The 70,058-nt window shown below is 34.8% G+C and overlaps 7 protein-coding genes and 1 pseudogene across 9 annotated transcripts; 5 read left to right on the top strand and 3 right to left on the bottom strand.

The window, feature by feature from the left end:
- Window positions 1-17,710: 17,710 nt before the first annotated feature.
- Window positions 17,711-20,778, top strand: LOC145585567 (peptidyl-prolyl cis-trans isomerase FKBP20-2, chloroplastic-like). The gene is made up of 7 exons (XM_081642269.1): window positions 17,711-17,864; window positions 18,571-18,676; window positions 18,862-19,076; window positions 19,166-19,275; window positions 19,602-19,710; window positions 19,781-19,857; window positions 20,211-20,778. The coding sequence occupies exons 1-7, from the start codon at window positions 17,813-17,815 to the stop codon at window positions 20,328-20,330; spliced, it is 789 nt and encodes a 262-aa protein (XP_081498395.1). The 5' UTR covers window positions 17,711-17,812; the 3' UTR covers window positions 20,331-20,778.
- Window positions 20,779-20,915: 137 nt separating this feature from the next.
- On the bottom strand, window positions 20,916-25,925 carry LOC145585566 (cationic amino acid transporter 9, chloroplastic-like). Its single transcript, XM_081642268.1, has 8 exons — window positions 25,321-25,925; window positions 23,165-23,574; window positions 22,860-23,036; window positions 22,545-22,769; window positions 22,141-22,317; window positions 21,811-22,047; window positions 21,521-21,610; window positions 20,916-21,405 (listed from the first exon to the last, which is right to left on the bottom strand). The coding sequence occupies exons 1-8, from the start codon at window positions 25,577-25,579 to the stop codon at window positions 21,256-21,258; spliced, it is 1,725 nt and encodes a 574-aa protein (XP_081498394.1). The 5' UTR covers window positions 25,580-25,925; the 3' UTR covers window positions 20,916-21,255.
- Window positions 25,926-27,709: 1,784 nt separating this feature from the next.
- Window positions 27,710-38,748, top strand: LOC145586685 (protein ARABIDILLO 1-like). The gene is made up of 12 exons (XM_081643578.1): window positions 27,710-29,338; window positions 29,582-29,740; window positions 29,831-29,911; window positions 30,044-30,175; window positions 30,501-30,628; window positions 30,870-30,957; window positions 31,286-31,380; window positions 32,822-32,885; window positions 34,649-34,824; window positions 36,143-36,364; window positions 37,170-37,254; window positions 38,085-38,748. The coding sequence occupies exons 1-12, from the start codon at window positions 27,923-27,925 to the stop codon at window positions 38,259-38,261; spliced, it is 2,823 nt and encodes a 940-aa protein (XP_081499704.1). The 5' UTR covers window positions 27,710-27,922; the 3' UTR covers window positions 38,262-38,748.
- Window positions 38,749-41,339: 2,591 nt separating this feature from the next.
- On the top strand, window positions 41,340-47,254 carry LOC145585564 (S-adenosyl-L-methionine-dependent tRNA 4-demethylwyosine synthase-like). Its single transcript, XM_081642267.1, has 9 exons — window positions 41,340-41,475; window positions 41,804-42,783; window positions 43,544-43,659; window positions 44,208-44,383; window positions 44,866-45,056; window positions 45,178-45,264; window positions 45,741-45,898; window positions 45,985-46,195; window positions 46,535-47,254. Exons 2-9 carry the CDS (start codon window positions 41,944-41,946, stop codon window positions 46,682-46,684), a joined length of 1,929 nt encoding a protein of 642 aa, XP_081498393.1. The 5' UTR covers window positions 41,340-41,475; window positions 41,804-41,943; the 3' UTR covers window positions 46,685-47,254.
- A 2,638-nt stretch (window positions 47,255-49,892) lies between these two features.
- On the top strand, window positions 49,893-50,756 carry LOC145584411 (uncharacterized). Its single transcript, XM_081641256.1, has one exon. The coding sequence runs from the start codon at window positions 49,893-49,895 to the stop codon at window positions 50,754-50,756; it is 864 nt and encodes a 287-aa protein (XP_081497382.1).
- A 2,010-nt stretch (window positions 50,757-52,766) lies between these two features.
- Window positions 52,767-59,287, top strand: LOC145586684 (uncharacterized). 2 transcript variants are annotated; one of them, XM_081643576.1, is made up of 6 exons: window positions 52,767-52,947; window positions 53,239-53,989; window positions 55,600-55,910; window positions 56,075-56,131; window positions 56,789-57,189; window positions 58,787-59,287. In XM_081643576.1, the coding sequence occupies exons 2-6, from the start codon at window positions 53,487-53,489 to the stop codon at window positions 59,066-59,068; spliced, it is 1,554 nt and encodes a 517-aa protein (XP_081499702.1). In that variant the 5' UTR covers window positions 52,767-52,947; window positions 53,239-53,486; the 3' UTR covers window positions 59,069-59,287. The 2 variants fall into 2 exon arrangements, with proteins under 2 accessions (XP_081499702.1, XP_081499703.1); XM_081643577.1 differs by having other exon boundaries at window positions 52,768-52,947; window positions 58,820-59,287.
- A 502-nt stretch (window positions 59,288-59,789) lies between these two features.
- Window positions 59,790-60,992, bottom strand: LOC145585563 (uncharacterized). Of its 2 annotated transcripts, none has more exons than XM_081642265.1 (4): window positions 60,843-60,992; window positions 60,578-60,692; window positions 60,387-60,447; window positions 59,790-60,290 (listed from the first exon to the last, which is right to left on the bottom strand). In XM_081642265.1, the coding sequence occupies exons 1-4, from the start codon at window positions 60,874-60,876 to the stop codon at window positions 59,964-59,966; spliced, it is 537 nt and encodes a 178-aa protein (XP_081498391.1). In that variant the 5' UTR covers window positions 60,877-60,992; the 3' UTR covers window positions 59,790-59,963. The 2 variants fall into 2 exon arrangements, with proteins under 2 accessions (XP_081498391.1, XP_081498392.1); XM_081642266.1 differs by having other exon boundaries at window positions 59,798-60,287.
- A 729-nt stretch (window positions 60,993-61,721) lies between these two features.
- On the bottom strand, window positions 61,722-63,521 carry LOC145584410 (pentatricopeptide repeat-containing protein At2g44880 pseudogene; annotated as a pseudogene).
- Between the last annotated feature and the right edge of the window lie 6,537 nt (window positions 63,522-70,058).

Raw genomic sequence — 70,058 nt, 5'->3', positions numbered from 1 at the left:
TTTGCCGAGCTTATAACTTTCTCATATTAGTTTCGGGTTTCATGTGTGGCTTACCTTTCATATTCTAGGAGTCAAGTATTTTGTATTGGTTGGATTCTTGGGCGAGCGTGTGAAATATAGCTTTGCATACAGTTGTGTAGGCTTCAAGTGTGAAGCTGAGAGTGTAGTACTTAGAGAGTATGAGTGAATCTAACCGTGGGACTTAGATTGGGTAGGATAGGGTCCTACTGTGTAGCAAGTTCAGTCTGGAACTTGTGAGTAAAGGTCTGAGTATAATAGGTTGTAACTTGTATGTTTGCCCTATTATAGTAAAGTGATTTGGTTTTGGAAATCCCTTAGAAGGGTCGAGGTTTTACTTCCAGTTGGGCCCTGGAAGGTTTCCTCGTAAAAATCCGTGTATATTGCAAGTTCTTTTATATTCTGTTTTATTCTGCAAAAGTAGTCACTAGGAACTCACATACAATTCACCCCCCTCTTGTAGTGTTCGTCTCAACTAACAATTGGTATCAGAGCACGGTTCTCACGTGCAAGCAGATAACTTTGCTGAGTAAGTTCCTGAGGAGAGATGAATTACAAGGAGAAACTTGAAGAAGGGTACTCTACCCAACGTCCACCTATGTATAATGGTAAGTTTTACACCTACTGGAAAAATAGGATGGAAATCTTCATCAAGGCTGAAAATTACCAAGTATGGCGTGTAATTGAATCTGATGATTTTGAGGTAAATTCAACCAATGAGAAAAACAAGGTAGTTCCTAAACTTATTTCTGATTATGAGAAGGATGACTATTAGAAACTTGATTAAATGCTCTAGCTATTAAATATTTGCATTGTGGACTTGGACCCCATGAGCACAATCGTATCATGGGATACAAGTCTGCTAAACTAATTTGGGATCTACTAGAGGTAACTTATGAAAGTACAAATGAGGTAAAACGTTCTAAAATAGATTTATTGATGTCTAGATATGAGAGGTTTGAAATGTTGTCTAAGGAAACCATAGAAAAAATGTTTACTAGGTTTAATGATATAATTAATGAATTGAGTTCCCTTGGCAGGCACATTCCTATAGATGAACATGCTAGAAAGATCTTGAGGAGTCTACCACAAGATGAACGATGGAGATCCAAGGTCACTGCTATGCAGGAAGCTAAGGACTTCACAAAGTTCAACATGGAACAACTGGCAGGATCATTGATGACTCATGAACTTCACCTGAGTTCCAATGTAGAAAGTTCCAAGAACAAGAGTCTTGCGCTTAAAGCTCAAGATTCAGAAGAATGTGAAGTTGATGAGGAAGAGATGGCGATGCTGGTAAGAAAGTTCAAGAGGATGATGAACAACAGGAAGTTCGATAGGAACAAGAAGGTTACAGGTTCCAAAGACACTACCTGTTTTAAGTGTGGCTCAAAAGATCATTTTATAAAAGATTGTCCACTCAAGGAAGGTGACAAAGGAAAGGTTAGAGGAAAGGATCAATCCAAAGATTCCACAGTCTACAAGCCATATTTCTCTAAAGAGAATGTTAAGAAGGTTATGATGGCTGCCTGGGGAGACACTGATTCAAATGAAGAAGAAGACCAACCTTCAGAAGAAACTGCACATCTATGTCTAATGGCCAAAACTGATGAAAAGGCCAAACTGAAAGAACTAGAGGTTGAGGTATGATTTTCTCAAAATGAATTAAGACATTTTTCTAAAGAGAAACTAATATGTGATGTTATGGAAGTTCAAGAGGACTTAAAAGAATTGTATATAGCCAAACAGCAAAGTGACAAGACTTTATTAACTTACAAAGAACACAGTGAATGGCTAGATAATATGAAGTTTGATATTCAAAGCAGATTCTTTAGTCTCTTTGATGATAATGTTATTCTAAAAGAACTATTGAGAAACCGAAACAAGATAACATACTGTTGAATGTGGAACTGTCTTTGTTAAAACTTAGTGTAGATACTCCTAACTTTGAAGTTCCTCAACTTGTCCAATGTCCAAATTTTGAAAAACTGAAATCTGATTTGGTGGAATTAAAAACGGACAAAGCAAGACTTGAGGGGGAATTTGAGAGGACTAGGAAAGGCAAGCAACCTATAGAATATAAAGTTCCAGATTGGATTGCTAATGCTCAGACTAAAAGAACAAAAGGTTTAGGTTTTAAGAAGAAGTTCCAAAAGGAGAAGAAGTATGTTGATCTGCCTAGTAGTATTGTTTGCTATTTCTGTATTAAGATAGGACATAAGCAGGTTAAGTGTCCTAAGAAAGGAAAAAGCACTCAGAAGAATGAAAAACATGTTAAACAGATATGGGTTAAGAAAGATGATCCTACATTTGTTACACAGGAACCCAAGTGTAGACACCCAAATGTGTCTCCCCAAAAACCAAACCCAGTGATGATTACCTTTCACGTCACTTGATTATCGAACGAAGTGAAAGTGTGAAAAGTCTTGTGATGCTGTTATTTTTAATAAAAATCTTTCTTTCTGTTTTCAAAAATCTTCTCTATTTATGAAAATAGCTAGTCTAATTTAGCTTGGTCCATGACAGGGGTCCAATAATAGTGTAGTTGGGTCAAGTTTGCGAAGAGCTTTCCAATGATATATTATAAGCCCAATTCCGATGAATAATGAGGAAGTAATGGCCAAAGTACTAAATTGGGTCTGAAATGGTTTTATGGTCCAATGATCTAGTGGAGGACCCATTAATTAATATTCCTAAAATTATTATGATTGATTCTAATTTTCTAGAGTAGTCTAGAAGGTTATTCTTGAGTTCTAATGGCATTAGGATTAATAATTATCTTTTGAAAAATAATGAATTTGATTAGAAATAAAACAAGTGTTTTATTATGATAAAATCTGATTTAAAATTGATAAACACGGAGTTTAATTGCTTAATTATATTAAGAAGAGAATTCCGTACAAAAGCGCGTTTTATCTTTTAACTAGCTTCAAACGACAAGTCTGTCGCCAAACGACAGAGCCTGTTGCCATGCGTGATGCTTGTCGCTTCGCGCTGGGCTCTGTCGCTGGCAACATGGGTTAGTTATATTCCGATTCAAATTCTGGCTCTTTTCTATCGTTTCCGGACTATTTTCTTTATAAATAGGGTCGTATTTCCCCGTTTTTTATTCATTCACAATCATCATCAATCATCCTTAATTCTCTCAAGCAATAGCTTATTCTTCTCCTTCTTTCTAAACCTTCCCTTTTACAAAATTCCGCATTCACGAGTTCTAGACACACCTAGCCAAGTTCGAAGTTGCCTTCACCCTAGACGTGAAAGGTTGATAATTTCTGAGGGTTTGATCCCAAATCTCTATTTCAATTATTTGATTTGATATTTTCCTTGAAATTACTAACGTGTGTATTTTGTTATTAGAAAGAGATACGAGGCATCAAAGTAAGTAATTTAATTACTTGATTATTCTTTGATATAAAAATCATGCTTAGATTATATTAATTCCTAGTATCATGTTAGAATGTTTTTTATTGCTTTCTAGTATCATGCTTAGGTTGCTTCCTATTCTTTCTTCTATCATGTTAGGGATAAAACTTTGATCTTTATTGTTTAGTGACATGCTAGGATTTGTTATTAATCTTGTTAGTATCATGCCTAGGATCTTGCTAATATTATTATGCTTTATTGAGATTATTATCATGATGATTGTTATTCAATATATTGCTTGATATTATGTATTATTGTTATTGCTTGATCACGCCCTCTCTTGCAGGTTTAAAGGGAATTTTTACTTGTAATCACGCTTAATAAGATAATTAATTATCTTGTTTAGGCTAATATGATTATAATTCAAGTGATCTCCAATAACAGATTTGTTTGTGCATTAATATTCAACCAACATAGATTAAACAGGTTTAGGGATAACCTAATGATTGTATGTTAGTCAGAAAGCGCACATGAATATGAGAAGAATAAAGTAGAGGCCTATTTTTAGGGCAGGTTCAATCTCTTTTAGGTTGGATTTGTACCTTCATCCCCGAATGTCCAGTCATGGTTCCAGACCACTATGGAGTTAGCGATCTCATGGATCGTGAACGGGTGTAACCTTCACCCTGTGAACGGTTTACAAGTTCCTAAAACTTGTTGGCGACTCTTTTGCTCTAGCTTCCTTCCCTTTGGATGCCACCATGCTTAAGTGTGTGATCACAGTGGGGCTCAAGTGTGGGATGCTTGAAATATTCCCTACACCAATAAAACCTGGGTTCCTGAGACTAACGTTTGATTCTTCATGCAGGTTCCAGTGAGGGGGAACAACACTTGGTACCTCGACAGTGGTTGTTCTAAGCACATGATTGGAGATAAAACTAGATTTCTCTCACTGGATGCCTACTATGATGGGACTGTGACCTTTGGTGATAATATGAAAGGTGACATTGTTGTTATTGGTAAAGTAGGAAGGTCAAGTTCCCATGCTATTGATAATGTGTTTTTGGTCGAGGGTCTCAAACACAACTTGTTAAGTATTTCACAATTTTGTGACAAAGGTAACTTTGTTAGCTTTACTTCTAATAAGTGTAAAATCAGCCACAATGACACTGGAAACATAATTCTAGAAGGAACTCGTAAAAGGAACACATATATTGTGGATCTCAACGAGGTTCCTAAAAGCACTTTAACATGTCTTAGTGTTATTGAGGATGATCCTCTATTATGGCATAAGAGATTTGGTCATGTAAGTTTTACTTTGCTTGATAAGCTTAGATCCAAGGAATTAGTGGAAGGACTTCCTTGCATTAAGTTCCTATATGATAAAGTTTGTGATGCTTGTGTTAGAGGAAAAAAGACTCGAATTTCCTTTAAGTTTAAAAAGATGGTAAGCACCAAAAGACCTTTGGAACTTATTCATATGGATCTCTGTGGTCCAATGAGAATCCAAAGCAGAAGTGGTAAGAGATATGTAATGGTTATTGTTGATGATTATTCAAGATATACTTGGGTATTCTTTCTTGTGAGTAAAGATGAAACTTTTGATGAGTTTGTTGCTTTTGTGAAGAAAGAACAGAGAATAACATGTAATCAATTAATACATCTCATATCAGATCATGGAACAAAATTTGAAAACTCCAAGTTTGATGAATTCTGCACTGAACATGGAATGGATCACAACTTCTCTGCCCCAAGAACTCCACAACAAAATGGTGTGGTGGAACGCAAGAATAGAAGCCTTGAAGACATGGCTAAAACTATGCCGATTTCAAGTGGATTTCCTAGGAACTTCTGGGCAGAAGCAGTGAACACAGCATGCTACACTCTTAGCAGAGTATCTGTTAGAGCCATCACCAACAAAACTCCCTATGAACTCATTAAAGGAAGAAAGCCTAATGTTTCTTACTTTAGATCTTTTGGTTGTAAATGCTTTGTTCATAACAATGGTAAAAGGAATTTGGGAAAATTTGATGAACGTAGTGATGAGACAGTATTCTTAGGATATGCCCCAAACAGTAAAGCCTATAGAGTTTATAATAAAAGAATAATGTGTGTTGAGGAATCTGTACATATTATATTTGATGAAACTGAACAATTGATTGATGTACAAGATTGTGATGATGATTTTGAAATTAGACTTGTACGCAAAGATGATCCAGATGAGGAATCAACATCATTGCAGAAGCAGCAGGTTGTAAATGAAGGAGAAGCTAATCATGAAGCAAATGAAGAACCTACAATGGAAAATGCACCGGGAACTCCACCTCAAGAACAGAATAAAGGAAATGAGGAAGTTCTTGAAGAAGCATCAACTGAGAATCAAGACAGAGTTCATACAGAAGTACCAGTCAATAATAATCAAGAAAGATTGTATCCTATCAAGGAATTTAAGCCAAAGTCTTGGAAGCATCAAAGTTCACATCTAGTAGATGCAATCATGAGCGATATCACTAAAGGAACTCAGACCAGATCTCAGCTTAGAAACTTTTGTGCATTCTATGCATTCCTCTCCACAATGGAACCTAAAAACTATGTTGAAGCTTTAACTGAAGCTGACTGGATTAATGCTATGCAAGCTGAACTAAATGAGTTTGAAAGAAATGAAGTTTGGCATCTGGAACCTAGACCTGAGAAGAAGAAGACTATTAGGTTAAAATGGGTGTTCAGGAACAAACTAGATGAGCATGGTATTATTGTCAGGAACAAGGCAAGACTTGTTGTAAAAGGTTTCAATCAACAGGAAGGGATTGATTATGAAGAAACATTTGCTCTAGTAGTCAGGTTAGAGGCTATTCGCTTACTAATTGTTTTTGCTACTTATATGGGATTCAGGTTGTTCCAGATGGATATTAAATGTGCTTTCCTAAACGGATTTCTTGAAGAGGAAGTCTATGTGGAACAACCTCCTGGATTTGAAAATCCAGAGCTCCCAAACCATGTATATAAGATTGACAAAGCTCTTTATGGGTTGAAGCAAGCTCCTAGAGCATGGTATGAAAGATTATCAAAGTTCCTTTTGAAAAATGAATTTGAACGTGGTAAAATTGATAAGACTTTGTTTTTGAATCAAATAGAACTGATATCTTAGTGTAGGGAATTATAGACACCCGAATGTGTCTCCTCAAAACCAAACCCAGTGATGAATACCTTTTGCGTCGAATGATTATAGAATGAGGTGAAAATGTGAAAGGTCAAGTGTTGCGGTTGGTTTTTATTAAAATTCTTTCTTTCTGTTTTTGAAAACAACTCTATTTTATGAAAACAGCCAATCCAGTTTAGTTTGGTCCACAACAAGGGTCCAATAATAGTGTAGTTGGATGTGGCTTGCAAAAAGCTTTCCAACGATATATTATAAGCCCAATTCCGATGAATAATGAGGAAGTTATGGCCAAAATACTAAATTGGGCCCGGTTTGATCTTTACATGCGGCCCAATGATCTAGGGGAGGGCCCAATGTTAATTCCTAAATTTATTATAATTGATTATAGTCTTCTAGAATTCTCTAGAAGGTTCTCTTTAATCCTAATAAGATTAGAATTAATAATTATATTTTGATAAAGTTTTATTTGGAATAAAATATTATTTTATGAAAGATCCGATTTCAGTTTTCATACGGACTTTACAAATCAATTTTTATTCATATGTGGACTCCGTGTTGAAAGCGCGTAGAAGTACAGGTTGTCGCCAGACGACAGGCCTGTCGTCACGCGACAGACCCTGTCGCCAAGCGACAAGGTCGGTTTGCAGCGACAGCGTGGAGTTTTATTCCTTATCAAATTCTACCTATTTCCGGACTGTTTTTTTATAAATAGGGTCCTGAACCTCCGTTTTCAATCATCAACAATCTACAATCAACAATCATCCCTCTTATAAAATTCCGCATTCACGAGATCTAGACACACCTAGCCAAGTTCGAAGTTGCCTTCGCCCTAGACGTGAAAGGTTATAATTTCTGAGGGTTTGGTCCCAAATCTCTATTTTAATTATTTAATTTAATTGTTTTATTTTATATTTTCCTTGAAGTTATTAACGCGTGTATTTTGTTATTAGAAAGAGATACGAGGCATCAAAGTATGTAATCTTATTGCTATATTCTTGTAGAAAGCATGTTTAAATTTGTTTGATTCCTAGTATCATTTATGATGTCTTTATTGCTTTCTAGTATCATGTTTAGGGAAAAGGTTATAATATCAAATATGCTTATTATGATTCCTGCGATGCTTCCTATGCTTTCTAATATCATATCAATATCTTGTTAGTATCATGCCTAGGATCTTGCTATTATATTTAAGCTTTATTATTAACATGATTATAATTGTTATGATTATTGTGATTATTATGTTGCTTGATATATATTATTATTGTTATTGCTTGATCATGCCTTTTATGCATGTTTAAAGGGAATTTGTACTTGTAATCACGCTTAATTTTTTTCTTTCTCTTTTTCCCCCTTCCCCTTTTCGGCTTCCCCCTCACCGCCAGCCACCACCACCATCGGTGGGCCGCCGACGCCAGCCACCAGCAGCACCAGCCGGCAGTGGTGGCCGGCCAGCCACTCTTTTCAAACAAAAAAAAAAAAAAAAAAAAAAAAAAAAAAAAAAACTAGTTTAATCCTAGATCTAATTATTAATTATGAGTTTTGTGATTTGATTTTGATGTTTGATTATGAGTATTATGTAAATTAATTTTCAGATTTTATTTTTAATTGAAAGCCTTAATTTTTGAAACCCTAGGTTCTTAAATTATGAATTATTGAAGAATTATGATATATAATGGTTTAAACCTTTGATTAAAGTGTTTTATGGCTAAATTACAGCAAGTTTTCATTAAAATATAATGCTGGAATTTTGGTAGTGCATTAAAAATCAAGTTTCTTTAAGGAATTTCAATTACCCATTAATTGGGATTAAAGTATGATGTTTTAAATATAATTTCAGCTTATTTTAATTAAATTATGAGGGGTTATATAATAGTATATATTGCTGGAAATTTGTGTAGAGAGGATTTTAATACTCTTCTATGATTTTAAATTGTAGGAGACTTTAAAGTGAGTGATTTCTATTAGTTGTGGCGCTATTAAGATCGTATACAAGGTACGTTCGCGTACTTAGCATAATTTTATTGATGTAGTAGCATGCTAAATATGTTTAATTGATTACAAGTAGTATCATGCTAGATTTGGAAAGGAAATTATGAATTGGTTGTTATTAGTGATTGAATATTGAAGCGTGAATTATTTGTGATGAATTAATGGTTGGAAAATTATAGTTTGGAATATTGTTTATGAACCACACTTTTATTTATGGCATGATAGAGAGCATGTTTAATTAAACTAAATGTTTAATTTGGTTTGGAATATCAAAAGAGAATTTTATTATGGTTCATATAATTTTTATTGATGCTTTAAGCATGGGAAAGGAGCTATATAAGTGTCTATGTACACGAGGAATAAATTATATGTTGGTGCCTTAGTGCACTTAAGGTATTTTTAACACCGAGGGATAGGATTTGTAGCGCTTTATGCGTTTAAGGTGTCATTGGCACCGAGGTAGAATTAAAAAGGGTTTAACATTAAATATTATGTGGTCACTAATTATTCAAGAATTAAATCGGTATGTTTGATTGTTGAAATAATTACTGTTGATTGAATGATTATGGTTTGAGAGTCATCACCAAGTTTAATAATCTGTAAATAACGTAAAGTGAAAGAGATTACGCACCAAAACTCTTGGAACGTATATACCTTGAGGTCGAACATATGGGGGGAGTTATGTGACTTTATATTTGATCATAACTTATATTGGAGTACAGGACGCTGTACATTCCTTTTATTATTATTATTATGCGCTGGAATTCCGCCACTTACGAGTGGTTATTGATGCTGGCACGGTTAGCTCCCGTGTCAGTAACCTCAATTTATTGGGGGAGGCTAGTGGGGAAACTCGTTCGATGCGTAATCATGCTAAATAAATTATGTAGTTGTTTAGTGAGAAGTTTTGTTGAATGTTGTATGCTTGAAAAACAGGTGCAACAAGGTAAGTTGTGTGTTGATAGGTAATTGCATGTTAGTGTGTTAATTACGCTTATGTACTCAGCCTTGTTGATTGTGTGTTTTGTGTGTTTGTTGGCCTTGTCTTTATCATGGCCCTATGATGACCCATTTTTAATGGAGAGTAGTGGAAACAAGTAGAGAGAAGCTTTTCAGGTGATGAAGCATATTCATGAATGGGCATGAGTGAAGAGCGAATCTTGCTAGTTTCTATAAGTATATGATGTGTTTAATGCTTTAATTATTTATGATATTACTGTTATTCATGAGACTAACACAAAAGTTTTGAAGTTGGTTTGGTTTTAATAAGGGCCTATAATGGTTCCAAGTTGTAGGTTGATTTTATTTTACTTCGTTTGACTTTGGTTTGACTTGACTTTCGTTGATTGACTTTTCAAGTTGACTTGTTTTGAATGGTTTTGAAATTAGTCTTCCCCTGTGTGTCTTTGATAGTTGCCTTACCCGTTTTCACGGTGGCGGTAATGTCTTAGATATTCCTATTTAAAGTTTTAAACAGGGCAAAACAGGTATTTTAAAAGGGAGGAATTTATAGGGTGTTACACTTCAGTTTCCCACACTCGATGAATTGCTTGTGGGGCTGTGGCTAGATGCTTAATAACTTGAAAACACATGACTTTTTGATAATGCCAAAAGGGGGAAAAGAAGAAGCAAACTTGGAGACTAAAGTTGTTCTGGGTTCCAGTTGAGAAAGTATCAAAAATTTCTCTGATATTGATGCCAGTAGCTTAGTTTAGTTCTAGTTTACTTTATGTTCTGTTTTTATTGTTTTGGTATGCTTTTCTTATTTCTGTTTTGTTATTAGTTGTGTGTGTTTATTTTCTGTCAATAATTTTAAAAATGCAAAAATACGTCCTTCTATTTGATTTAACTTTTCTTAGAAGTTTGCTTAAGTTTGTCATCATCAAAAAGGGGGAAATGGTTGAAGCTTAAAAGGGTTTTGATGATGATGAACTTAAACTCAAGCAAACTTTGACTAAAAATGGTTTTTCTAAGTGTGTGACTAAATCAGGTGAAGTAGACTTTGGAAGTGGAAGAGTAGCCTAATCTAAGAAGACATGAAGAGATTCCAAATAAAGGTTAAAACAAGATAGAAGAAGAGTTCCCTAACAGGAACTTAGTTCTCTAACAAGAACTATCTAAGTTCCCTAACAGGAATGTTCCCTTATAGGAACTTGAAGACAACAAGTTGAGGTGTTGACTTGGTCTGCGTTGAAGACAGCAAGTTCTGGAAGAACTTGGCTTGCGAAGTTCCAGTTTAGAATTGGAATGCAAGTGACAGCAGGAACTTGGTCTTGGACTGCGTGAAGCCCAAGTATCCTAAGTATACAGAATATTGACAAAGCAATTTAGTTAAGATTTTATCTTTTAGATTTGCTGTAAATATGTTAAGTAGGTTTACGCGTGAGATCTATTAGAAATGTGGCAAAGAGGCTTGGCAAGCTCCTTAAAATAGGAAAGTTTAAAAAGATAGGTTTTTAAGAAAAGATTTTCTAAAACGATTTGTTTCTTAAAAACTAATTGTCAAAAAATATGATTCGTTTGATAATTTATCTTTAAAGGTTTTTTAAAAAGAGTTTCCTTAAAAAGGATTTACTTAAAACCGTGTTTTTGAGATTTTGTTAATTTAACATAATTATCTTTTGAAAACCCTACTTTCTATACAAGCTAGCCTTGTATAAATAGTAGCAATCTCATTTCATTGTTTTCTGTGAGTCTATGCGTGAAGAAACGAATTGTGCTTAATTGTGTAAGTTTGCCGAACTTATAACTTTGTCATATTAGTTTCGGATTTCATGTGTGGCTTACCTTTCATATTCTAGGAGTCAAGTATTTTGTATTGGTTGGATTCTTGGGTGAGCGTGTGAAATATAGCTTTGCATACAGTTGTGTAGGCTTCAAGTGTGAAGCTGAGAATGTAGTACTTAGAGAGTATGAGTGAATCTAAGCGTGGGACTTAGCTTAGATTGGGTAGGATAGGGTCCTACTGTGTAGCAAGTTCAGTTTGGAACTTATGAGTAAAGGTCTAAGTATAATAGATTGTAACTTGTGTATTTGACCTATTATAGTGAAGTGATTTGGTTTTGGAAATCCCTTAGAAAGGTCGAGGTTTTACTTCCAGTTGGGCCCTGGAAGGTTTCCTCGTAAAAATCTGTGTGTATTGCAAGTTCCTTTATATTCTGTTTTATTCCGCAAAAGTAGTCACTAGGAACTCACATACAATTCACCCCCCCTCTTGTAGTGTTCGTCTCAACTAACAAACACTGATATAAAAAGCTTTGCAAAGAAATAATTGCCTCAATTCAAACTCAACTAGCAAATAAACAAGCAAAAAACCAATAAGTTAATGTCAAACCTAAAGCAATATTCAGAAAATTAAATTTATTTGAAACTCATCTCCACGGAATAAAAACTCCCATTTCATATTTATTTCCACAACAAAAAATGGAGAGGTTGTTATATGCACCCGAGTGTACGTTACACATACTACACCCAAAGATATTTGTTTGCTCATTTGATGATAAAATGAGTCATAATCATCGAAATGAGCAAATAATACCCTTGGGTGCACCGTACACTCGGGTGTATGTCACAATTTCTACCAAAAATGAAGATGAAAATTCTATCAAACTTGAGAAGTCGTGGTCTTCCTTTTGTTCTCATTCATGTTTGATGCATCAGCAACATCCCGACTCACTTTAATGCTTAATCAAAAAAGGTAAAAACAAAACAAACAAACAAAAATGTCAGTTGAGAAACAAAAATTTATTGGACTAAATTATTCCTCTATCACAACCAAAAATACAATATATTTGATTAGAAATAGAGGGAAAAAAGGAATAAAAGATTTTGAATTTAAAAAGAAAAGTTCATATTTAAAAAAATCAAAAAGTAAAAATAACAAATCATAAAACAATTTTATATATAGCTCTAAGGATTACAAATAAGCATTAAATATACACTTGAAAATCGTATAAAGTTAATAAATCATAATAATATAAACACTAATTATACTGATTTACGCGTGTTTTTGTCATGAATTCCTAATTTTATACAATTTTCAAGAGTGTATTTAATGCTAGCCTTTAGGGCTACATATAACATTACCCTTTTGAAAAAAAGTTAATACTTTAAGATAAAAAAAATAAAATTAAAAAAAAAAATTGAGGAAAAAAAAAGTTAGAATTTTTAAATTAAATCCAAAAAAAAAAAAAAAAAAACATATAGGAAACAAATTTGTTTTTGCTAGGCTATTCAATAAAAAAGAGTTGTTTTATTGGCCATGAGTTTGTTAAGATGATTACGTAGTCAACTTTCCATACCCATATCCCCTATATATAAAGTGAAAGGGAGTTTTGGGTGATAAATTTCACTTTTTCAAAATATCCCTTTTAGTTTTTTCATTTTTTAGAAAAAAATAAAAATGAACCACCATCCTTAAAAAAAATAAATAAACTATCATCTTGATAAAAATAAATAAATAAATAAATAACTGCCATCTTTTCTTTTTAAATTTTTTTTTTTAGGAAAGTCATATTTTATATTTAGCCTACATACATCATCATATATTTTTAATAACATATTTTTTTTACTATATTTTATCAACAATATTTAAACCTATTGATAATATTGTGGGAAAAAAAATAGAGCTTGATAGATTTCTTATAATGCACACGCACGCATTGTGTGCGTCTCTTAGCTTGTATATATAATGTCAAAGTCTTTCTTTTTCTTTAAACTAGGTAAGATCCCATGCACGGTAATATTAATATCCATTATTAAATATCATTATAATTAGTTTATTATAGACAAAAAAAATAATCTAAAAACATTGTTGACAAATTTGATCAAAATAAAGGATTTTGAAAGATTTGTTAGATATAAAATGATGTATATAATGATCAATGTGTTATAAAAATATAAAATTTTTGAAATAATATTTAAATATTGAAATGCATGATAAGCAAATTTTATTGGTTTGTGTAGGACAAATATGTATTATTAGTCAATAGGAAGATTTGTAAAATAAATTATTTTGGAGATTTTTTTTTTTTTTTTTTTTTTTTTTCTTCTATAAGAAGCATTGGAAGAAAGGAAAAGATTGAAAATGAGGAAGAAAATATTAATAATAACAATTTACTGTAGTTAAATTTTTAAAAATAGTGTTTGTTATTTTAATAGCTTTGTATATGTTTAATTTGGAGCTATTTTCATATTAACATATTACTACAAGTAATATTTTAGTATTTTAATAGATTTGAATATAATAATTTAAATGTAGCAGAAGTATTATGGTGTCTAATCAATGACTATATAGACAAATATTTTTAGGTTAAAAGAAAAAAATGAATATTTTCTTTTTTTTAGAATGTATTGCAAAGTATGTTAAGAATATTTTTTTTATAGTAATAAATATTTGTCCTAAGGATATGTCAATTTTTTTATTTTAAGTAATTATATTATATAAGATAAGGGAATTATTTTTGTATAAAATATTGTTTCTTTAATAGAATTTTATTAAGCCAAAAAAAAAAAAAAAAAAAAAAAAAAAAAAAAAAAAAACACGCACACACACACTAAGGACACACTAGGAGACTAATAAAGAAAGAAATTAATTGTAGAGTTAGACCAAAATTCAATGGCAGTAGAAAAAATTCTGATAAAGAGGGACAGAGTTGTCACTCAAAGTTCTTATCTGGTTATCTTACTCCTAAAACTGATCTTTCTGGCAGTTGACAAGAAATTGTCTAGATACAACACTAACTGCAGAAGCCTTCCAAGCAGCATCAGTGAAAAAGCTCTATGATGTTCGTCAAGGCTGCAAACTTTACTGGCTTCATATTGATATACAGAGTATCTATTAGATGATATTCAGTATTGTGAACTATACTATGACTTCAAGTGTCTTGTAGCTGGAGCGACCAAATCTTTTGCTAACCTGCATTCTGCTCGTCTGCATGATACGATGCAGTTCAAAGAGATTCCACAAATTATGCATAGTCAACATGAGAAAGCATAACAAACACATGCATCAACATACTCAATCACAGATTCACAGTAGAATATAGAAGAAATTTGGTATTAGAAAGATACTTAGTAAAATACCACATACATACGCATCAAATAACCCACCATAACCCTTCCTCTCTTGACAAACATACATGACAATAACACCACTCTTGCAAGTCGCAACAAAACTTATAACAAGTCACCCATAATAGTGCTATCCCCAATTTAAAGAACATGCTCGAGTCATAACAGCTAATTTGCTAACTAGCTGACACTGAAGATCAAGCACCGAGAGTTTTTATTATTGACAACTGCCAAAAGGCTTCAGCTTTGATTGAAATTAAGTTATATGTACTCGTAATAGGCCTTAGATTCGATTGAAATAAATTACTTATAGGCTTAGATTATCCACACATGCTACACATACCAAGAGATTTACCTTTCTTCTCTGATACTTTGGGGGCAATGGAACAAGTAGAAAACTCTACAGCTCTTGGTTGCACAGATGCTCAACTGCAAGAGAATACACTAACACATTCCTTATACTTCGTATTAGACTGAAACTCCCTCAAATTATTTGGCTGAGGCGTAGTAAAACCTAGATACATGGGGCCTAGTAAGGTAGTGAGATCGTAAGAACTTTCTGCAACTCTTGGTAGCTGAGGAAAACTTCAATAAAAGCTGAGAGGAGGTAAGATTATCAATATAACTACAGCTAGCCACCTTCATGCTATAACCTCCCAGACCATGACATGACATAGTATCAATTTGGCACTTAATTTTCCATCAATTAATGAATAATGATACTGATTTCAGAATTCAGACCCTAGGCAAGCATATTAATTGGAGACTAGATGAGCATCACTTTTTGGAGGTTCTTCACTTCTTGCTAAGATGAACCTCGTTTTCTAAGATGTTAACTTATTCATGCATTTCTGATTTGAGATTCCACACTTTCATGATGAAAAGAAGAAAAATAACCTCACAGTATTTCCCCTTTAAAGAGCTTTAGGGACGCAAAAAAAGGGGACCATAAGGTGAGGCTCCTCTCTCTTGAATCAAAGACCTAACCAGAGCTTGTCTTGACAATTAATGAACATAAAATTCTCCATGAAAGTTGTAACTGAACTACCCACATCGCCCTCATCCATGATGTCCTTAATCTCTTTCTTCGCAGTAGCATAGCAGGAGGAGCCTTCAAAACATATTGGTCTCATTACCTTATAGTAATTCTCCAGCTTGCAACACTCCTCTATGCTTCTTTTTTCCAATTAAATTATATATAATTCAATGTTTCAAACAGCTTACAACACTCTCCATCTCCTTAAGATATCGGTATCTCTAAGATCAATATCAAAGCATCAGCCAAATCTCTACGACTTAACAAGCACTGATAACACGGTCCATCTTAGACAGAACCTATCTACTCTATGACCCTTCCGGCTTCCAAAAGAAAAGTTGTAGATTTATTCACGAAAATGCTCCAATGAGAAACAAATTTCGTTATGAGAAACAGGGAATTTCCCGGATACAATCCTAAATCTTTCTCTAATTACACCCACCAAAAGTCAATTGCACAAGAAGCTGAGATTGTATTCAATCAGACAGCAAAAATCATAAATAAGACAATCACATCAACTCATCAAATCAACAAACCCCAGAAATTCAATAATTTTCATCAAATGGGTATTAACAAAATCATCAAAGAAACTCAACCAAACCCACAAAATCAACCATAACCCTCATATAATTCAACAAAATAAACACTTTAATAGATCAAAATCAGCAAGAAAATTATAAGGACATACCCTTTAATTAGAGGGCTTAGCAATGTTAGCATGTTGCTTGAGAAGACCAGAGAGAGAAGCACAATGGGTAGAATCATAATTGCAATTTTCACAGCATCTCTGAAGCTTTAGAATGACATCAATACAATTTTTAGGATTGAAATTGTTCTTCGATAAACATGATTGAATGTCACAGGCTTGTTTCTTGCATGGCTCTTTGCTTGGCTGGCCCATCTTTTCTCTCGCTCTCAAATTTTGATCCAATTTCCAATTACCGAATTTCTTCTTTCTTGCCCTAAACTATAAGTAAAATTTTTAATTTTTTTTTTTTCCTAGGAAAAAACTAGAATTAGTTAGTAAAATGTTCTTATTTACAAAGCATTTGTTTTTTATTTTGTATTGATGTCATGCAAAAAACTAGTTTTTGACTCCAGCTAAACTTGTAATCCATTGTTTATTGGATTTGTGTCTCTAAATTTAATAATTTTCATATTTTGATTAGTTTTTATTACTCTATAATTTTAGAGAACCAATTGAGGCAACTCATGTTATGGCATACCACAACACAATCGTTTATTCTATTAGAGTTTGGATTGGAAAGATGTTATATGGCGAACTATTATTTATCGTGAAAGCATGTACTACGAAAAGAAAATTTAGACTTTTGTCAAGTATACTTTGATTGTTAATTGGTAATAGACTATATAATTTGATTGTTAATTGGTAATAGGCTATATAGAATTTGTCATGTATACTTTGATTGTTAATTGGTAATAGGCTATATAGATAGATGCTAATTACATCATGTTCGAGGTTGCCTAATTTACAAGGAGTACGATTGCAAGAATGATACGATAATGACAGAGATTAGGGAGTCTTTGTAGGGAGGAAAATCAAGGAATTAAAGAGGCCAAACATGTGCTTCATACATGTGCATGATCTACCAAGGTTTACTTAAAATAATATGAGAATTGACACAACTTGACATGCTCTACCCGACTATTCGAGACAATAAAGCTAAGAGGCTACAACTAACATAACAAAATGCCTCTATAAATCTAGAATACTTATAAATTTAGAATAGTACAGGGCGTTTTAATACGTTCTTTTGAGGTGACTTAAACTGGATACTCCCTCGGTCTACTAATATAAGTTTTGTTTACCTTTTGTTTTAGTAGTGAAATGAAAAAAGTAAGATAGTGGAGTTTGGTTGATTAAAAGTGAATATAATAAACAGAGAAGGAGATTTGGATGATTTATTGTGAACAATAACTCACATTTTATCAAGTATATGAAGTAAGATAGAGGTTAAATGGGAATTTTTTTTTTTGGAAGAAATGCTGAAAGATGTAATTAAAATAAATGGAGGGTGCGGAGCGTAAATACACAATAGCTGGAGGGCTTACCTGAGAAAAAATGATCTGAATGAAGATAACAAGGAAAAGCAAACTGCTGTCAGCAGATTTTCCCCAGAATATTAACAGAAATTCTTGTTATTAAAGACATGATTATTTTCTCATCACCTTCTTCCCTTCAATCCAAACCATTGTTCTCTTGTAAGTCTCTCTCTCTCTTTCCCTGTTTCTGTTCAATTTCTGATTTTTTTTTTGGTATGCAATTTCAATGAGTTATCAGTTATATTATCAAGTGAAGCACAAATTTCCCATTTGATAGTATAAATTTGTTTGTGCATTTCATAGCTTTCTGCTACGGTTTACCTATTTATAGAATGCATCATTCTTTGGTAACTTTATGTTGGAATATAATGTTTAATTTTGTAATCCAATAGTTACAAATTGATTAATTTTTAATTTAATTCTGTAGTATGAATTTGCTTCAATTTGCAATACCCATTATCCAGTTTCCTTTGTTTTCTTAATTGGAAATTTTGAAGAGGCCAAACAGGAGAAGATCAACTTGGTTTGGGGGGGAGGGGGGTTGGGGGGGATTGGAAAATAGTTGATTTATTGTAACTTCCTCGGCCCCGGAATTGATTATTGTCACGTTGATAGTGTAATTTGACGAGTAGTGACTACTAAATTAAGACAGAGGTAATATATATTACATGGACTTTGATGCAAGTGCAAAAGCTTGTCACCTGTCACCATTCTTGGAAAATGCAGTTGGGGTGACAGAATGAAGTGTTAGTTGTTTTAGAGAATGTAGAGGGTGTAAAGAATTGGTGATTAGTGTATCTGAGTATCTCAATTATTTGAGGGGCACACATTGAGTTTCTCATCACTTTGCGAATTCAAATTGCAGATAATGTGGCATCATATTGCCCTACACTCAAGGACTCCTTTTTCTCGAGAAAGAAAATATCTTGCTGCCATTCAAGCAGACCAAGCTGTAGTTTAGAACAAAATAGGTAAGAGGTAAATCGAATGTTTCGATTACATATGTTCCTGTGCTGGTGCTCTTGTCGAAATCCTGCTCATGTTATTGCTGGTGCCCTTGCTAGTTAAGTCCAGCTATTAGTCTAAAAGAAAGAAAATATGTTGAAAGTATGAAACACTATTCCACTTCTTCATTGGTTGCTAAATGGTTTTGCAGTGAACAGAATGACAGTAAAGTGCTGTCAGAAGAGAAAACGCTGAGAAGGATGATGCTCGTCATGTTTGTGACGTCTAGTTCTTTTCCAACTTTATATTCTTATGGGAAAACAAAGACTAAGAATCCATATGATGAAAGGCGCTTGCTAGAGCAGAACAAGCGGATACAAAGAGAAAACAACGCTCCTGATGACTTTCCAAGTTTTATCAGAGAAGGTTTGCTTTGCACCAACATTCTTGGAACATATATATGATTCAGTTGCAGCCATGTCTTGTTTCAATATTGTCTATTGTTATTTGTTCAGGTTTTGATGTTAAGGTGGTGGCATCTGACAATTATATAAAGCGTGATTCTGGACTCATATACCGAGATTTTGAAGTCGGTCAAGGCGATTGCCCGAAAGATGGCCAGCAGGTTTTTGTTTCTTGTGTCCTGAGGGTTAAATTGTTCCTTACACCCTTGTGTCCTTGATTTGTGCATATGCAGAACGTTGGCAATTATAACTATACTAGAACAGTCACCTTGACACTAAATTAGAATAGTCAAAGTAATTATAAGGTACTTCAAATTACATGGATACTAATTGAAGTTCCCCTAGAATCAAATTCTTGGTGGAAGATGTACACAAAAAGTTACTTGACTTCTGGTTTCCTCTGCTGTATCTGTTAGAGTTGAGAGAAAACTATGTCTCTTGGTGGATTAAGCCTGGTCTTTGAATACCTCATATTAAAATTATGCAGGTCATTTTCCAATACATTGGCTATAATGAGTCAGGTCGCCGTATTGACAGCACATACATACAGGGGGCTCCTGCCAAAATTAGGATGGGCACTAAGGCACTGGTGCCAGGTGAGAAATTTGAAAATGTTGGATGTAATGAGATCCTGAAATCTATTCTAATAGAGTGATTTTGAGACAGGATTCGAGGAAGGTATACGTGACATGAAACCTGGGGGTAAAAGAAGAATAATCATTCCTCCAGAACTTGGACCACCGGTCAGTTCATTAAAACTGAAGTTGCTCTCTTGCACTTATATTGATATTTTGTGGGTGTAAAACTTGCCATATGAGCTATACAATTCACATCTTTTGTCCTATGTTTGAGACATGAAAAGAGGTGCTGTTTGAGTAAAACTTACACGTAGATGGAAGTGTCAAAATAGTCTTTCGTGTAACAAGACTATTACTTAATATGAGGAAGACAAAATGCGTTAGTGCCTTAGTGATGATGTAGAACTTTAATATATAGGACTATGGACAATTCTTGAGTTAGGTCAATTCATATACCTGTTAAGGGGCCTTATATATCCTTCTTAACCTTAGATCATGATATCATATACAATTTGCAGGTTGGACCATCAACTTTCTTCAGTGCCAAACAGTTTGAGGTTTTTGACGTGGAGTTGCTAAACATCAAAGATTGTCAGAGGAGAACCATAGGATTCTATTCCGATGTAGTCTGTGATTAAGTAGGGAGGTAAATCCAAGATGAAGTGGCAAGTTGACATGGATACAATTTGTGTTTCAATCAGTCCTTGGGTTCAAAAGTACACTTTCCGTTTTGACATTTCTCAGTTTGCTCCAGGTTCTCTGGGGGTAACTAGAAGATTGTCGAGTTCAAGAAATTCGAAGGAATTAGGATTAAATTGTGTGAGATAGTGATGCTACTGATGTATTAACCTCTCTGTGGAGTATAAATGTTGAGCATTTTTAGTTATTGTTTCCTGCGTCAAAAAAAGTTAATGTTTCTGATGAGCCGCACAAGCCATTTTTGGCATAAATTTTGTACTGGTGCAAAAAATCGACATCACCATTCAACAACAATGTAGAGTAACTCATTTGATATGCTTTTGTTTTTGACATGGAATTGCTGAATGTTAAAAAGAATGCAAGTCAAAGGAGAAGCATTGGATTTCACTCGGGTGTTGTCTGCAATTTTTTTGGAAGGTCACTGTAGGTTTAAATTAAAAATTGGATACAAGTTCGAAGTTCTGCATTCCAAGCCACATAAATGATTATTAATGCGCAAAGAGAGCGTGCAAGAGAGCAATATCTGATTAGAATGTAATTTTGGATAAAGATTTGATTGATTTACAAGACTCCTTTAAAATAATTTGGCTATGTCAAACCGATGAATTAAACATGATCCATAGTCTGGGATCTTGAAGCTGTGGAAAAAATAAATACCTTGGGGTAAACCATTAATTTACAAGGGCATGTACAAATATGTAAAACAATTGTTCAACAATATCACCCAATTCCAGCAAAATTTACTGAATGCATATTCTCTGACAATCAACAGGCGAATCCCGGTTAGCATGCACCAGCATCTGATGGCAAAAGAATACAATATGCTCTGTCATGTTGATGAGTTTGTTTACCCCTTCAAAGGAATTACTTCAAATGTGGACTTTCAGGAGATGTCCTGTGATAGACAATGGTTTCATCTGAACTTGGTTTTGCATGGAACTGGCCGTAGAAAGCATATATGCCAACTGTAATGAGACTAAAGACCACAAATCTCACCCATGCTTCATAATGCAACTGCAAAGCAAGATTTCTAATATTATCAAGAATGAAACATTGAAGTAAATAGTTTTTTTATTTCTTTTTATTGCAAGGTATTTGGAACATGTGATTGAGGCAAAATAACACAAACCTGAGCGAACAAGAATATGTTGAAAAAAATGCAGAGAGCTGGCAAGAAAGGGACTGCTGGACAGGAAAACCCTGGAGGATGTGAATAGACCTGGAATTAGAAAACACAAATGGATTAAATAACATAGAAAGTAGCAATCTGAATTCATCAATGCTTCGGAGTTACTTAATGCTTTTAAAATAAAGGAAAGGTACCGGGGGCAATAAGATAACTGACGCTGAGATCTATTGGTGCTTAAGCAAACTAATAGGTACATGATGATTAATATAAGAATAGTGGAGAATGCTCACTTGACGGACATAAAGAGCCACTAACGCAACTATAGCTATGACCAAAGGTATGATCAAGAAATAGAATGAAGCACCAAAACGATACGTTAATCCAGCTCCAAATCCACAACAAGCCAGCAGAACCAGCAACAGCACACCTTCAGCCCATTTAGAGCACCATCTGGTTGATGATTGACTAGGAGATTTTTCTTCAAACCGGAGAGATAAAACACAGGCAGCCACTACAGAATAGCCTGTCTGAAGAAGAAGAACAAGATTTCAGAATTCGAGCAAATCCAGTTTTAGATAATATAAATAAATATGAAGCTTAACAGTGAGATTCTAACATACCAATGTCCCAACTGAGAGAATATGAGAAAGCACGTGCACATTAAGTAGACCAGCCATGACCGAAGCCACGAGACCTACCCAGACCTGAGAATTTATTGGTGTGTGCCGCTTTGGATGTACTTTAGCAAATAATTTAGGTAATAGGCCGTCCCTTCCAAGGCCAAGGTATAACCGAGACTGTACATGAGAAAGCACTAAAAAAAATTAGCATACTAGTATGAATAGTAATATAAGCCATCCCTTCAAATTTTTGAATTTATAATAATTTGATGAACCGTTTCCATTATTATACACAACGAGACAAAGTGGGAGCCAGCAGCATCAATTCATGTAGATATGCCATTCCATGGCATATGATAAGAAAAGATATTATATTCTAAAAATGCATCATTGCATCTATTCACCTGAACATAGAGTCCGACTAGAAGGGTAGTTGTAAGCCCTGCAACAGCACCAACACTGATCAGAACAGAGACAAATTTCAGGCCTTTGGATGTGAATGCTGCGGCCAATGGAGCCTCTTCACCAAGAAGATTATAAGGAACCATTCCAGTGATCACCAAGCAAACACCAATATACAGCCCAATGCAGATGAGAAGGCTTCCAATTATGCCCAATGGCAAATCCCTCTAAAGCATCAGCAGAGAAATGAATTATACAGGGATATATGTAAATAAAAAAGAGTATAGGGTCAGCAATATCAATCTCGTATGACTTACCTGTGGGTTTTTAGATTCCTCAGCAGAATTTGCAACAGCATCAAATCCAACATAAGCAAAAAATACTACAGTTGCTCCAGTTAAAACTGCGCCATAACCATTCGGAGCAAAAGGAGACCAATTTGACACATCAACCTTAAATGCCCCAGAAATAATAACAATAATCACAATGACTACCTGCATGTCAACAAAATGTGCACAGCTATGTCAAATACATTTAGCTTTTGCAATCAACATATCCTATAACTTCATCATAATAGGAGCAATTTAGCAACTGCCAGCAATATCATAAAAAAAGATGGTACCTTTGTGACAGTCATGAATGAGTTCACAATCGAAGATTCTCCAACACCCCAACATAAAACTATTGTCAGGATGAACAAGAGGATAGGAGCTAACACGTTAATTGAGAAAACTCCTAAGTAATCCTTGGTGCCATGTCCTATCCAGTTTGGAATATTTCCCTTGATAGAGGGAAACAATTCTAGTAAAGCAATGGCGTAGCTGGCCAAGCTCCTTGCAATACTAGCTGCCCCAATGTGGTAGTCAAGCATCAATTGTGCAAACACCAAGAAAGCAGTGAGCTCGTTGAAAGCGGAGTATGTATACAGATATGCTCCTCCAACAACAGCAGGGAAACGGGAAGCTAACTCAGCATAACAGAGTGCATTGAGTATACACGACACTCCAGCAAGTATGAAGCAGAGTGTCACAGCTGGGTAACCAAAAGAAATTAACGTAAGCTTCTGGTTCTAAAAGAAACACCATGCTGTTTTCACACAAGTCTAATCGAACTATCAGCCCGTATATATATACGAGATCTGGGTGAGAACATTTGTCAATGTAGTTTGAAGTATTGTTAATTTGTTATGTCAATCCTTTTGTGCTCTTACCAATAAGCACAGAATTATTTGACTAATTCGAAATCCAAAAACGATGTATCAAAATGCTCTAAGAAAGAAGTCATGTAAGCCAGGGTTGAACCTTCTTTCAAGAGAGAAGAAAGACCATGAATGCAACAAGGTTAAGTCAGTAAACAGGGATAAGATACTTCCATAACATAGGACTTGTCAAAAAAAAAAAAAAACCACTGGGAGATAAAGCAGAGAAATAATTAAGCATCAATCACAGCAATGCCATTTTTTCAACCAACATTATACTGAGATAACAGATTGTTCAGCAAGCTGCCGTTAATATTATGACGAAGAGCACTAAATTAGTAAAATCTGGGGGACAGCCTCCTAGTTCATGTAGTGGATTGGCCCTTATTGCAGTTTAATCTTAGTACCCATCAAAGGCAGTTAGATAAATAGGCTAAATAATCCTGTTATCGCCGTCAAAAAAAAAAAAAAAAAAAGCATGTTATCAATAGCTCTGAGCCTCTAACATGGTTATCTTCTGAGTTCTAACCAATCACCCTCTAATTTTACACATGCCCATCAACCAAACTGCAATGACCCCAATTTTGATCCATATCAACTATTGTTCAACTTCCTACAAATTCCTAATCAAAATAAAATGTCACCTGACATGATTCCACCTCTGGTCATCTGATTCCCCATCCACATATTTGGCGGACACTCCCTTTCCCGGTGTCACACCTAGTCACTAATGCTATTCTGAAGAGATTCTTAACATAAATTCCCTTGTAAATCGAGACAAAATCACAGAGATTTGTGGATTATTGAGGCTCCAAAGTTTATGTATACAGCTAACCTAGTAACCTGATATTTGGAGAAATAGAAACATCCCAAAATGTAGCAGAAAACTCACTTGACAGCCATGACAGGCATAGTTATATTTTCTCAGCTTATTCAATGAACTCCCTGTAGCTTAAAAATAAATCTTTAGTACACAGCAACTTCATCAGGACCACTAAATTTAATAGTAGATTCAATCAATTCTTCGGTATTTACCTCTTTGTCACCATGATGAAATTACCTTAGATGGGCTTGGAGATACACAATCCATTATTTAAGGTAAGGCCGCCTCAAAGGCTCAAAACCCAAATCATTCACAGACCCTCTACTGAAATCCACAATGGACAACAGAATAAAACCATAAATAGCAACAAAATGGAAGTATAAATCTGTTCAGAGATGGGTCCCAGCGGTGACTCGCCAGCTACCGGGGCCACGAAGTTGAACCTGTTCAGCAGTGGGGAAGCCACGCAGCTAAGTCTAAATTGTCCCAAAGAATAACATGTCCGATCACCCATTGTACAAAAAATACAGCAACTCCACATGATATATTTTTGTTTATGGAGTCCAAATTAATCAATACAGCAATATTACCAACAACCAATCAATCAAACCCAATTCAATTCAAGCTACAATTTGAAATCAAGACTGACCCACTTCAGAAAAACTCAAAATAAACACCTGAAAAGACAAATTTAACTACAATAGCACCAAATTATGAATTAAAACTATAAAATTCTAAACCTAGAATTGTTTTATACCTGGGCCAGCATCATGAGCAACAGTACCAGTAACAACAAAAATCCCGGCACCAATCGAAGCTCCAATACCAATAAGAACAAGCTCAAACAGTCCCAACCGTCGTACAAGGCCTTCGCCGGAGTTCGTACGGACATCGGAAGAATTGGGTGCTAGGGGTTTACTCCGGCAAGCTGATTCCCAGAAATGCGAAAACCAATTTGGTGAAGAAGATGAAGATGAAGCACTACCATTGTTCTTCTTCTGCCTACCCAAATTCATAGCTCTTAATGATCAAAACCCAGAAAAATTACGGTGAAAACTTTCTGGGATTTGTACTTTGATGGCGGATGAATTGAACATCATAGTAATTGAACTAATTGCAAAACAAAATGAGGAGAGAGAGAAATGGGTATTGGTTGATTGATTCTGGAAAATTCAGTTGATTACAGGGATTTTGATTGGATGATGGAAGATTGAAGTGTGATGTTCGTTGAATCTGGACACCCAATTACTGGCTATGAAACACCCAACAAACAAACGACGAAATTGGAAGAATTTTTCTGGGATTTGATTTCAATTGGTTTTCTCACCTACCGCTGTTTCTGTGTTTTTTTGGTGATATTTTTGAATTTTTTTACAGTTATTTTTCAAGTAACTAACTTTTTTGCAAGTTGATTAATTAAATATCTTTGCCCTAAAATGATTGGAGTATTGCATTTAACACGGTTCTTAAATTTGTATTCGTATTAATTTTGAAAGCATGATAAAATTTCGTGTTGAATGCGGAAATTAAAATTTAATTTAGCATTTCAATTTAATATTCTTAGTAATTATGGAGTATTAGTTTGACATGCGTTTAAATTAATGATTTTTAGTTTACTATAGTAATTTACTTTTCGATTGAAGCATAATCTTTTAGCTATTTATCGTTTACATTCTTTAGTAAATTGAATGTTGAGACGTTGAGTGGATATGTTGCAAATTTCAAGTATAAAGGGTTCATTCAAATCTCACTTTTTTTTTTCTTTACTTAAACTTCAATTATAACTAGCTCAATTAAGTCTAAGTGTTGACCAACTAAAAAACTAGTCGACCTTTGCTAATATTTTTGAATTTTTCATTTTCATCTTCTGATTTACTGGGTCCATGTGAGGTGGAAGATCACAAAGATGACCACATTTAATAATTAATAAATTCATTCGAGATCACCATAACAATGGCCTTTACAAGTGAAAAAATGAGCAACATGTTATCGAAACTTGACAAAAGTGACACATTACCTCTTTTACATGGAATAAATGTTGTTTTTGCGTTGACCGAAGTAAAGCTAACATGGGAAATTCAAAATTATGTGGAGTAGCATGGCATAACTTAAATGGAGATTGTTGAATTAAAACTTCAATTTGAAATTCAATGAAGTGAGCCCTTTTAATAGAGAATGATGATTGCAAGTTTTTTTTTTTTTTTTTTTTTTTTTTTTTTTTTTTTTTTTTCACAAAGAGTCTCGTTGCAACAATAATCAACAACTTAGAATTATAGATGAACAAATTAAGAGGAGAGGCAATGAAATTATTAAGAACTAGCTTCCAACAAGCCCAAGCTTTTCTTTTACAAAGAATCTTCATGATTTCAAGCTTAATATCCAAAAGTAGTCAGATTCATGCAATGTTAGATCTCCGCAACTCATGATATGACTTTGTTGCAATGTGGATGATAGAGGATTTATAGTGCCCAAAGCATTAGAGTGATCTAAATAATAGCGGGGGGATGTGCCTAAAACAATTTTATATAGAATATACTTTACAATAGTGTGTGCGAGCATGAGAGAGTGTACCAACAAGTGTGCCTCTTTCGTATTTGACAAGGTGATGTGTGAGATATGCGTGCATCTTTCGTTGATCGTGTTGAGCACAAAAGGTAAAGTTTTAGCGTGCAATAGCATCAATTTTTTCCCCCATTTTATGGAGATCATACTTTACAACGGTGCGTGTGAGCAAATATGTAACTTTCACAGGTTACCACACAAATCAAATACGCAATATGAAATTTCTTACACATTCATATATATACCAAAATACTCAGGCTACTCACCATGCTACCGAGGTACATAATAGTACATTGTAATTTATATCGCCTTTTCCTAGCTTATCATGAATCCGACTTGTAATACAAACTAATCACATTATCACGAAACAAAATCAAACCAATCTGCCGTTGAAAAACCCTAACAACCCAATGGGCAATGGGTTGCAAATCCACCATCCATAAGGCCAAAACTAAACTAGAGCACAATCTCAATGATGTAAAAAACACTTGATAAATGGGCTATATAATCCCACTCAAAGAATCCAAACTTGTAGCTTACAAAAACTTTAGATGTATAAATGCATCATTTTGAGGTCAATAGACAATACTAGCCTAGCCAATTCATTCATTCATCACCACCTTTTTTTTCCTTTTTACCTTTGCATCTCTCCTTACATTGCTTGTCTTCCTTCTTCTCTCTCTTGTTCCTCACCTGCACCTTTGTTGGTCAGGTTTCTCATTGAACCCTCAAAAACCCAGAAAAATCCAACTTCAATTCTCTCTCATTCACTTGCAAAATCATCAAATTTCATTAGTATGAGCAGAAGGGTCCGTCGGAAAGTGGCTAAGAAGGGCAAAGAAAAGCTCCTTCTTCCCAGCTACCCTGAACTCATACTTGATGAAAACGATGCCGATTTTCCTCATTCTATCTTACCCATTAATCCCGCCGCAAATTCCGCCGCACCCACCTCCCCAATTGGCGTCGCCGTCGATTGGACCACCTTGCCGGATGATACGGTAATCCAGCTTTTCGCCCTTTTGAACTATAGAGATAGAGCTAGCTTGTCTTCTTCGTGCCGAACATGGCGTAATCTGGGCTCTACTCCTTGTTTGTGGGAGTCCTTGGACCTCCGGGCGCACCGTTGTGACGCTAGCTCGGCTGTTTCGTTGTCGTCGCGGTGTTCGAACCTTCGCCGGGTTCGATTTCTTGGGGCGGAGTCAGCTGATGCTATCATTTACTTGAAAGCCAAGGGTTTACGGGAAATTTCCGGTGAGTATTGCCGGAAAATGACTGATGCTACCCTTTCGGTCATCGCTGCCCGGCATGAGATGCTTGAGTGTCTTCAATTGGGGCCTGATTTTTGTGAGAGAATCAGCAGTGATGCGATCCGGGCAGTTGCCATTTGCTGCCCAAAGTTGAGGAGGCTCAGATTATCTGGGGTAAGAGAAATTGACTCTGATTCTATCAATGCCCTTGCTAAAAATTGTGTTAATTTGTGTGATATTGGGTTTATGGATTGTTTGAAAGTTGATGAAACTGCTTTGGGTAATATGGGGTCACTTAGATTTTTATCTGTTGCTGGGACTTCTAATTTGAAATGGGGTTTGGTGTCTCATCTTTGGGGTAAGTTGCCTAATTTAGTTGGGTTGGATGTTTCGAGGACTGATATTAGTCCTACTGCGGTTTCGAGGATGATGTTGTCTTGTCAGAGTTTGAAGGTGTTGTGTGCTCTTAATTGTACAAATGTTGAGGAAGATGCTAACTTTGTGACAGGCAGTCATGGGAGTAAAGGTAAGTTGTTGTTGTCCCTGCTCAGTGATATATTCAAAGGGGTAGGTTCGTTATTCGTCGATAATTCAATGAAAGGGAGGAATGTGTTTTTGGATTGGAGGGATACTGAGAGGAAAGATCAGAAATTGGATGACATTATGACTTGGCTCGAATGGGTTCTTTCGTATTCGCTTTTGCGAATTGCTGAGAGTAATCCTCCTGGTTTGGATAACTTTTGGGTCAGTCAGGGTGCTAGATTGTTGCTCAGTTTGATGCAGAGTTCACAGGAGGATGTTCAGGAAAGGGCAGCTACCGGGCTTGCTACTTTTGTGGTTATTGATGATGAGAATACTAGCATTGATGGACAAAGAGCGGAAGCAGTTATGCGGGGTGGGGGTGTGCAGCTTCTCCTTCATCTTGCCAGTTCGTGGCGAGAAGGATTGCAGGCAGAATCTGCCAAGGTATGAATATCTCTAGTTCACTTTCTAGTTCTACTATCTGCTTGAAGTTCACTGAATCGTCTAAGGCTCCATATATGCACCTTATAAACTTAGGTTTTATTTTGTTCAGTTCTGTCCAATGTCCATCCTTAGAGAAAGGATGAGTTTTTTTTTTTTTTTTTTTCCCTCTCCCCTGACTGTTGAAGCTCCACATGTTTAGGAGTGATTGTGTGATTTGAGATTGACCATTGTTTTCATGTACAGGCAATTGCAAATTTGTCTGTAAATGCTAATGTTGCAAAAGCTGTAGCTGATGAAGGAGGTATCACTATTCTAGCGAATTTGGCAAGGTCCATGAACAGGCTGGTGGCTGATGAGGCAGCTGGTGGATTATGGAATTTATCTGTTGGAGAAGAGCATAAGGTTGGCCATTTTTGCCCACCTTATTTTTCAATTTTATGTCATCCGTGTTTGTATGAGCTTTTTGTTTGATAGCTTCCTTTTGTTGTTCAGGGTGCCATTGCAGAGGCAGGAGGTGTTAAAGCTTTAGTTGATCTTATCTTCAAATGGTCAACTGGCGGTGATGGAGTTCTGGTTTGTACTTCCATTGAGATGATCACAAACATTTGGCTTTTATTACTTGCTGATTTATATATTCATACCGCAATACAAGTTTCCTGTTATGTTGTGCTTTATATTAATAATTGTCATTTCTACACTTTCTAGGAACGAGCGGCTGGTGCTCTGGCAAACTTGGCAGCTGATGACAAATGTAGCATGGAGGTTGCAGTTGCTGGTGGTGTACATGCATTAGTGATGCTGGCTCGCAATTGCAAGTTTGAGGGAGTGCAAGAGCAGGTGATGCTAATATTATCCGAAATTTGTTGCTTCCGTGACTTTGGATGCGGTTTCGTGGATAATGATGTACTGTTTGTGTGAAGTGAGAATTTAATTTGTCAAACTTCCTGGAAATAATAGGATTATATCGACAGGGTGGAATTTTATAATTTATTCGCATGTGGGGGAACAATATAACCCATGAAAGTAACATCACCTTTACCTTAGACTCTTAAAGTTACAAGTTGTTTTCGAAATCTGATTGAAAAAAAAGGCCATCTGGATTAGCTTTCTTCAATTCACCAGTACTTAATATATTTCTAATATAATTTAATTGATTTTACAGGCTGCTCGAGCCTTGGCTAATTTGGCAGCTCATGGTGATAGTAACAGTAATAATTCAGCTGTAGGACAGGAGGCTGGTGCTCTTGAAGCCTTAGTACAGCTGACACATTCTCCTCATGAAGGTGTCAGGTATTTTTGTGGAATAGGAAACAAATTTTACTGCATTTTGTTAGAATATGTCTCAGATATTCCTCATTAAACGAACATAAATTCTTGTGTGACCCACACATTATAATAAATTAGCCTATATAATTACTCGTGTGATTGGTTTTCTGTTTGCTTCTTGTTTGACTTTGATTTGAATTCATGATGATCAGGTCCTCTTGAAGTCTTTTTTATCTAAAATACTTATTTTATGGTTCTTGAGCAGACAGGAGTCTGCTGGTGCATTGTGGAATTTGTCATTTGATGATCGAAATCGAGAATCTATTGCTGCAGCTGGTGGTGTTGAGGCATTGGTATGTAAACATATTTAAATTTTGAATGAATTGAGCCTGATGGAGGATCGTGTAAGTTCATGATTCGTCTTAAATAGTGCAAACTTGTGACCACTGAGCAGAGATTATGAATGAGTAAGGTGAAAAATACTAAAATTGATTAATTTTGGAGTATCTGCTGGATGTCAAGTTTCTCCTATTATGATTCCTTAATAGTTTGTGCTCTAGGATATTAGCTGCTGATGCATTAATGAGCATGTTATTAACCTATATATGATGCATAATATGTGAATTGCATATTTGCATTTTGTTTAGCATATTACTCACGCTTATGTCTTATTTTGTTTAGGTTGCTCTTGCACAGTCTTGCTCAAATGCTTCTCCAGGTCTTCAGGAAAGGGCTGCTGGTGCTTTGTGGGGCCTATCAGTGTCAGAGGCAAATAGGTATCTTATAGAGTTCCTCACACATAGTTGTTGCCATGTTTGATTTTGTAATTTTTATTTTGAGTGATTCATTTCTCCTTATAAACTATAAATTCTTGCAAAAAGGGCTCATTGCCAAGAGGAAAACAGTTTTGGTCATTCATTTTTTTGTAAAGCCTTTGAGTAGCTTTTGTGAAGAAAATTTTCATATTCACTCTTATATTAAGTTTTCGGTCGGTCCTAACAATTTTTCATGTGACTAGCTCTATGATGGTATGATCTTTCATTTATTTTTTTTATTATTTTTTATTTTTTTAATTTTAAATACTACATATTTTTTTATTGCATTCCTATCTAATTCTATCACCTAACAAGCTCCAAGGGTGAAAGACTTTTATTTCTAGTTATTTATTTTGTGATTGTTGTGTTTGATAAAAACCAATGCCAATAGGTCTCAGTGTCTCACTATCCACGTACTAGTGTATGATTTATATATTCATAGTAAAGGGCAAGCTCGTGGTTAGGTTCTTCATTCTTTTGTTAGACCTTTGAACAGGACATAATATATAGGCAGACACATAGTATTGCCTTGAAATAATAAATATTCCTCATACGAGGGAAAAAATTGGGCTATAAATTTGTAGTTGCTGTGTTATTTATTAACATGTAATGTTCATTTCTAAAGTGGAGCTCACATAAATGCTCCTCCTTATAAAGCTATAGCATTAACGTCTTGTTCCCGTTGAGGATACATAAAATATTACCATACTTTCAACTTACGTAGTATCAGATATTTTGTCCCTTCTTTCTTTTGATTTTTCCATTAGGAAAGTAGAAATTGAAAAACCAAGCCATACATACCATATCATCTGATTTGTATTAGTTGAGCCATACCTAAATCCCATTCCAGATAATGTAACCCTTTTAAATTATCTGAATGAAAAATTGGCTTCTATTCAAATTGAATAGAACTGATTTTGATAATAATAATGATTGAATTTCTGTAACAAAGTAATTGACAAGAGTCCTATATATGACTTTTACCATATTAACTCGAAGTGAAGGGAAGCTGAACTGAACATTACATCTATTAATGTAACCCGGTTTTGTCTGAAGTAAAAAATGACTCTTTTGGAAACAAAAGAAACTGAAATTAAAATTAATATTGGTTAATTTTTCATAACTAAGTAGTTGGCAAGAAACCCATATATGAATTCTATGAACTTGAATGAGCTGTTTGCCGAGTCTAATATGTAACCACATAAAGTCAAATGTTACAAGGTATGTTCCAATACCCCCCTCCTTCTGTTGTTCTTCAACATTTATATTGTACCAAGTAAAGTTCTTAACCTGTGATGTATTGTGTATGTGTTGGCTATTTTCCCTTTTTCGTTTGTTGTATTTATATGATTTTTTATTTTTATTTTTATTTTAATTTTTATTTTAATTTTTATTTTTATAGCATTGCTATCGGCCGGGAAGGAGGTGTTGCGCCTCTTATTGCGTTGGCACGTTCTGAAGCTGAAGTGAGTACAAAATATGTCCTTATGTTATTGTTTTGTCTGATTAAATTTGCGGACACTTGAATATTTGATATACTGCCTTGTAGTAATGTACGTACAAGTCGTACACTTACCTTTTATGTGACAGAATGGACTGTATCTTGCAGGCTTAACGCTGAAGGTTTTATTGTTGAAATTTTTCAAACTTAATTTCTCCTTTTGTTTTTTGTTTCTGACTGTGGCTTTCAACTTTGACAACATAGTCACTGTTACTAATGTGTAGTAGTTAGCCTAAATTTCTCGTTTGTGTATGAAGTATTATATATGATTAAATTGATTTTGCTTTGTTCATTTTTATAAATTATATGTCAATTTACCCGTTTACAACTTGCACCGATTTCATAAACTCGAGGCTACCACAGACATTTATGATTAAATTGATTTTGCTTTGTTCATTTCTATAAATTATCTTTTGTGATTCACATGTGCTGTTAAAAGCCATGGATGCTTATAAGTCAATATTATAACATTATATACTGGATTGCATATTTACTCATTGTAGTGAGAATTTAAGGTAATGTTTTGCATATTAGCAAATTTACATTTTGTTAATTTTTGGAAAATTTGTCAGAAATACCTTATAAAAATCTCTCTCTTTTTTTTTTTTTTTGGTGAAAAACCATTTCATATAAAATATGCTGTCATAAACTACTTTACAAAGCATAAATGTTGTAAAAGGTACCTTTTGTAAGATTTTGGGAGTTTGACTATTTTCCGACGTTGATTTTTGTTTTTTGCCTTTTATTTTCTTCCTTTTTTCTCTCTATTCATGGCCCCAAAGTTCTTTTCAAACAATCTCTAATACACCAATGCAGCGCAATCAAATTTCGGAACTTGATGACTACTATTTGCTATCACAGTAGAGGCTCTTAGTTACCACCTTCTATTCTCAGTCTTCCCCTTCAAATAATGCTGAATTCTTCTCCTTAACAATCCCGTAGCTTCTTTCTATCTCCTCTCATCTTAATACATGCTAAAATATACCCCTTATGAAACCTCATCTATGGCAGACATCAACATCAAAACCCTGAAGAAGTTACAACTTACAATTCCTATATCTCACCTATAACAAATGAACAATATTCTTAAAAGGGTTTGCAAAGCAATTAATTTGAAGCAAAACCCACTGTCCAATTCAGGTGATGAAGTATTGGACAAGCTATTCTTGTATGGTCCGGTTTTCTTCAAGAAGAAAGGAGAAAAAATTGGGCTTTTGTGGGTAGTTTATGTAGGAATGAGAAGAACGCGAGGGCTTTGAGAAGAGAGAAGAAAACATTGCGTGGAAGATGAAAATTTTGGGTGAAAGTGGAGGAAAAAAGGAAAAAAAAATAAGGCAAAAAAGATAAGTCAAACACCGAAAAATAGGCAAACTAATGGAATGCAACATTTAATGCTTTATAAGGTAATTTATTACAACAATTTTTTTTATACAAGGTAGTTCTTCACAAAACCGATTTTCAGAAGGTAGTTTGCCCAAATTATCCTTATAAAAATTGGGTTGCATTTAAGAATGTGGTTATTTTGATCAAACTTTCTAGCAGGAATATATTCTATAGATTGAGGACATGAGTGGGGGAATAAACCCCTGGTTAGAACTCACTGCCCTTAATTTTTTGCTCTGATGTTATATTTGTAATTGGGAGATGTGCAAGTCTTTTGTGTTGCTTTGATAACCTTTAATTAGTATTTTGTTGAAACAATAGATTCTAACTACAGCTGTCTTCCAGGATGTTCATGAGACAGCAGCTGGAGCTCTTTGGAACCTTGCTTTCAACCCTGGTAATGCTCTGCAGATTGTGGAAGAAGGTGGGGTCCCTGCCCTTGTTCATCTGTGTTCCTCTTCAGTGTCGAAGATGGCAAGGTTCATGGCTGCATTGGCATTGGCTTATATGTTTGATGGAAGGTAAATTTTATAATTATTTTCCTTTTTTGCTGAAGTGTTCTTCTGTGTTCCTCTTTGTTGTCATTGCTGCTGAAGTGTTGGGTCATCTGATTTTACCTATTAGTTACCTCGGAGTAGGTTAGAAAACTGCTTTGTAACTCAAGGAATCACATGTCATAAATTTGTCGGAATACAAAGTGTATCAATATGTTTCGTGCTTTGTGACAACTCAAGGAATTACACATCGTAAATTTGTCGGAATACAAAGTGTATCAATATCTTTCGTGTGTTGTTTGAAAATGTGGCAAGACAATGAGACACCTATCTTATCTTTACAAGCCCTTTTTATAGTGGCAATAATGAGTTGAGGATCCATCAGAGTTATTTTTTTTAATAGCAGAAAAGTGTAGACTATATCCCTTTCCAACAGCATGTGTTACTCTTTACATAGTAAAGTTTAGGCCTGCTTGATTGAGGTTAATGATAAGTTGCAGAATGGCATTACATGGATGCTATATTGAGGGTAGTGGATGTAGCTTGATGGACCCTTTCTAGAAACTCTTGATTTGAACTAAATAAAATTCAAATCATGCTCCAAAACTTTTTTTTGTGAGGGGTTATTAAACTTTTCTGAACAAAATATGAATAAACTATTCTCCTTTCCATGAAGTAACATAAATTCTTCAGGATGAACATTTTAATGGTGCTATGCAACTGTGGACACTGTAATGTGATGACCCTTAATGGTGTGTTTCAAGTGAAAATTACATTGCGTTATGCAAGGCTAAAATTCTGTGATACAGTAGCCATTGTGTTATCTAATAGCCTACATTGTATCTCTTGTTCTCAGGATTAGCCCCTTCTAAATTATACTCCGTATTGTTTTTGAAAGATTTATGGCTTAAATTATTGATTATGATCAGATTTATCATTTTGTGATCGAATACGAAAGAATGTGTAACCAAAAAAAAAAAAAAAAGAAAAAGAAAAAGAAAAAAAAAGAGAGAGACAACCATAGGTACCTGGTAATGACTTGTGATTTGTAGTAACGTTCATCTTGTCTCTCTATTTTTTTTCCTGTTAACTTTGTTAACAGACAGAGTGAGGGACTTAGTTGTATTTGGATTTGCCTAAATGGCATAAATATGTTAGAATCTAGTGAAAATGCTGCATGAGGGATTGAGGGGTCGGTAGAGTGCTGCTTGACATCATCATTGGTGTTGCTTAAAGTGCTTTGTAGGTTTATCATATTTTAGATCTTTGTAGAGATATTTGTTGACGGCAGGTGTTTGCATGAAGTATTTGGTTTATGAAGAATGTCTTCTTTTTTTTTTCACAGGATAGGTGAAGTTGCTTTGACAGGAACGTCATCTGAAGGCGTGTCAAAGTGTGTAAGCTTGGATGGGGCTAGAAGGATGGCTTTGAAACATATTGAAGCGTTTGTTCTTACCTTTTCTGATCCTCAAGCATTTGCAGCAGCTGCTGCATCATCAGCTCCTGCAGCATTGGCACAAGTAACAGAAGCAGCTAGAATACAGGAAGCTGGTCATCTTAGATGCAGGTAAGAAGTATAGCTGCACATTAGGGGGAGTAAAATTGAAGATAAGGGGTAGTATCAGAACTTCTTGACATTACACTTGTACCAGCTATAGTTGTTTGTAACTTCTTCAGAGCCCTCACTACAGTTAGATAGTAATGGACACAAGCCAATCCACTTTGGTTTGAAAGCATCAGAAGAAACTTAAACATAACTATTTAACTTGAAAATTTCTGACATTTGTAATGCTCTTTGCCTCTTTGGTTCTAAATCATCAGAAGAAACTTAATCATTACTATTGAACTTGAATTTTTTTGACATTTGTAGTAAATAGTGACTAGAGCTGGGCTTTTAAACTTAAACACCCGTGCTTATGACAGCTTACAGTCTCATCACGAATAACTGAATATGATCTATAAGACCTGCTAAAATATGATCTATAAGCAGGTTTAGTGTGCCACTAAATATGGCCTTTCAAAGAGCAGGTTTAGTGTGCCACTAAATATGATCTATAAGACCTGCTAAAATATCTGAACAACTGATTCAGCTTGGATCCACCTTCAATGGGTCTAGGGAGTTCATTTATTTGGCCTTGAAACTGATTTTATGACCAACTGAGAGACTATATGAACGAAACATTGGAGAGAAAAATTTTGGGACCAATCTGACATTGCAGGAAAAAAACGTTAACTCTTTTAGTGTTCTTTTTCATCTAAAGATGCATCTTGCTAGTGCTCGGAAGCTCAAAGCATTATTGTAAAGCTTATTGTAAATTATGATTGCCACTGATTTTTTTTTTTTTTTTTTTTTAATTCTTTATAATTTTCAGTGGAGCAGAAATTGGGAGATTTGTGGCAATGCTGCGTAATCCATCTTCAATATTAAAGACTTGTGCTGCGTTTGCTCTACTCCAGGTAAAAGAGATTTCTATTTGTCTGCTTGATTTTTGACATGCATATCTGGTATATACAATGCTGCTAGTATCATATATACTCTTGTTTATTTTAATTAGGAGCTAAGGCACTTGTTTTCTATATCAAGGAATATAAGGCCTTGCTTTTATTGTTAATACCTGTGCCATTTTCTTTGAAGGTGGGTAAAATGTCTCAAATATTATCCCTTTTGGCTGTGTAAGTGTATGTGTAAAAAATCAAGTTAAATGGATGAGCATGCATTTATTGTTAAGCACTGCATTTATTAACCCCTATCAGTTTCCCTTCTGTCAGTTTGAAGTTTTGAACTGAGTAGCAAAGAGAATTCTATAAAATACTTGTTGCCTGTGAATAGTGAAAACAGAAAGTTCATCTTCTGTGAAAGTTTAGTTAATTACTGCGTTTATTGCTTTGAGAAAGTTAGCTCTTAAGCTCAGAAGGAACTAAAACTTGATAATTTCAGTCAAACTCGTTGGAAAAAATGTAATGGACTGGGATGATAGGATTGGCAGTAATCTGAACAGGACCTTAGTGAATGGTGAGTGTACTCTTCAAAAAGGAGATAGTACCTCCTGAATCTGCGACATGCATTGTAGTGGTGCCTGGGAATAACCCCAAAACAAAGCTCCTCTCTCAGCTTCAAAGAATCACATCAAAGGGATGAGGCCTCTTGTTGCCACTGCTTCTCTTCCTCTTCTGTGCTTTATCATTCATGGGATTTCTTTTGGGGGAGGAAGTGTTTGTGTGTTCATTCTTTATATTGTAAAATTTTCTAATATTCCATGGAAAACCTCCATCTTTTCAAATTGCAGTTCACTATACCAGGTGGCCGCCATGCAATACACCATGCAAATCTTTTGCAGAATGCAGGAGCCCCGAGAGTCCTGCGTGCTGCAGCTGCTGCTGCAACTGCTCCACTTGAAGCCAAAATATTTGCGAGAATAGTTCTGCGCAATCTGGAACATCACCTGGTTGAAATTTCAATTTGAAGATCACAACACTATCAACCTTGGCCATTATTTTACCCTTCTTGAAGCCTTTATACCGGTGTTCCTTAAAAGGCTTCTTTACAGTGCTGCATTTCAAAGACTATTTCATCGCCACCAGAAAGATGGTATAGGAGAAAGATGACCAGAAAGAACGTCAAGCAACTGGTGATATTCTCTCTCAACTTCAGGGTCATCAACCTTGAACTATTTTTTTTTTATGCTGATCTCGATTTTGTTACTCTACTGATCATGATAGCCTGTGCAAAAGTCATTTATCCTGGAAGTGGTTTGAAGACAAAGAACCATTTTTCGCCAGTCCCAGTGGGCGACTTGGTGGTCATGTACTCATTGTGACAAAAAATTTCATGTTATGTTTGTGCGGTTGAGTTGTATTATTGGAGTTGTGAATAAGGGCACATTTGCTCTATGACTGCGAAGTATATTATTCTTCAATTTATATATACAAGTACCATAAATCTTTATTTTATACAGTGAGTCGGAACTTTGTGAAAGTTGTAGTCCGGGTATGTTGGCTCTTCTTGGATATAAGCAGAACTTTATTGAAAAAATCTAATGGGAAACAACATGAAATGAAAAGGTTCATATGCATGTATGGTACAATTACACCTAGCAATTTGGCTCCCCAAAAAACAAGTATATATGCTGAGCAATTTTGCTAAAAAAAAAAAAAAAGCTTCATGCTTTGGTACTCCTCCCTGTTGAGACTTGACTCGAGCGCCCTTGATGTTCCCTCTTTTAAGGAGTTGTGTCTCATGCTTGAGGAATCGTATTCTGATAATACTTGATGGAGCTTGTTTTGGAGTACACTTTGGGGGAATCTGGCTGAAAAGGAATGCCTGGGTGTTTAATGGGAAAAGGGGTGGAAGTAGTGGAGGTTCAAAGGAGGGCTATGAGCATCATAGGAGAGTACGAAAAGGCAAATGAATGCTTACCTTCAGAGATGAGCAAGGCTGCTCCTGTCTGTCAATCATGGAGAGCCCCTGCTATGGGATGCGGATGTGGCTTGCTTCAAAATAGTATGTTTGGTCTTGGTGGTGTAATGCGGGATAGGGAGGGGATGCGATGGCTGCTACATGCATCACTACTCGGGGCTGTTGGGATTCAGAGATTGCAGTGGCTTTGGCAGTAAGGCATGCTCTCCAAATTTTGATTGAAGCTGGACTTACAAGGGTGGAGCTTGAGACTGACAACATCAAAGTCTATCATTATTTGCAGCAGCAAAAGGAGTAGTGCAGTAGCTTCGGTTTTATAATGAATGATATCTTTGAGCTTGCAAAGTTTTTGTTTGTCTATTAGCTACTCTCATGTAAGTAGGAATGCTTACAAAGTAGCACACAAACTAGCACAGCTTAGCAAAAAGCTTGGTGGGTTGCATATGTGGATTGAGGAGATCCCTCAAGAAGCATCATGCTTTGTAATGGATGATATTATGCTGCCGAGTTAATAAAATTGTGTGCTTTTCGGGGAAAAAAAACCCTAAAATTTTGTTTTGAACTACTTTAATAGTAACAATAATACTAATAATAATAAATTTAACAAGTCGCAAGTCAAAAGAACAATTTTGCCCCAATTTTCTTTAGAAAAAATTATTATGAAGTATTTAGTATCAAATCTAAGATAAAATATATATATATATATATATTTAAGTTCTAAACCTAAAGTTTTACTTGTACTAAGATCTATTTCATTAAGGCCCTGTTCTCACCAGATTATTTTCAATTCAGTTCAGTTCAGCTCTAATAAGTTCAGTTCAGTTCATCTCATAATTTCCTTCTCTCATAAAATATTCAATTCAGCTCAGCTCAGCTCTAATAAGTTCAGTTCAGTCAATGAGAACAAGCCCTAAGTATTGTAAATTAAATTTTGTTGTCAAGAAATTATAATTTAGTCAATTGACAATATGAATAATTATTTGAAAGTCTCGACTCCTGTGACAATGTACTACTTTGCAACTTCTAATCCTTTATCTTCAAAACCTATTAATTAGTTTGATCGGAGTTGTTACTCTTTAAAATGTCTTAAAAAATGCTTTTGCATGGAATTTCTTTTCATACTAGCTATGATAAAAAAAAATAAAATAAAAAAAAGATCTCATTAAACAAAACAATTAATCTTAAAAGTCAAAATAAAAATTAAGTTAAAAAAAAAAAATTATAAACCAATTCCTGAAAACTCTATTCCGACAACTGTAGCAAAGTTTTGTTTAAAATTGCTCAACTTAATAACCAACCAACCCATTTGACAGATCAGCCGATAAATGAGAAATCTCAAAAGACAATTACATGCATGTCCCTTTTTCATCTGTTGTATGATTTTGAAGTCATTTTGATTATTTACTATATATTTTTTTTGTTGTTGATAAGGAGAAGAGCCTATCGGGCCGAAACCTGTCAGGTCCTCCTGCCCCAGATTTTTTTACTACAGTACTTATTACTTTATCCATTTATTAATTTTTTAGGGAATTATCCATTTATTATTTACTAGGGATTCCAACACGCACGATGCTCGCGGTATAGCAAGCCCTTTGAGAAGAATTATTATCAATTTTCTTTATGTCTTATGCCGGCTTGTGTATAATATTTTATCAAAACTATTTGCATATAAACGATAAATGTGTTGGATGTTGTGCAATGTTCTAAACTTTAGTTGATTTACTTTAAAATAAAGCCCACATAAAGAAACAACATTTCGTTGTCTAGTGATTAATGTAGTTATGTAATTCAACCATAACCCCCATTAATATGAAAATTCTAAACTTTATTATTCTAATCCTCCTTTTAATTTCTGATTAATTGATAAAATTACTAAATTAATTATACATGGGGATAAAAAGGTAAATAAATATTTTGAGGGATATAATAATTCGTGCACTATTTATAAGAGCAATCTCCTTTATAAGGTAGGGAAGTAATTGGATAAAATGAGATTTGCCTTAATCAAAGAGGCTTTTGTTTCAATTAAAAAAAAAGGCTTAATTTTTCATCCAAAAAACCAGAGGGGTAATTTTGGAAAAAAGGAAAAGGGTGTGCGTTGATACACTCGAACACACAGCTTTGGGTTTATAGTTTACTATATAGAATTTACTACGGAGTATAGAATTTTCGTAGTTTAGTTACTCCTAAAACCTCCAACCGGCGACTTGCCCAAACACTCAGTTTGCGTCTCAACTCGCTCGTCTTTTCTTTAACCCCAGGTAAGATCAATCTCTATTTTATGTTTTTCAATTTGAGTGAATGTTTTAGTTTTCTTAAACCCTAATTCCCTTAAACCCCAGATAGATTTCTGTATACAAATCAATGGAATTGTAATATAAAGTTCTAGACTTGTAATTATAAGCTTAATATTATCTGGGTATATGTTATATATTACAAATTATAAATCAAGCTTGATGATTTGATTTATGCATTTTAATAAATTATAAAGTATGGTGTAGAAATTTTCATTACCCAGTTATACTGTAAAGTGTAAATTGAATGAGTGCCAACTTTGATTCTTGATTTGTATATTTTTTGATTGGGCAGGGTGATTTGCCAATTTGATCTATTTGGGACAAGAAAAGAAATTAATTTGAGGTGGGATTGATTTGGGTTGGTTTGTTTATCTGGGGTGAAAGAGTTTTGTCTATGTTTTGGAGTAAGAGTTGTGTAGCTAATTGATTACAATGGTGTCGTCGGCTCTAGCGTCTCGTGTCACCCTCCTTGCCCTTCTGTCTGCCACCACCTTTTACTGCTTCTATAAATCCCGCCGCCTTAAGCTTGCTTCTCAGAAGTTTGCTGTCTCTGCTCGGAACCCGAAACTTATTTATATCACTCAAACTGGCAGTTGTAAAACCCTAGCTCACCGTCTTCACAAGTTGCTTGCCTCAAAAGGTCTTGTTATTGACCTTATTGATGTCAAAGATTATGAGCCGGAGGATCTTTCGAAGGAAAGCCTTGTTTTGATTGTGGCTTCAACCTGGGAGGATGGAAAGCCGCCTCCTAAGGCCAAGTTTTTTGCTGATTGGATTGAGGAGAGCGCGAATGATTTTAGGGTAGGATCACTTCTGCTCAGTAAGCTCAAGTATGCAGTGTTTGGGGTTGGTAGTGGGGCATATGGGGAGAGTTTTGATGTTGTAGCAAAAGGGATTTCGAAAAGGTTGAAGGCATTGGGAGCTAATGAGGTGCTCCCGTTGAGGGAGGGTGATGTGGATGGAGGTCGATTGGGGAAAGAGGTTGATGCTTGGGGTGAGAAATTGATTGGGATCCTAAAAGGAGTAGTTCAGGAAAATGGGGTAATTTCTCGTGGGAAGTTAGATGATGAGAGTGATGCAGAGTTCGTTGATGAGTCTGATGATGAAGATTCGGAAGAAAGTGAGGAGGAATTGGGTGTTGTTGATCTTGAGGACATAGCAGGTAAGGGGCCATCAAGGAATTCAAAGAATGTAGCGCAGGTTAATGGGGTCAAGACTGACGGCAAAAAAGAAATGGTCACTCCTGTAATCAGAGCAAATCTGGTGAAGCAGGTGAGTTTCTTTTCATTTTATATTTTAAATTTGTTGCTGATTTGATGGTGGAGTTATTGTACATAAACTTCATTATTTAAATTTCTGAATATATGTATATGGATGAGCTGGATTTTAAAGGCCAATTATTTTGCCTTGTGATATGAGTGTAGCTATGCAGCCTGTCCAAAGACTAGGAAGTGAAACCAAAGGCCTTGAGGACCAGTGCCTAGATATGGCTTATGTCTAGTGTTTACTAGGCCAGAGAGAATTAAAGTTGTTCTAGGTTCCAGTTTTTGTACCAAAACTGTTCCTAGGGGCCTCAAATGTTATAGTCTAGCTAGGTGTAATGTTCTTTGATCTAGCACTCTGCATTCTAATACAAATTGAAATCTGTACTGTAGTTATGGCTATGTATAACCACAGCCGGTAGCTCTGTAGGAAGTACCATAGTTGGGATATTATGTCAAGTTATAGATCCAGTTGCAAAATATTTTGAACCTTTCTTGAAAATAGAGGTATTTTCTTCAATTTTCTGCTCTTTTGAATATCCATTACTCATGTTTACCTCAAATGCAAGCATGGATTACCTTTCGTTTTAAAAAATTATCTTGTTTTATTTTTTTTAATATTATCTTTTGTTAATCATCCTACTGTAACAATGCTACAAATATTATATTTTAATATTATTCTGAGTTGTTGCTCTAATATAATCTCTTTGTCAACTGGCTTCCTCTTACTAGTTTTAAAGTATTAATTTATGTAATGTTTTTTTGGGCAGGGCTATAAGATAATTGGTACACATAGTGGAGTTAAACTTTGCAGATGGACCAAAGCGCAACTTAGAGGCCGTGGAGGTTGTTATAAGCACTCATTTTATGGAATTGAGAGTCATAGGTAATCATGCCACGAGTTATATTGATCTTTACTTTCTTAATTTGTCTCTCTTTCTCAGCCTGGCCACCAATTTCTTCACATTGGTCTTCTTTAACAACTTTTCTAGAAAGGAGATTGCACTTTTTCATGTCATCTCAAATATAATAATTGAGGACATAATGCATTGTGTTATTTAGTTACTTTGCTGCCACAGTTGTTTCAGTTTATTTTGGTATTGTCAATAGGATAAAGAAAAACCTCTGCTTCTGATGTTCTTCTCTTGGCACAATTCAGCTCTACAGTTAGTTACTGCTGATGCCAAGTAAGCATGCCAGATCTGCTAATATAAATATATTCACACTGTAATATAATTTATCTCCTTAATCTATATACTTAATGGATAGATTTTATTTTCAATACAGGTGCATGGAGGCACTGTAATATAATTTATCTCCTTAATCTATATACTAAATGGATTGATTTATTTTTAATACAGATGCATGGAGGCACTGTAATATAATTTATTCCTTAATCTATATACTAAATGGATTGATATATTTTTAATACAGGTGTATGGAGGCAACACCAAGCCTGGCATGTGCAAACAAATGTGTCTTTTGTTGGAGGCATCATACCAATCCTGTAGGGAAGAGCTGGCAATGGAAAATGGATGATCCTGTTGAGATTGTGAACACTGCGTTAGACCTTCATACTAAAATGATAAAGCAAATGAAGGGAGTTCCAGGTTTGTCTTTTGAAAGATGTTTGTTTATGTCTATCATATTATATAGATGAGAGTAGGATATTAGGATTGGCTTACATGTGATCCTGGTTGGAGTCCAATCCCCATCTTGGGAGAATGAAGGTGGGATGTGAGCTACTGTTCTCATCTCTGATTTTTTGTGGGCTATTGTTTTGATCATGCCAAGAGAAATGTATTTCAAAGAGATGATTTGTTTGTACAAGTAGTAATTTGTCTCCGGCAGATCTTATGAAATGAACTCCAAATGTTCCGGCAAAATTAATTTTCACACATTGCATTTTGGGGTGTGTCAAATAAGAATTTGGTGCTACCTTTTTTACAGTTACTTTCTCTTGCCTTCCCATTATTCTTTTTGTCTCGAATATCCAACACTTCCACTTTCTTTGCTCTGCACTACCCCACTTTAAAATTTTATTCTTCACATAAAATCAACTCAGGACTAAGTGTTGGAATTGCTGTTGCAGGGGTGCTGGAAGAGCGGTTGGCAGAAGGTCTCTTGCCCAGGCACTGTGCTTTGTCACTTGTAGGAGAACCTATTATGTATCCCGAAATCAATTCACTTATAGATGAGCTGCATCAGAGGAGGATTTCTACCTTCCTTGTTACAAATGCTCAATTTCCTGAAAAAATTAAATCACTGAAACCAATCACCCAGGTAAAAGCTTTTGTTTGATGATAGTTGACTGTACATTAAGAAATATACTAGGGTTTCTTGTATGTGGGGTCAGAGTTTCTCGAGCTTCATTCTTAATACTGAACTTTTTTTCCTTGTGTAGTTGTATGTGAGTGTTGATGCTGCAACAAGAGACAGTTTGAAGGCTGTGGATAGACCCTTGTTTGGAGACTTTTGGGAGCGCTTTCTGGTAAGTCGCTCTGTATATTGAAAGCAAAATGCAAGGCTTTTCTGTTGCTTACTTAAGCTATTTCTTCCTTTTTATACTGATCCTCATTGCTGAACACGACGATTTTTGTGGATCATTAAGTTGAATTCATAAGTAGATTGGAGTGAAATCTGCTGATTTGATCTGTGTATCATATCGAACAATTGATGTTTTCCATTTATCATATTTGGCTCACCTTAACAGCCTTCTATTGAAAAGCTTGGAATAGTTTCTTTCTGTTTCAACTTAAGTTTGTTCTCCAGTGAAATCTTAAATTGGAAAATTGCTGGTAATATTCATTATAATTTACTAGTTTGTGGATCAAATGGTTTGAATTTTAATTTAGAAAACATGCTCTCTTATTTCCTGTTCTTTTAATCCTTATGGTTTGAAGGCTTATTTTGACATTGGCATCTGCTTTATGGTGGTACTAACAATTTTTTTCTTTTTTTTTGCAGGACTCCCTGACATCTCTCAATGAAAAGCATCAGCGGACCGTTTATCGCTTGACTTTAGTCAAAGGTTGGAATGCTGAAGATGTAGATGGCTATTTTAAGCTCGTTTCACTTGGGAAACCTGACTTCATCGAAATCAAAGGAGTAACTTATTGTGGATCGTAAGTATCACGCCGTTATATATTCATCCCTTTTACTTTTGTATGTGGAATGTTGTACTCAAGATTGTGTAAGAACTCTGTTGCAGAACTGCTACGTCAAAGTTGACAATGGAAAATGTTCCTTGGCATGCTGATGTAAAAGCATTTTCAGAAGCTATGGCTTTGAGAAGTGAAGGCGAATATGAGGTTGCTTGTGAGCATGAGCACTCCTGTTGTGTCCTTTTGGCGAAGGTTGATAAATTCAAGATAGACGGCCAATGGTTCACATGGATAGATTACGAAAAGTTTCACAACCTGGTTAGTTACAGCCCCATCATATAGCTTAACATGCTTCCTTTTCTTCTCCTATTTTAAAAGAAAAGTTAAATTATCTTTCCAGGAAAATTATATCAAGTACTCTATAATTTTTCCCATTTGCTGCGAGTAGTTCAAAATTTCTATTTATCTTGATATGGTTTAAGTTTAATAGAGTTACAGAAGATCCTAACTAATACAAGCAATACAAACACCTCGGGATTCTTAAAGGATTGTTAAACATTAGGATAATATGTGGCAGTTGGTCCAAACGTCAAATACTTCTGATTGCTTTTTTCTTTATGTCATCGGTCTTTCTAAAGGTTGCTAACCAAATTTTAGGTGGCTTCTGGCGAGCCTTTCAAGAGCTCAGATTATATGGCTCCAACACCACCTTGGGCTGTATATGGAGCTGTAGAAGGTGGATTTGATCCAAAATATGTGAGATACAGGAAAGAACGAAATCACAAGTCTAAATGTCAATCTACCTGATAATAAATTTTTCATCATTGAGGACGACAGGGTTAATCTTGTACTATTCATTCCACAAGTGAGATTTGGAAAGAAATGGATTTAGTCATGTAGCAATCAATCGATAAATGTTTTGCTTTTTTTCAATCAACGATGATTATCATGAGATCAGTCAGTCAGTGCTTTTGCTCTCACCTCAAGTTCATTTTTGGAAGTGTTCAAGTAAACGAGAAGGTAATTGTTTTACTGTTATGAAGTTTTGGCACATTGAGTGATATAGAGGGTGGCATCGGAAGACCTTGTTTTCGGGTTGCAGCGCATCACACCATCACGGTAGTATAAACTAGAACAATGAAAGGTTCTAACTTCAATTGTGTACTAATTTAGATAGGCTTGCTGGCAGAACATTATTTTGTTTATTACTTTCTGTTTCTTACAATTTCCATGATTATACAGTAAAACATTTGACGTTAATGGTAGATTTTCAGCTACTTAATTCCTTTTAATCCTAAAATATAGAGTTCTCATTGTAAATTTGTACAAGCACTTTTGTGCCATACAATTATTTTCAGAAGAAAGCTTTTAACAGTTCAATAATCGAAGGTCGCTTTCAGTTGTATTGTAACGTAGTAAAAACTATACAAAATACTCTTCAGAAGACGTCAACGGCTAGTACGAAAATTAATCTTAATTTTGCAGATTTATTACCATCATCAACAAAGCATTATAGTAGCAGTAAATTTAATACACGTTCTTCATAATGAACTTTACAATAGTATGGCAGTACATACTTCATTTCTATAATTTCATTAGTCATTCGTTATACATTTATACATGTCTATCCCAACTCAATCCACCCCACAAAATGGTCTTATGATGGTCAGGTGGACTTACTTAAAGCTTTGTCGAATTGTAGCAAATGTATTACATAGTTCCAAAAAAAATATTATATTGTTACTTTTTTCTCTTCATCCGATCAAATTTCTTACGTTTAAAAATCTCTCTCAACACCTTTATTTTCCATCACTATTTTATTTCAATTATTCTATAAAACATTTAATGTTTTTTTTTTTTAAATTTATTTTAGCAACTTGATAATAAACTTTTCATGGCACAAAGAGACTCACATAGAGTACCATTGTCACCCAAATAGAAAGAAAAAAAAAGTCCATTATTACATGTGTAAAATAATTAAGGTTTTTTTTTTTTTTTTCATGCCTTGTGTTAGCTAAGTGTCTCAGTCTTGAAGAGCCACAATTTTTTAAAAAGTAGACCAAGCATGACCTGATCCCACGTGTCTGTTGTGTTAGATTGTATCGTGTATTCGGTCTATCATACCTATATAAAGTTAAAGGACTCTAGAATGTTTTTTGTGCATGAAATAGTTATAAGATTTTTTCTTAATTTACCTGTTATGTTGTTAACTAAAAGTAGAATATTAGAAGCTCTATAAAAATAAATATTCTTACGTTAAATTAATAGGAATAATTAATTTGATTCCAAAAATAACAACTCTTAACTTCTAGGAAGAAATCTAATACTCCGTGATAAGATTATACCAACTCTAAAATAGTACTCGTAATAGAAAATAAACATAAGTTAGATACAAAATCTCTCAACTGCACGAATGCACTACACCTTAGATTTCGGTTATTTCCTTCTCTTTTAAAGATTCTGTTGTGTAAAACCTCGACAAAACTATTAAATTGATAGATCAACTCTTGTTTATAATAATTTTCAATAAACATAAGTTAGATACAAAATCTCTCAACTGCACGAATGCACTACACCTTAGATTTCGGTTATTTCCTTCTCTTTTAAAGATTCTGTTGTGTAAAACCTCGACAAAACTATTAAATTGATAGATCAACTTTTGTTTATAATAATTTTCTGGTGATTGATAATCTACATAGCAGTATCTATTTGCATCTAATCATCACAATTATAATTATTTTTGTAAAAAAAAAAACTATAAAAGCATCAAAAATACATTAAACAAAAATGGAAAATGTAGTACTTCTTCTGTTCTGTTTTTATTGCAACAAGGGATTTGGGCACAAATTTTAAGAAAGAAGTAAAGTGAAGAGAGAGAAAAAAATCTATGCAAGTTGCACATGTGATTAAGAAGTAATAAGCAAAGTTAAAAAGAAGACCCATGTGGGGTCTGCCACTTTTTACCGTGGCTTAAATTTGGAGGAAAGTTTTAAACTTTTTGCCCCACCAAATTTTCACATCTTAAAATTTTAAACTCCCACCAAATATTTGAAATTTTCAATATCTTTACAACTTTTAATTTAAAGGTGGAGTACTATAAAAGGGACCAAAAAATTTACAGATAACATTCTCTCATAACTCCACTTCAATAAATTCTTATTCAACCTACAATAGTCAAAAGTACATTTCTTCTTCTTCATTTTTCCACTTCACAACACACACAGGCACTTATCATCATCTAGTTGTCTTCACTTCACTGCACACACTTCACCTGCAATTCCAGATAATACAACCACATCACACACTGCACCTAAAAAGATTATGGATGATTTTTATGAGCTTGAGGAGTTGTACCAGATGGATCAGTCTGAAGCCTTTGAAGAATGGATGCTAGATTGTGAGGTACCATTTTCTTCTGAATCTGATAGTGATGATATTGATATTGAAGTAGATCACGAAACAAATCCATTTGTAGTAGTTATGGAACAAAATGAAGTAATAACAGGAAAAAATGGAGTCAAAACCTTTGAATTGACTGATAAAGATAGACAACACATAGCTCAAAAATTGATTCTTAGTCGAAAAGGTAAGAGAGTTTGGGATGGGAGGAAAACTGTCCAAGATGGTGTCATTAAAAAATTAGCAGCAGAATATAAGGTACACAGAACAACAATCCACAGAATTTGGTGTAGGGAGAAAAACCATTTAAGTAAAGAACAAGTAATCGATGTGAGCAGTAAAAAGATACAAAGAGGTAGGAAAAGGTTGGGTTTTGATCCTGAAGTTTTAGGTGTTGTCCCTATTGAAAAAAGAACAACTATAAGGTCGTTAGCTGAGGCATTAGGGCTGGGTTTTTCTACGGTTTATAGTTTGTTAAGGGCTGGTTTACTTAGAGCACATTCTAACAGCATTAAACCATTATTGAAACCTCACCACAAGATTACAAGAGTTCAATACATTATGCAAAGTGTCATACCAGGTTGTGTGAATGAACTACCAAAGTTTAGCTAGTGCAATGTACAACATGGTTCACATAGACGAAAAATGGTTTTTTATGAGTGCCAAGACGCAAAGGTTTTACCTTTTTCCTTGGGAGGACGATCCTTACAGGGCAACACAAAGCAAAAATTTTATAGAAAAAGTGATGTTTGGATCTGGTGTAGCTAGACCACACATTACTCAACAAGGGGAGGAGATTTGGGATGGTAAGATAGGGATTTTTCCTTTTGTTGAAGGTGTGGCAGCACAGAGAAGTTCAAAAAACAGAGCAAAGGGAACAATTGAAACGAAGGCAATACAATCTGTCATTAAAGATGTCATCAGATCAATGTTGATCAATGAAATGCTTCCTGCTATCAGAGAAAAATGGCCAATAGGAGCATGCAAAGACATTTGGATACAACAAGATAATGCACGTCCTCATATCAGTCCAACTGACAAAGAGTTCATAGAAGCTGCTACAAAAGATGGTTTCAACATTAGACTTGTTAACCAGCCAGCTCAAAGCCCTGAATTAAATATTTTAGATTTGGGATTTTTCAGAGCTATTCAATCCATACAATACAAGGAATTTCCTAGAAGTATTGATGATTTGATTAAAGCAGTTACATATGCATACAATGAGTTTGATGCTAGATCACTCAACTACACATGGCTGCACATGCAATACTGTATGCTTGAAGTTCTACAAGTGAATGGCGGAAATAAGTACAAAAACCTGCATAAAGGAAAGAAGAGGCTTGAAAGGTTGGGATTGTTGCCAGTGCAATTGGAAGTGCCATGTGATCTATTGGGACAAGCATCTGCGTTCCTTAATGAGGGACATATTGAGGTTAATGTTGCTGCTCAGCAAGGCAACATTGAAGACAATATGCCCTGATTAGCACTTCGGGGTAAAATCAATATTTTGGGAGTTGAAGGAAAAAATATTTGGAAAACATGTTTATTTTTTGGAAGCACATATTGAAAAATCTGTTTAGTTAGTAAAACTCTTTTTGTAATTACTTAGCTTTTCAATGTACTACCCTATTTTAGTTAAGGTGATATGCAAACTCTTTTTGTAAAGGCATAATCAAAACCTACTTTTGTAAACATCATAACAGAAAATACTTCGTACGAATGTATGATATGTGTATTTATACGTTCAAAGTGTTATGAAAAGAGCATGCCAAGTTATATGATCAAACTAACCACAATAGCAACACAATACCCCAATAGCAACATATAGCAACACCGCAATACCACAGTTAATCATTACATAAGTATATGAAGTACAAAGTATAGAACAATACCAGGGACGAACTCAAAGAATGATAGAAGGGGTAAACTTCCATCTGAATCAGATTCACTAGGACTTGAAGGGGGAGTTGCAACTTGCGGCAGAGTAAAAGTATTGTTATAGAATGATTCCAAGACACAAGTGCCAGGACGTGTACGCAGGATTCTGTTACCAGCATTCTGTATCTCCTCCGGAGTTATGGAGCAACAACATTGGAGTTTTGAGGAGGAGGTGATCTAGGATGAGGTGTTCTAGGTTCAGTCTTTTCAATTACATCACCTTCATCACTTGAAGATTGGAGGTAACCTTTCCACTTTTTTTTTTACAGCCTCCCATTCTTCATCAGATGGACAAGGTATTTCCCAATATGGTATTGGTTGCATACTACTTTCAACACAATCATCATCTTTGTCTGATGAATCAGTATCAGTAGGATACTTTGGACGTTTTCCCTTCCGCATTCTTCTAACATACCCCAAATCGGTCTCATCTGATAATCCATCGTTCCACCTCATACTAAAACAAATAAACTTAAGATAAAGAGCTCTTTATACAGTAGAAAGAGAAAAAGATACTCCATCATCATCAAGCCTTTTAATTTATTTACTTTTAAAAAAAAAAATTCTAGTCTTTTTCTTAGTTTATAACCGAAATTTAAACCATCTTTGCTCCATTTACAAGTATGAGAAAATGATACTCCATCATCACCGAGCTTTTTCATTTCTTTTATTTTAGAAAAATACCAACTCTTTTTTATTTAAATAGAAATCAGCACAAACACTACTAATTTAATTAAGCTAAGATATTCAATGCAAAGTGGTCCATAACTTTATTATCAACAACCGTCACTATACAAACAATCAAATTAACATTATCTCGCCTCTAAAAACAAAATTTATTAAACCAAGTTCTAGATTATTTTAAAGATTAAAATAAAACCACATGTTAGATGATTAACTACACAAGTTGAAGAACAAAAACTACCATTCAAGTGTTGAACCCATTATTAACAGAAATTGATAGATTTTTAAATCCAGATCGAATCGGAGAAAATTATTTCATGTAACGGCACAACAATTCAAATCAATATCAAGTAAGTATATTGAAAAACACCTTGATTTGAAGCCTCGATTGAATTATAGTTGAAGAACTCTAGATTTGGTTTTTTCAGTAAGTGTTGATGAGCTTAAATACGAGATTGATTTGTATACCGATGCATGCAACAACAACAAAAAAAGATAGCAAAATAGTGGAAAAAAATAAAGGATTTTTTTGATAATTTTGGTGAAGAACAAGAACCCTAGATCTGGGTTTGAAAGAAAATTGGGGATGATTGATGAGCACCAGCTTTGGGGAAGAACATGGGTAAATGTAATAAAGAATGAAGATTCTAGAGAAGTGCGGTAACTGTGGTAAATAAATCTGGTGGGAAAAGTTAGTGTGATGTTAGTGTTATTAAGAGTTAATGGGGGTAATAATGAAGGGTATTTAGATGACATGAGTAAGGGTAAAAGTGGAATTTTTAAATAAAAAACTTTCTAAAAATAGGGTTGTTGCAATATTTGTGAAATTTCCTAATATGGTAATTGTTGCAATATTAACAGAACGGAGGAAGTATTTTCTAAAGGAAAAATAATAAAAAATAAATAAAAAATAAAACTCGGAAAAAGATCGCATTAAGGCTTCTTGTCGTTCAAGTTTGAAGCTTCGAAATTCTCTCTCATCCCTTTCCCCACTTTCAACCAAAACACTCAAAATCCCACCTTTAATCTGTCCTTTCAATTTCACCCAGGTATTTCTCTCTTTTTCTTTTTATTAATTTTAAAAAAATTAAAATAAAAATAAAACCCCTTTTCACTTTAATTAATTCCCTTTAAAAAAATTTAATTTTTTTTTTTTTTTTTCCTTTTTGATGATTCTGGGTTGTTTTCATTTATAAATTTTAATTTTTGCCTTGTTGATTGAAGGTTTTGGTCGATTTTTATCTATGCTTTGAATTTTGATATATATACCTAAAATTCTCTTGCTTTTATTATTTTTGGGTGGTGATTGTTTTGTTGATTCAATTAGGTTTTCTTTTCAGGTTCATGAATTGTATCATCATTTGCGTAATACAGAAATTGGAGTAATCAATTGTAAAACCCAATTTTAATTTTACTCTTGGTTTGGAAGTATGGTTTATTTTGAGCACTTGGGTCATGATTAATTTTGGGTTTGAGTGAAGTTGGCATTTGCATTGTTATAGTTTGTCATTTGATCAGAATTTTAGCAAGTTTTTGATTGATGGGTATTCATTAAAAGATGGATTCTTTTTAGTTTGATGTTGGGTTGATGGGTCCTGAAGTAGATATGAGTGGGAAATTGGATACTCCGATGGAGGTTTCGCCGGTCAGTATGAAGGATAATAGTACTGTTAAGTTGTCTGAGGAGAATTTGGTTGTTTGTACTAGTAACTGTGAGGATCATGGGTTTGCTGATGCTGATGCTGTTGCTAAAACCCCGGAAGAGAACCCGATTACGACGTGTGCTAGTAGCTATGAGGATAGTGGTTATCATATGGATGTTTCTAGGGTTGACTGTGATCAAGGTATGGCTGCTAATGGGAATGATGAGGATGTGGAGGTTGATATTGTGGAGAATGTGGAATCCGATGAGAAAGTGGTGTCTGAGAGGGAATCTTTGGATGCGACGGAGAACTCGAGCTCATTTGGGTGTACTGATTCTGAGACTGGAACTGCTGGGGCATCGAATGATGTTGAAGTTGAGTCTGAACTGCGAAATGACAATTCATCATTGTTGGAATTCGATGGATTTAATGATCTGTTCAAAACCAGGTATATTTCTTGCGCGATGACAGATATTTGTTTGATTATTGCAGTATGAATGAATGAACGATTATGATGGGAAATTTTATGTGAAACAAGCAAAGTTGGAGGAAATAAAAAATCTCGCCTATTTTATTAAATTATTTTAATTTGAAATTATGTAAACATGAATATACATGGTAAGTGGGTTCCCCCCCCCCAACCCTATATTTCCTTTCACTTATTATCAATATGACATTTTTTTTGTGTTGAAGTGCATTTAAATTTAATATTTCTGCCTGAATAGTCATTTTGAGATTCACCATTGCATATGTTGGGATCTGATTGACTAGAGTCGATCTGATCATTCACGAACAAAAGAGAGGATGTTTCCTTGGATCCTTTTTGGTTTCTACTCAGATCACCATCTCCCAGCACGTTTCCTGCAGTCCTTCTGACTTAGCATGTGATGAAGGTCTAACTCTTTCATCTTAGAACTATATCCTTTGATACCCCTTTTATACGAGGCTTACGTAGTTTACGATTAAGTGGCTTTCTTATTTAGGACTTGTTTCTCTGACCCTTTCCCTACCTTGCAGTATCCATGTTGTACGTGTCATTCTCATGTAGGACATGGGTGTGACCTTTTATTTTAGCATGACACCTTAGGAAAACTAGACATGATAATTTTGAGAAACCATGTTCGAGTCCAACGCTTTTGATGAGCAATATCATAGAAAGATGTGATGGACCTTATGGGTTAACGCAAGGGAGTGGCAGTTGCTGTGCTACAGACCAAATCATTTTGCTATTTATCTCTTTTTCACTAATTTAAACTGGCTGAAGCAGGGTATTAATTTTCGGGCGAATCACCACATTATGACCGCATTGAAAGTTTTTGACTTTGGCAAGACTGTACTATTAGGCCCCGGCAGCCGGAGTCACAGACTACATTTCCTGTGAAAGTGGCTTTATGACCATAATTGCAAATCAATTACATCCGAGATTTAAATTCCTGAGATCATGTGAATCTCTGGCAAGATTTTGCGGAGTAATTTTTTTAGCGTATGTGCTGGAAATATTCATTTACCATACATAGCTCCTTGGGAGAGGGCTGGGTTGATCCTTCTTGCAACTCATCTCAAGCTTGGGATAAGACAAGGGGTGAGCCACTCTATTGTCTTTCAGTTAATCTTACTTATCCTAGAAAGTGGCTCTGACTTCTGAGACCTTAGTTACCTCTGGTTCTTTGGGTTTTGAATCTTAATCCACACCTGTCTCACTAATAAGTACGCTGATGCTCAAAAGTCCCTTTCTCTCAATTTCACAGCTTATTTTGATTAATATGAACTGTTTGTCAGATCTGGGAAGAACTTGTGTTTTTAACTAGAATTTGCTCTGAATTCAGTGACCTGTTACCAATCTGCTACTTATCTTTGATAATCTTCATGATATGAAGGGTCCTCTGCCATTTTTTCCCCCTTCCTTCCTTTCTTTCTTTCTTTCTGTTTAACAATTTTTTAAGAAGTTTATTATGTTGAAGATTGATCATATATATTGTCCCCACTATGTACTAGATTTTTATTGTATCTTCATGTGTTAGGATGTTATGGTGTAATTCTTGTTCTTCACATGCTCAGGAAGAAGAAATTAACAGCTCAATGGAAAAAGTTTGTACGCCCACTGATGTGGCGGTGTAAATGGGTTGAGCTACAGATCAGGGAACTATGCTCCCAAGCTTCCAAGTATGATCGTGAGCTTGCAGAATGTGCTAAAACAAAGCAGTGTGAGTTGGAGAAATATGCTGCTGAAGACCTTGCAGTGAAGACAGCTCCTTCTGTTTGCCAGAATCGGCCAGTAAGGGTTATGAAGAGGAAGAAACGGAAAAGAGTTGAAGAAACAACAGACTTGGCTGCCTACTCATCATGTCATAGCTTGTTCTCATATTTTGGTATAGCTATATTTTTTAAATATTAATATGGTTTTTAGGGTAGGTAAGGATGGCCTCTAACCCCATCAGTAACTTCCATCATGAGGTTGAGTTACATGGGATTTTAGACCCCTTACTGAAACTCATTTTTCGCTCCTCACTCTTATACAAAATTTATTTTGCAGTAAATAAGAGACGTTCTGGTGATTCAGCTTATTTGGATGATGATCATGGCAATACTGGTGAGAATAAAACTTGTGCTAATAAATTGTGGCTTAGATGAGTATGGTTCTGCTCTCTATACAAATTTGTGATATATGTGGAATCTTTTGTTCAGAAATCAGAATGATCCATAGTGTTGTGTTAGACCTGTATGTTAATTATTTATCAGTGATGAAAAGCATTATGTCTTTCCCTCTTTGAAGCTTCATAGACCTTTCTGTAAGGTGTTTAATTTGGATGAAAATATAAGTTTTTGGATGTTTCGTTCTTTATGAAGCATCCTGTGAAGTAAAATCCAAAGCTTTTTTAAATTAGAAAACTGCACCTCGTTGTGACTTTTTGGCGTTCTCGCTTTGGCCCATGATTTCTTGCACTTTTATAATCTTATCTTGATCTTTGGATGGAAGTTTTGTGTTGGGATTGAAATATGGAGTATTAAAGTGACCATTTCTGCCATATTTTTTTTTTTTTTTTTTTTAAAATAATGCTTCATATTTCTTCTTAAGATGGACTGCTTGTCAATTCATCTTTGCCATGCTACTCTTCTTTTCCAGATAAATGTGATCTTTTGCTATTTATTACTACTCTCATACATTCATTAACTTCATCCGGTCTTCCCAAACTCTTATGACTTGTGAATTAAACTGGCTTGGTTATTCTTTGTATGTTCTCTGCAGAAAAGACTACTTCTGGCGTTAGTGAATTTGGCATTAATGGTGAATGGTCATTCCTTGATTTCAAGGATAGTGATTCCTTTGAAAATATATTACGGAATATTGAAGTGGCTCAAATGCATGTCCGCCAGCTGAGATCAAGAATTGATAAGGTGGTCAGGGAAAATGCTGAAATCTTAAGTTTTGATCCTGGTGAAGCATTGGTAAATTGTGGCCCTAGTTCAATTTTGGCCCATGTTGATGGTGAAAATTTTCAGATAGGATCTCTGCCTACTATTACTCGGCAGACATTGGAAAATAAGATGATCATGCCTGAAAGTGTAGTCTCTGGCCCTAGGGAAGTAAACCCGGCTAACATGATTGAAACTGCTGACCAGCAGCAATTTGGGAGGATCTGTGGCAAGGTTAGTCATCTTTCTAATCTATATCACGAATAATCGTTATATCACGAATAATCTATATCACGAATAATCTAATCTATCGAGGAATTAAGCTTATGAGCCATACTATGAAGTTGTGGGAAAGGGTGATTGAACAAAGGTTGAGGGCATGCACAAGCATTTCAGATAACCAATTTGGTTTTATGCCTGGGAGATCTACTATGGAGGCAATCCATTTGATAAGACAAATGATGGAGTTTTATAGGGTAAAGAAGAAAGATCTTCATATGGTCTTTATTGATTTAGAGAAGGCATATGACAAGGTGCCAAGAGAGATACTTTGGTGGGCAATGTTGAAGAAAGGTATCCCACGAAGGTATGTAGACCTAGTTAAGGATATGTATCGGGATGTGTCAACAAATGTGAGGACATGCGGAGGGTTGACAAAAGATTTCCCTATTACAATCGGATTGCATCAAGGGTCTGCATTAAGCCCTTTTCTTTTTGCAACGGTTCTAGACGAATTAACTAGACCAATTCAAGATGAGGTTCCATGGTGTATGCTGTTCGCAGATGATATCGTTTTGGTGGATGAGACTAAGGATGGGGTTAATGTCAAGTTGGAGCAATGGAGGCAAAGGTTGGAATCTAGAGGGTTTAAGCTAAGTCGGAGTAAGACTGAATATTTGGTATGTCGTTTTGGCACTCAGAGGGGGACAAGCAATGAAGTGGTGAGTTTGGATGGAAAGGATTTGACCATGAGTGAATGTTTTAAGTACCTAGGGTCGATCATCCAGAAGAATGGTGACATTGATCAAGACGTGACCCACAGGATTAAGTCAGGGTGGCTTAAATGGAGAGCGGCCACGGGAGTGCTATGCGACCGCAGCATTCCCTTAAAGTTGAAGGGAAAATTCTACAGGACTGCCATAAGACCAGTGTTGCTCTATGGTACAGAATGTTGGGCTTCTAAGAAAGAGCATATTAAAAAGATGGAGGTTACGGAAATGCGCATGTTAAGGTGGATGTGTGGAAACACTTTAAGAGATAGAATCAGAAATGAGGTTATTCGCAAGAAAGTAGGTGTGGCGGGCATTGTAGATAAATTAAGGGAAAATCGTCTGCGTTGGTTTGGACATGTAAGACGGAGACCCGAGGGTGCACCGGTGCGAAGAGTGGAAGAGTGGGACCATGGAGGGGTTAAACGAGGAAGAGGGAGACCAAAGATGACTTGGTTGGAAGGAGTGAGGAAGGATATGAAGTGCATGGATTTACGTGAGGATGAAGTTTTGGATCGTAAGGGATGGAGGAGAAAGATTTATGTTGATGACTACACGGAATAATCAAATTTGGTTCATGTTAGCCGACCCCACTTTTGGGATTAAGGCTTTGATTGATTGATTGATTGATTGAATCGTTATGTTCATGGTTGCATGGATATCAGGAAAATGGTATTGCAAGATTGCAAATTATAATTTAGAACTGGGAAGTTCTTAAACTATTGCAATTGCAGCTTTAATTTGCTCGGACATGACAGTAGGACTTGACCATTTGTATAAAGTGAGACTGAGGGTCCTCTCTCGTGTTGATCAACTTTTATGTAATGATTGTTTGTCTGTAGATTGATAACAAGATTCTTGTCGCTAATCAACAGGTGAAGCAAGAGTCCAATTATACTGAAGTTGTTGGGACTCGACTTACTGCAGAACTTAAGTTAGGAACTGAAGTGAAACCAGAAAATATTGAACATGTCCTAGAATCCAATTCTCCCAGCAAAATGACAGCAAGTCAAGAGCAACTGGCTGTAAAAGTACGGTCTAAGTTGACTACCCCCAAGAACAAGAAAAAGCGTGGGAGACGCAAGGCTCGAATTGGTAGGTGGAGCCGAAAATCATCTGGTTAATGATTAGTAAATAATAGGCAATTGCTATTTGATTCTATATTATAGTAGTTGGTTAGTGATCTACTTTTAGATATAACCTGAAAGAAAGACCTGGAGAAGAAGGATCGAAAGTGCGGGCGGTATATGGCGTTTCCTTGATCCAGGCAAATGTACATGTTTTTTGAATCTCTTCAAATACCAAATACCTCCTTCCTGTTAAATTAAGTAAATTCTTTTTTACAGGCATGATGTGTACTGTGTAAACCCCCCCCCCCCCCCCCCCTTCTTCTTCTTTCTCTGTCTCTGTCTCTCTCCCGCGACAAAATATTGCTGTTTATTGACTTATTCTTATACAGGGTAATATTATAACGAAAAAATTTATGTAATTATCTTATTAATATAGAAGCTTAAAGTTGTATTACTTAAGTGCTCTAACATAGTTGTAAAAACCTACATTTGGGTATTTGGCCTATACCCCTTTTTACTTGCAACGCTTCTCATTTTACGCATGCTAGAGGGTTATTTTAATCACTAATATTTTATAGCAAAAACTATAAAAATTTGATTTTATGAATTGAGACGAATCTAGCAATATCTCACATGACTATATTCTTCCTTAATTGTGAAATCATCAAAACTAGTCAAAGTAAAGTATGTGCATTGTGCCGTGCATATTTATAGTGTTGCAACTTGCAAGTGAAAAAACGGAGCCGCTATATCTTAATAGAATTTGTTAAGTGTTAACTAAAACATCTATTGTTATAAAGTTGGTTGAATAAAGTAATATGAAAGGCAAATTTTAATCAAATTTCCCTAATACATAAATGTACGAACAGATGTTTTTATTAATGCTAGAAAAGTAGATATATACATGAACTACTGCTCAGTTCACAAGTGGACAAGAAAAGCAATCAATCTAGGTGTTTTGTTCCCCTCTTTGTTCATTTCGGCGAACCATTCTCCTGTGTAACACATTTCTTGATACCTGGGCTGAGATGATAGCCAAAAATGTAGCTGTCGGAACAAAGAGGACATCAGGTACTACTTTGATGATCTTAAGTGCAGGGACTCTCTCTCCGGCTTTCTTTGCTACCATGGCAGCTGGTGGCGTCACCAAACCTGTTATTAGTGTCATTTTTTGTGGCTTGTTGAGGCTTACCGTTCTGCTTATAAAGTCTACAAAGATTTGCTTCTTCTTTTCTGCATCATCACCAGCAGCAGTCCATTCCTCGTAGCATTTCTGCTTTTAAAGTTTTTGTTAATGTCATGGATGATGAGGTATAAACTATCTACAGAGTAACAATATGAGATGAGAATCATGAGAATAGCGTTCATTTACCTTTATCTCCTGGTTAGAGGGTACATCATAATGTTTACCAGGCAACGCCGAGTTGAAAGTGCTGGTTGAGATCATTAAGGGACAGGTTAATTATCTTATACAGTAGTAACGAACAATTTAATTTATTCCTCTGTTTTAAAATTCACATTTCAAAAGCTTGTTTGATATAAAAGGTAGGCTTTGGTACGTACTTGTATATATCAAGAAATGCTGCGTGGAACTGTGAAAATTCACTGGTTTCCTTGGTAATAAAACTGTTGTAGAGTGATCCCGTAATCAAGTTCACCATCTGTGTTGTTGGTGACCCTAACATTCATCATAGTTTTAAAGCAAGTACAAAATCAGAATAGGAAAGAGATTAAACCACAAAATAGAATTGATATGCTTTACTGAGGAAAAAAAAATGATTGAATGAATATTTCGATGAAAATCAGGGTAGCACGGGAAGGAGCAGACCTTTTCCTAATAAGAAGCTAGTAGCAAGACCCATTTTTGGGTTAATTTTTTGTACAAACTTGAGGAGATGATGATAATAAGAAATCCCTAAACAAAGATAAAGAAGACATGGGAGGGATAGATTACTATAAAAGGGAAACTTTTACAGAGAAAATGGTATGTTACACACTTACACTTATGGGTTTAGTTTAAGCAAGGAATCCCATTCCTATCTTTTAGTTCTAGTTATCTGATTCCTGACCTTTGGCTTGAAGGCAGGATCAAGGAAAGAATTTTCAAGTGTCTTTTGACATCTTACCTCAGGTTATTCCTATCTCAAAGGAAAGGATTTTACAGAAAGTGAGACCAAAGCAAACTATTGTTCCAATATCGCAAAAAAAAAAAGAGACAGAACACTTGCATTACAGCATCAAGAGAAAAGAAGATAGTAATGCGAGTTATCAGTAAAATTTGAATGCATATGCAGAACTTCAGAATGCATAACATACCAGCTAATAAGTTGTGATGTCCGGTTTTTCTCCATTCCACAGAGCAACTTTCTTGCAAAGGTAAGCAAAAACCATAATAACTTCAAAAGATGGTATCCAGCGTATGGGTATGCAGATTAAAAGCAAGCATGTATGCATAATCAAAATTAGACAAACTCATTAGAGAAACTCACTTCAGCAATCTTAGCTGCTTCCTGTCAATAAAGCAATGGTTATTGGTTGTAAAAGCGATGAACAGCTCCACTTATACTTCACAACCTTCATTCTCCACTATAATTGGTCTAGCCATCTAACTACATCTGTTCTTTTAAAATCTTAGATCATAGAGAGGACATCACCAGAAATCAAGTGTGTAAATAACTAATCAGAACAATTTACTGCTCAAACATTATCAAGTTTGCAACGTTACTTCAGCAATACAGGATTCCAACATGTTCTCGTAATCTATCTTCTTCATGTGCATCTGAAGCTGCTTTAATACTGGAAGTATATTCTCCTGATGAGGGTGCATTATGCTCCCTGATAAAAACTCACAAACCATGCCATCAGCTTCAATAGCACTGCAACCAGCTTCCTTTTTTACACCAACTGTCCTCATATACCCTTTTATTTCCCTCATTTCTATCCATTTTCTTTCCATGGCATACAAGTTCCTTAATAGAATACAGTTCCCAGCATTTAATGAGTTATTTTTAACTGCTCGTTTCAAAATTCTCACTGCCTTAGGCAAATCTTTTCGATTCACACAACCTGAAAGGAAGGAACTAATAACTACCTCGTTAGCCTCATATGGCATGGATTCTAACAGTTTCTCAGCTTCATCCAAGCTGCCTATCCTACACAAAAGATCTATCACACAGCCATAGTGCTCTATTGTAGGGGCTAGTCCGAAACTCTCCATTGCATTGAGACACTTCTTTCCTTCCTCAACCAAACCACTGTGGCTGCAAGCCGACAAAACACCAATCATTGTTATTGCATTTGGTGAGTATCCTCTATATATCATGTTCTCAAACTCATCTACTGCTTCCCTTCCCTTGCCATTGACTGCAAGCCCATTTATGATAGCATTCCAACAAGAAGTCGCCTTCTCAGGAATCTCTTCAAAAACACGTCTGGCTTTGTCTATATCTCCACATTTTGCATACATATCTATCAGTGAAGTGCATATCTTGATAAATTTGTCAAGCCTTTTCCTTTTCACATATTGATGAACCCAGCATCCGAAATCTAATGCACCCAATTCAGCTACTGCCGGAAGAATGCTGATGATGGTAACTTCATCAGCTTCAAGCACTGCATTCAACTGCAATTCACGGAACAACTTCACAGCTTCGCGTGGTTGTTTGTTCCGGCAATAACCACTAATCATCGCGTTCCAAGAAACAAGAGTCTTCCTAGGCATAGAATCAAAGAACAATCTAGCCCACTCAATGTCATCATTTTCACAAAACCCAGAAATCATACTCGTCCACGAGATCACATTCCTTTCCGGCATTGCATTAAACAAACTCTGAGCAGAATTCATGTCACCCACCTTGACAAATGCACCAATTATCGCGTTATAAGCCGATACATCCTTCCCAGGCATCTCATCAAAATATTTCCAAGCATTGTCAATATCCTCTACCCTTGCAAACCCACATACCATAGCAGTCCAGGACACAACATTTCTCACAGACATTTCATCAAACACCTTCCTTGCAGAAACCATATCACACATTTTCCCATACATATCAACCACAGACGTCAAAACAAACAAATCCAATCCAAACCCAGTTCTAATTACATGATTATGAAGCTGTTGACCTTCCCAACTGTACAAATTCGACCCACAAGATTTCGTCATAAACAAATATGTATAATTATCAGGAACAAATTGCGTCGTTCTCCTCAAATCTCTAAAAAGAATCAAAGAATCAGTATATTGATGATTATCAATATGTGATTTAATCATGACATTACAAAGAAAAGAATCGTTTCTTTGAGGAATTTGATCGAACACTTGGCGTGCATGTCGAATGCCGGGACTTGCTGATGAAGGTGAAGAACAGACAGCTATGAATTTGGTGAGTATATTTAGATTAGAATCAAGGGTATTGCGGAGAATGAAAGCATGGATTTGAAGAAGTGATTGAGCATTCTGCCATTGTTGGAGGAGAGAGAAACATTTCTTTCCTTGGGACTCCATAACCAAGAAATTGAGTTCATCACTCTCTTTAACTGCTTTCAGCGGGAAAGTTTTGAACCTTTGTGTATGAGTGGATACTTCTGAAATTGTTTGTTCAAAAAATAAAATAAGGAAGAGGTCATTTCATTATATTCAATCATTTTTCACTACTTGAAAGTATATCATAAAATAATAAGATATTAAAACATGACTAATAAGGTCTTGCCTTAGTGACAAAGATTGAGGGCTTATATACGATATGATAGGTTACAGGTTTGAGTCCACTTCCATTCTTTTGTAGTATGTAATTTGTAATGCCTTTGTGGCTCATTCGCATACAGAAAAATTACTACAAAGTAATATATAATGTATTCTATATTATGTTTATATTTCACAATTTCCGTTTTATACTAGGGCATTGGTGCATTACATTACAACTCCAAACATTCAATCTTCTCCCTGAATTGTTGTCCGTTGATGTAATTTTATATCAAGGTATAACATCTTATTATTCTTCAAGGACCTCAACTAATTGTTAGTTACTACCAACACTAGGGATGTCAATGGGGCGGGGATGGGTCTTGATTTGGCGGGTGTTGGGGCGAGAATGGGGATAAAAACCATACCCGCCATGGGTGATGGGGCGGGGTGAATTTTAAGTTATATCCGCCCCATCGCGTCCCGCCCCACTTCATACCCGCCCCATTCCCACATCTGTATATTTTTAAAAGCAAAATTATATACTAGTACTTTTATACTATTTTATAAAATAATTACATGAAATAAAATACTCCGTATTAATTATAATACTTTGTACTACACTTACATTATAAACAAAAATGTGTGTAATATTAAGAATGTTTTTTTTTTATTTATTTATTATTATTATTATTATAATCCGCATTAATTATGTATGATTGTGTATTTGAGAGACGGAGATTAGGTGGGTCTTGGGTGGGATTAAGCGGGTCTTTGGTAGGGATTAGGTGGGAATGGATATCCAAGTGGGGGGGTGGGGCGGGGATAGTTTTGGAGTTGTACCCGTCGGGGCGGGGATGAGGATAAATATTGGACCCGCCACGGGAATGAGGATAGGGATGGGGATGAAAATGTTAGGTGGGGATGGGGATGGGAAGGCCAACATCCGCCCCGCCTCATTGACATCCCTAACCAACACATATTTTATGCATGTGAGGCTACACATACAAGCGTTTTCAATTCGTACAGATTGAATTATTGTAGAAGAGCATGCATATACAAATCATTTGTAGGTAAGAGAAACTCAATCATTCCTTCGATTCTTCAACTGTTATAGTAATTGAATTATTGTAGTATAAGTACGAAAGGGACAAAAAAGTCAATATTTAAGGCTAAATATACTATTACGTTGACTTAGATTGAGGGAATGTTTCATCGTTTACTTTAGACTTTGACTTCAACTTCTTGTAATAATATTCATGTCTACTGAATTTACAGTAAATTTTGTAAACATCCCAAAATAATAGTCAAAGAGCTAGCTACTAGCTTGATAAGTCGGACTACTATATAAAGACATGAAATTATATGCACCAATGCATGCATTATAATTTTTCTAGCATCTCAAAACTCTTAAAAAGTTCTGGTTTCTCCCCTTTAGTATGTAATTATCTTACAAAAATGAAGGATTTTATAGCAAAGATAGCTAGGAAGAAGGGAGAAAACTCGTCGAGATCGTTGTCTTGATATTCGAGGTTATCTTGTGATAATAAGGGATGATGATGCTAGACATGAAATTAGAAGAGGGTCTGTGCCGGTTGTGGTAGGCTTTAGTGAGGAGCAACAAGAAAGGTTTATGGTGCCTTGTGGGTGGATGAACCATCCTTGTATTGTAGAGTTGCTTCAATTATCTGCTAATGAGTTTGGGTATCAACAACAAGGTGTTATTCATATACCTTGTGAACCAAGTTATTTTAGAGTTATTATGGAGAATATATCATCTTCGAAATAGAAGTGACCATAATTTATAACGGATCGTAGTATGGGTTAGGTAGTTTAATTGGTGTAAAAATTATTAGACATAAATTTAATTAGCTAGCGGCTATAAAGGGGATTAGCTAGACATGCGCCTTTTAGCACATTTATCTTTAGACTTTTACTAGATTTTATAATTGACTCGTTTGAATAGTTATATAGTTTTTGTAAATTATAACATATAGGAATAATGACACTTCTAGTGTTAGTTATTCCTTATTCGTCATTAATTATCTTTTATCTTCTTTTTTTATTCCGTTAAATCATTCAGTTTATAGATCGTCATTGATTTAAAAATGTTGATCAATAGATGATTGATTAATCAAGATGCATGAAGAGCCACATCTATATCACAAGAAAGATGAAGTGTTAATAAGTTCCTTGTGCACATAGACTAAGCTCGATAATACCATAGTTGTTTTGGAGTAGTTAATTAGCTTGTACTACCACAATAATACAATAAATATATATATATATATATATATATATATATATATATATATATATATATATACACACACACACTAGATTAAACCCCGTGCAATGTACGGTTGTTAATAATTCTAATGACAATAAATTTTACCAAAAATAATGGATATAAATATTATAAATAGACTTAGTAGTAAAAAGTACGGAGTATGAAATATTGTGAAAGAAATTAATTAAACATATAATAGTTATAATAGGCAATTTGATATTTAAGGACATTTATTTTAGATTTTATAAAAACTAAAAGTCATAATTTAATTACAATAAGTTTTTTTTAGTAAGTGGTTTTGGAGGGAAAACTTTTTATAATATTTTGCCAAGTGTTCTCTAAGTTTCGCCTTTAGTATAATGTAATTGATTGATTTATTTATATATAAATATAAATATATATATATAAATATAAATATATATATATATATTTGCTTGGTGCTTGCAATAAGAGATGGGACATGCACTTGGTTAGAGTATGTTAAGGAAAATTAACATGTGAGTCGGAATTATTTATCCCACATTAAAAAAGAAAATATAAAAAAGGATACAGAATGTATAAGCTAAGTTTTGATGAATTGCTAATTACCAATTGAATTTATGATGTAATAATTTTGCTAAGCTTGGTATGGAATGGATGTGGACTATGTTGAGATTGTATGCCTTGGAAAAAGCTAAGCTCTACCTACGACCAAACCCACTAGTTACAAGTCATATTATACTGAAACTTTCAAAAGGACAACCCAAGTGCCAAAATGGCTTGATTGTGCGCCTTCATTGTATATATGCTTTAATTTATTGTGCAAAAAATGTGGTCGAACCTTGAGCTCAACATCGCACTTCGCATCCTTAGTGTTTGTACCATGCCATGGCTTTTTTTTTGCTTCAGGTTGTGTCACTAGCTAGCCCAATTAATTGCCTATTTAACTTGTATATGATGGAACTATCCTCTTACATTCTTAAGTGGCATTAGTTTAACTCAAAGGAGCTTTATTATCCCACGTGTCCTTAATTGAAACATGTCACGTCAGCTGCTTGGTTGATTTCTGCATGGCCCAAGATTGCAAATTGTTTTGGGCCATACCCGCTACTTAGGCTAACACCATGGCCTAATGCCAGCAGATTCAAATGCAAGATAGAAACATTAACACATACGTAGTACACACATAACCATATTGCACTTCTACAGAGAGTGAGGGATAACTCAAGTGGTTAGAGCTTCCCTCCCGATTTCAAAAAAATTCTGGAATCGATTTTCATCCCTATCCTTGTCACTTGTGGCTCTCTAAACACCAAAATATTGCACTTTTACAATTAAAAAATTAATCATCTTTTTTTTTATTTCCCCTTTGTGCTTAAAAATGTTGACCTTTCAATCAATGAATCCTTTTTAAACTTTATGTTAGAAATATACTTTTTTTTTTTTACAGATAAGGTGCAAGGGGAGCCCCCTCCTATCATAGGAGGGGGGAATGAGGTTTGAATCCCCGTCACTTGAGGGGGAGATGGATGGACTTGTCATTCCTCCATCTCCTAGATCCTCTGTTAGAAATATACATTGTATTCTTTTACGTAAGCACTTTTTGAAAAACCTTTTTACTCAATATTGATTTTTATTTAACATCTTGCTAACGAGCGCCCTGGGGCGTTAAATAAGGAATAACTATATTGGTTGAAATAGTATTAACTTAGGAATGTATGACAAAATCACGCGTCGTTCGACGTAATTAATGTTAGTTCTATTTTAATATTTCCACTTTTAATTCTCTTATCTAACGCCCCGGGGCGCTCATTAGCTTTTGCCTTTTATTTAATATACTACTTCGTTACATATTAGTTGCAACCTTGAGTAATATTTGTGAGAGATAAAATATTCCAAAGTTGCGACTAATACGTAATGGAGGTAGTATGTGCGTTCACAATTTTTTTTTTTTTAATCATTACTTTTACTTAATTTTAGAATAATTGTAAAAATTTTGCACTCAAAATCACATAAAAATGCAAATGAAAAGATATATGAGGCCGAAGTAGCTAGATTACGTTTACACTAAAAATGATTGAGTATTTGTGTATGAAATAAGACCATTAGTCAAAGTTCAATAATTATGCAAAAAAGGTGATTATTGATAAATGAATGTAGTCATTAAAGTTCATGTAATAAGTAGATCAAGCATCACATACGGTGATACGGAGTATAACAATTATAGTATAACTAGTGTGTAGCCTCGAACAATGCACCAAGTTTTACTTTAAATATCAATACATATTATTTGGGCTATACAATCATAAACTATATAATTACATAAAATAAGTGGACAATAATAACTAATAAAACTAAATAAACACTCTCAAATTGATATCTTGTAGAAATTAAGTATTTAGTGTATTATAATTGAATATAAAGCATAAGTAAAAGGAGTAGCAAAGTTGATAAGAACATTAATTCATTTGTTATTGGTCTTGCATGTGTTCAAACCTTGTTGTGATGTGGCATACTTTTAATACATGTGAAGAGTGTCACGTGGCACATATCTTGTATTATAAACGCTTTTTAATATATAATAATAATAATAATAATAATAATAATAATAATAATAAAGAATAGATATCTTTAACGACTAATTCATAATATAAGTGTATAATTTTTTTACTCGTTTAAAAGTCGGTTAACTGTTAGAGAATTAGCATCAAGCTAAGCGAGATATGTCCACTAAAAATCGATTTTCCAGTACTTAATCCACTAGGGCCAGTAGACAGCAAGTAATCTACTAATCTCACTTCCTTAATCACTTTTTCATTTTAAGATTAAATCAAAAGCACGTGTTAGAAGGAGTTAATCATCATTAGAACATGATAACTAATGTTTAGAAAAGTAAAAAAGTGCACAATTCGATATTCATTGGGATGATTAGAGCAGCCGAAGACTAGAAGCCTGCTATATTTGACTCTTGAAGTATGTAAGTACATACTTTAGAGCAGTCGAAGACTAGAAGCCTGCTCTCTTTTTTTTCTTTTTTTTTCTTTTTTTTTTTTTGACAAAAAAGTATGTAAGAGTTACTTTCTATAAATATAGACTTGTAAAAAGTCATTAGACCAATAATCTCACTCAGAAATTTATATTTGAGTATTTATTTAATAAATAAAATACAATTGGCTAACTATTTTTCCAAATAAGTGGCAAGAATTTCAATATACATCACTATCTTACGTATAAACAAGATTAAGGGTCTGTTCACATTTACTTAATTTCAGTTCAGTTCAGTTCAGCTCCAATCAGTTCAATTCAGCTCCAATCAGTTCAGTTCAGTTCAGTTCAGCTCCTAATTTCCCTCTCTTATATTCATTTCAACTCAGTTCAGTTCAGTTCAGCTCCAATCAGTTCAGTTCAGTTCAGCTCATTTCAGTAAATGTGAACAGGCCCTTAAATAAGGAGGAAAGGTACGTTGTTATTTGGTGTTATGTCGATATTGATGTACGAAGTATAAAATTACGAAGATCTTGTAGTTTATAGGATAATTGGTTCAAAGTATATACTTTCTTTCTTTTCTAAATAATGCACCATTGGTTCAAAGTATTTTTAACTTATGTATAAATCACAATATATATATATATATATATATATATATATATATATATATATATATATATATATATATTGTGATTTATATGTAAGTTAAAAATACTAGATATTATGTAGGTCCTTGTTAAATTTCTATATGTATATATTTTTGTGACATAAAAAAAACAAGTATAATTTGAATTTCACATACAATTAAAAATATTTGGGATTGAAATTGTGCATTAGGATGCGTAAAGTATGAAAACAATATTTCAATTGTTTATTTTGTTGTTTCCATTTCATATTCTATACAATTTCTAATTTTAAGTACCAAGAAATATAAGAAGTATTAATTACCAAGAATTATAAGAAGCTATCATACTTCCTCTGTTACGTATTAGTTGTAACTTTTAAAATTTTTTATTATACCTCACAATTAATACATCAAAATTGCAACTAATAGTAAGAGAATAAGTAATACAATATGTTATTAATTAACTAACTAATTACTC

The sequence above is a fragment of the Chenopodium album genome, chromosome 16 (genome assembly GCF_948465745.1).
Source record: "Chenopodium album chromosome 16, dcCheAlbu1.1, whole genome shotgun sequence".
Classification (NCBI taxonomy): domain Eukaryota; kingdom Viridiplantae; phylum Streptophyta; class Magnoliopsida; order Caryophyllales; family Amaranthaceae; genus Chenopodium; species Chenopodium album.
This window is presented reverse-complemented; position numbering and strand designations above follow the sequence as displayed.

Excerpts from the sequence above, each read along its gene's own strand:
- LOC145585567 (XM_081642269.1), top strand. The coding sequence starts at position 17,813 with ATGATTATTTTCTCATCACCTTCTTCCCTTCAATCCAAACCATTGTTC. Across the intron at positions 18,677-18,861 it reads TGTAGTTTAGAACAAAATAG|TGAACAGAATGACAGTAAAG; the intron begins GTAAGAGGTAAA and ends ATGGTTTTGCAG. Across the intron at positions 19,276-19,601 it reads GCCCGAAAGATGGCCAGCAG|GTCATTTTCCAATACATTGG; the intron begins GTTTTTGTTTCT and ends AAAATTATGCAG.
- LOC145585566 (XM_081642268.1), bottom strand. The coding sequence starts at position 25,579 with ATGAATTTGGGTAGGCAGAAGAAGAACAATGGTAGTGCTTCATCTTCA. Across the intron at positions 22,770-22,859 it reads AGGAATCTAAAAACCCACAG|AGGGATTTGCCATTGGGCAT; the intron begins GTAAGTCATACG and ends CTGATGCTTTAG. Across the intron at positions 22,048-22,140 it reads TTCTCTCAGTTGGGACATTG|ACAGGCTATTCTGTAGTGGC; the intron begins GTATGTTAGAAT and ends CTTCTTCTTCAG.
- LOC145586685 (XM_081643578.1), top strand. The coding sequence starts at position 27,923 with ATGAGCAGAAGGGTCCGTCGGAAAGTGGCTAAGAAGGGCAAAGAAAAG. Across the intron at positions 29,339-29,581 it reads TGCAGGCAGAATCTGCCAAG|GCAATTGCAAATTTGTCTGT; the intron begins GTATGAATATCT and ends TTTCATGTACAG. Across the intron at positions 34,825-36,142 it reads GCTTATATGTTTGATGGAAG|GATAGGTGAAGTTGCTTTGA; the intron begins GTAAATTTTATA and ends TTTTTTTCACAG.
- LOC145585564 (XM_081642267.1), top strand. The coding sequence starts at position 41,944 with ATGGTGTCGTCGGCTCTAGCGTCTCGTGTCACCCTCCTTGCCCTTCTG. Across the intron at positions 42,784-43,543 it reads GAGCAAATCTGGTGAAGCAG|GGCTATAAGATAATTGGTAC; the intron begins GTGAGTTTCTTT and ends TTTTTTGGGCAG. Across the intron at positions 45,265-45,740 it reads ACTTTTGGGAGCGCTTTCTG|GACTCCCTGACATCTCTCAA; the intron begins GTAAGTCGCTCT and ends TTTTTTTTGCAG.
- LOC145584411 (XM_081641256.1), top strand. The coding sequence starts at position 49,893 with ATGTACAACATGGTTCACATAGACGAAAAATGGTTTTTTATGAGTGCC.
- LOC145586684 (XM_081643576.1), top strand. The coding sequence starts at position 53,487 with ATGGGTCCTGAAGTAGATATGAGTGGGAAATTGGATACTCCGATGGAG. Across the intron at positions 53,990-55,599 it reads AATGATCTGTTCAAAACCAG|GAAGAAGAAATTAACAGCTC; the intron begins GTATATTTCTTG and ends TCACATGCTCAG. Across the intron at positions 55,911-56,074 it reads TAGCTTGTTCTCATATTTTG|TAAATAAGAGACGTTCTGGT; the intron begins GTATAGCTATAT and ends TTTATTTTGCAG.
- LOC145585563 (XM_081642265.1), bottom strand. The coding sequence starts at position 60,876 with ATGGGTCTTGCTACTAGCTTCTTATTAGGAAAAG. Across the intron at positions 60,693-60,842 it reads TAGCTTCTTATTAGGAAAAG|GGTCACCAACAACACAGATG; the intron begins GTCTGCTCCTTC and ends GATGAATGTTAG. Across the intron at positions 60,291-60,386 it reads CCTCTAACCAGGAGATAAAG|CAGAAATGCTACGAGGAATG; the intron begins GTAAATGAACGC and ends AAACTTTAAAAG.